Source organism: Capricornis sumatraensis, chromosome 17 (assembly GCF_032405125.1).
Source record: "Capricornis sumatraensis isolate serow.1 chromosome 17, serow.2, whole genome shotgun sequence".
NCBI lineage: Eukaryota > Metazoa > Chordata > Mammalia > Artiodactyla > Bovidae > Capricornis > Capricornis sumatraensis.
Genome location: NC_091085.1, coordinates 21,988,006 through 22,060,094, shown reverse-complemented (window position 1 = coordinate 22,060,094; position 72,089 = coordinate 21,988,006). Strand labels below are relative to the sequence as shown.

At 39.0% G+C, this 72,089-nt stretch overlaps 1 protein-coding gene across 2 annotated transcripts; it reads left to right on the top strand.

Annotated features, from left to right (window-relative positions):
• The first annotated feature begins 33,651 nt into the window (after positions 1-33,651).
• Positions 33,652-66,736, top strand: USP38 (ubiquitin specific peptidase 38). Of its 2 annotated transcripts, XM_068989843.1 has the most exons (10): positions 33,652-34,333; positions 35,886-36,021; positions 42,406-42,535; positions 44,968-45,069; positions 49,357-49,515; positions 51,381-51,574; positions 54,117-54,210; positions 58,684-58,790; positions 59,700-61,056; positions 65,755-66,736. In XM_068989843.1, exons 1-10 carry the CDS (start codon positions 33,652-33,654, stop codon positions 65,914-65,916), a joined length of 3,123 nt encoding a protein of 1,040 aa, XP_068845944.1. In that variant the 3' UTR covers positions 65,917-66,736. The 2 variants fall into 2 exon arrangements, with proteins under 2 accessions (XP_068845944.1, XP_068845945.1); XM_068989844.1 differs by lacking the exon at positions 44,968-45,069.
• Positions 66,737-72,089: the final 5,353 nt, after the last annotated feature.

Genomic DNA, 72,089 nt, shown 5'->3' with positions numbered 1-72,089 from the left:
CATCACTAACTCCTGGAGTTCACTCAGACTCACATCCATCGAGTCAGTGATGCCATCCAGCCATCTCATTCTCCGTCGTCCCCTTCTCCTCCTGCCCCCAATCCCTCCCAGCATCAAAGTCTTTTCCAATGAGTCAACTCTTCGCATGAGGTGGCCAAAGTACCGGAGTTTCAGCTTTAGCATCATTCCTTCCAAAGAAATCCCAGGGTTGATCTCCTTCAGAATGGACTGGTTGGATCTCCTTGCAGTCCAAGGGACTCTCAAGAGTCTTCTCCAGCACCACAGTTCAAAAGCATCAATTCTTGGGCGCTCAGCTTTCTTCACAGTCCAACTCTCACATTCATTATCTGACTCTTAAGTACTGTCATGCCCCAGAGTTAATTCTGGGTTCTTTTCATTTTTCATTTGACACACTGTCCTTTGAGAAATTGTATCCACTCCCATGGTCCAAGTACCCTTGCTGCTGCTGCTGCTGCTGCTAAGTCGCTTCAGTCGCGTCCAACTCTGTGCGACCCAGTAGACGGCAGCGTACCAGGCTCCCCCATCCCTGGGATTCTCCAGGCAAGAACACTGGAGTGGGTTGCCATTTCCTTCTCCAATGCATGAAAGTGAAAAATGAAAGTGAAGTTGCTCAGTCATGTCTGACTCTTAGTGACCCCATGAACTGCAGCCCACCAGGCTCCTCTGTCCATGGGATTTTCCAGGCAAGAATACTGGAGTGGGGTGCCATTGCCTTCTCTGCCAAGTACCCTTATAATGAACAATTCTCTGTGTTCACTCGCTCCCTCTCTCTCTCTTTGCCTCTCCAGCTGTCTGTCATTTCACCCAACAAATATGCACTGACAGTTATTCTCTGCCAGGCATCATGCCAAGCATTCTGACCCAGATTCCTGCCAGAGCTCCAGAGCCACAAAACCCATTTGACCTCTCATGATGTGTCTCAAAGGCACCTCATATGTGAGGTGTCCTGAAGTCCCTAATCTTTCAAATGTGTTCCTCATTCCGTATTCCCTGACCCAGAGATAAGGGCTTTCACTTACTAGGGTGCCCAATCCAGAATCCAAAGAGCTACACCTGAGCTCTCCACCAGGACTCTCTCTGCTTCTAATTAGTGGCTAAACTCTACCTCTTAAACATCTGTCTGTTCTATGGAGGTTGACAGGTCAGGAAGCAACAATTAGAACTGGACACGGAACAACAGACTGGTTCCAAATAGGAAAAGGAGTACATCAAGGCTGTATATTGTCACCCTGCTTATTTAACTTCTATGCAGAGTACATCATGAGAAACGCTGGGCTGGATGAAGCACAAGCTGGAATCAACATTGCTGGGAGAAATATCAATAACCTCAGATATGCATATGACACCATCCTTAAGGCAGAAAGCAAAGAAGAACTAAAGAGCCTCTTGATAAAAGTGAAAGAGGAGAGTGAAAAAGTTGGCTTAAAACTCAACACTCAGAAAACTAAGATTATCTGGTCCCATCACTTCATGGCAAACAGATGGGGAAACAGTGGAAACAGTGACAGACTTTATTTTTTGGGACTCCAAAATCACTGCAGATGGTGACTGCAGCCATGAAATTAAAAGATGCTTGCTCCTTGGAAGAAAAGCTATGACCAACCTAGATAGCATATTAAGAAGCAGAGACATTACTTTGCCAACAAATGTCCGTCTAGTCAAAGCTATGGTTTTTCCAGTAGTCATGTGTGGATGTGAGAGTTGGACTATAAAGAAAGCTGAGCGCTGAAGAATTAATGCTTTTGAACTGTGGTGTTGGAGAAGACTCTTGAGAGTCCCTTGGACTGCAAGGAGATCCAACCAGTCCATCCTAAAGGAAATCAGTCCTGAATATTCATTGAAAGGCCTGATGCTGAAGCTGAAACTCCAATACTTTGTCCACCTGATTAGAACTGACTCATTAGAAAAGACCCTAATGCTGGGAAGGGTTGAAGGCTGGAGGAGAAAGGGATGACAGAGGATGAGAAGACTGGATGGAATCACTGACTCAATAAACATGAGTTTGAGTCAACTCCGGGTGTTGGCAACGGACAGGGAGGCCTGGCGTGCTTCAGTCCATGGGGTCACAAAAAGTCAGATATGACTGAGCGACTGAACTGAACTGAACTGATGGAGGTTGAGTTCCCTGAGCTCTCAAGTCACAGCTATACCATTTTCTGACTCCATAACATAAGTTGTCTAGCCTCTCTAGACCTCATTTTTCTCTTCTGTAATATGGGGATGAATATTCCTTCATAAGGACGTGTGTGTGTCTGTGTGTGTGTGTTTAGTTGCTAAGCCGTGTCTGACTCTTTGCAACCCCATGGATGGTAGCCCACCAGGCTCCTCTGTCAATGGGATTTCCTAGGCCCCACTGGTACCACCTGGGAAGCCCAAGAATACTGGAATGGGTTGTCATTTCATTCTCCAGGGGATCTTCCTGACCCAGGGATCAAACCCACATTGCCTGCATTGGCAGGAGGATTCTTTTCTGCTGAGCCACCACGGTGCTACCACAGGGACATGGCAACTATTAAATGCAAGTCCATGAACAGTACACAGCACTGCGCATACCACATAGAAAGCATTCAATAAATAAAGATTATTTCATTAGCTCATCCTTACTGACACTGTATTTGTTTAAACCTCTGACCTTTTTTGGCTAGCATCCTAACCGGTCAGCAGTAGCGTCCTATCCAGTCTCCTTATATCTTACTTTGTGCCTCATCAGTCCTTTCTTCATACCACTACCCAAAAATCTGACATAAAACACATTCGCATAAAATAGAAATGCAGTGAACTCAGAAGTGAATAGGTCACAGCCTCTGAATTAGTCACGTATGGTGGGGGGAAGTCTCCCCATATTGAATCTAAATGAAAATTAGTATCAGATCAATGGTAAAGATAAGGGCCTTGTAATCAATTTTCAAACACAAATCGCATTTCCAAAATACTGGCAAACTTCCTCCATAGCAAATACTATTCATATCCGTTAAGCTTGGCCAAAGTAAATGGTTAAGGTCATTTACGAAAAGATTCCAATTCCTGATTCTTTGTTAACTGACCAAAATATACAGGAGATGAATGTTTACAACTATCTTCAACACCAAAGGAAGCCCACCAAGAAGAGAAGCTATATAACACCAAATTTTTGATAAGCATTTTTAAAATTCAGAATTGTCAACAACCTGAAAGTTTAATCAACCATTTCATCATGCCCTGAAAAAAAAAAAAATTGCATGAAGCAGCATTTTCTCTATTATTTAACATTTTTAGTCAAATACACTTACAAAATTATTATTATTCACTCGTTAAACAAACATGGCTACACTAATTTTTTTTTATTTTTTACCTCAAAAGTACCAGAGGGAAGAAATATTCAGAATACCTCACTTTTCATAGTTGAGTCAGCTGTGCTTTTAAAAGCTTCTGCAGCAAACCAAACCTTATGGAATAACTAATGTCTTCATTACTGCTTTCTTTGTAACTTCATCTATCATATAATCCTATCTTGAGCTATATTATTAAAAAGTTATAAAACGTAGAGATAGGAAGATCAAGATTAGTTCCTTCACAAATGAAACCATAAAATCAATGAAGCGCCATTATTCATACATAGATAAAAGGAAATGTACAACTTTTGCTGATATTATGCCTCCAAAATACTTAAAAGGCAGAGTTTTCACATCATTGTACAAGTCCTGGTCACAAATTTCTTATCATGTGCATGTATTTGAAGAGTTGAAAAGGCAACTTGTTCACAGAATTTGTTAAATGGCTAAAGACAAGAGACAATTCTAAAGAGAGGGTATTTTTCAAAATTGTATCTCTGTCCAAACTATAAGAATCTTATTTCCAAAATATATTTGTTAGTAAATAATGTGTCAGATTCTTCTGAAATATTTGCAACTCAAATGTATACATTCCTTAGCCCTGTCTAGAATTAAAAGTGCACAGATCTAAAGTGTTTATTTTTTGTGGCAGTCCGGCTTTCAGCCCATATGAAAAAAGCAAACACTGGCATTTAACTCAAAAATCCTAACAACGAATAGGACTAATAACGTATTTAATGTTTAGCCTAATAACAGCAGTTCCAATAGGTTGCAATAAGAGAAAAACAGAAAGCATAATGTGATGAAAGAAATACACATGAATTTGATGAGATTAACAAATCTCTACAAAGCCTATTCAAACTGCTGATGAAACTTTCTGAAAGGTTACATGAATCATTTTTAACCTTTCAGTTTTGACCTACAGTTACTATATTCTTCAGAAAAATCATTAGCAATAATCAAGAGTTTCACGTTATTGAGAAAAGAAATCTTGAAAGAAGCAGTAGTTTCTTTTTCATTTGACATATCAAGTCTCTTTCGACCACGTGCCCAATCTCTGGAGATAAATTCAGTAGCATGATCTCAAGAACACCCTCTCGGTCAGTCCCATTCTCAAACCAAAGATGACGGTGCTGCCAATATATTGCTGTTATGTTTTGATAGACAACTGTGGTAACATATTACTCCATTCAGTTAAACAGGCCAGATTCACCAAGGCATCTCTTTCCTTTGTATCACTCACCAACAGACATTCTCTACCATAAACTTAGCTTTACTTCCCATTCTGTGCAACAGATGCTTGGGAACAAACATCTAATTATCCACGTCATAATTATTGTCTCTACTTTACAATACTCTGCAAAGGCAGTGTGGTGGAGCAGAAATCACATGAAGTTTGAAATAAGGCAGATATTGGTTAGAATCCCAAGATCACTTACTAGATATAAGCCCTTAAGAAAATTACTCACCGAGTCTGTATCATTATCTGTAAAATAGGAGGAATAATACTTCATCAGCAAATTTGTTGTAAATGTAGTATATAAAGTACCCATCCCCACCAAATAATAAATACAAAGGCATACATTAAAGCAATAAGTTTTCATTCTCTTTCTGCACAGCAAGGTCATGCTTTGTACTATCATCTATAAAAAGATAACAAGGCCTCCATGAACTATTTAATCTCCCTCCCTGCAGTCCATCCTTATCACCAATCCATTTCTCACTTCTGCTGCTTTCATTCCTAGCCAGGTGATCCTATGAGAATGCTCAAAAATTCCTACATAGAAGGTATTAGGAGCCAAAATCTGGTAAGGAGACATTAGAAAGACTACCTTAAAGCTGAATCTGTACAATAGGGATACTGTTTTGGTTCCAGTAAAAAGAGGGATTTTTGCATTGACTTTGCATGTGCAAAGCAAGCAACCTGACTTTATATATGCTATATGTTACAGGAGTTTTCAGGAGGCTGATGGAGATACAAAGCACCTTAAAAAAAAATTTCCCTTCTCCAGACATACAGATGGCCAACAGGCACATGAAAAGATGCTCAACATTGCCAATTATTAGAGAAATGCAAATCAAAACTACAATGAGGTACCACCTCACATCATCAGAATGGCCATCATTAAGGTCTATATCCTACATACCTAGAACCAGACATCCTGGAATGTGAAGTCAAGTGGGCCTTAGGAAGCATCACTATGAACAAAGCTAGTGGAGGTGATGGAATTCTAGCTGAGCTATTTCAAATCCTAAAAGATGATGCTTGGAAAGTGCTGCACTCAATATGCCAGCAAATTTGGAAAACTCAACAGTGGCCACAGGACTGGAAAAGGTCAGTTTTCACCCTAATCCCAAAGAAGGGCATTGCCAAAGAAGGTTCAAACCACTGCACAATTGCACTCATTTCACATGCTAGCAAGGTAATTCTCAAAATCCTCCAAGCTAGGCTTCAACAGTATGTGAACTGAGAACTTACAGATGTACAAGCTGGTTTTGGAAAAGGCAGAGGAACCAGAGATCAAATTGGCAACATCCGTCGGATCATAGAAAAAGCAAGAGAATTCCAGAAAAACATCTACTTCTGCTTCACTGACTACACTAAAGTTTTTGACTGTGTGGATCATAACAAACTGTGGAAAATTCTTCAAGAGATGGGAATACCAGACCACCTTACCTGCCTCCTGAGAAACCTGTATGTACATCAAGAAGCAACAGTCAGAACCAGACATGGAACAATGGACTGCTTCCAAATTGGAAAAGGAGTACATCAAAGCCATATATTGTCACCCTGTTAATTTAAAATATATGCGGAGTACATCACTGCATAGACAAGACGCCAGGCTGGATGAAACAGAGGCTGGAATCAAGATTGCGGGGAGAAATATCAACAACCTCAGATATGCAAATAAGACCACCCTAATGGGAGAAATAGAAGAGGGAACTAAAGAGCCTCCTGATGAAGGTTAAAGAGGAGAGTGAAAAAGCTGACTTAAAACTCAACATTCATAAAACTAAGATCATGGCATCCAGTCCCATCACTTCATGGCAAATAGATGGGGAAACAATTGAAACAGTGACAAACTTTATTTTCTTGGGCTCCAAAATCACTGCAGATGGTGACTGCAGCCATAAAATTAAAATACGCTTGCTCCTTTAATACTTAGATAGCAGGAATGAAAAAGAAGAGACATCACTTTGCTAACAAATGTCTGTATAGTCAAAGCTATGGTTTTTCTAGCAGTCATGTACAGATGTGAGAGTTGAACCATAAAGAAGGCTGAGCACCAAAGAACTGATGCTTTCAAACTGCAGGGCTGGAGAAGACTCTTGAGAGTCCCTCAGACAGCAAGGAAATCAAACCAGTCAATCCTAAAGGAAGTCAACCCTGAATATTCACTGGAAGGACTGAGGCTGATGCTGAACCTGAAGCTCCAATACTTCGGCCACCCGATACAAAGAGCTGACTCACTGAAAAAGACCCTAATGCTAGGAAAGATTGAGGGCAGGAGGAGAAGGGGGTGACAAAAGATGAGATGGTTAGATGGCATCATCAACTCAATGGACATGAGTTTGAGCAAACTCTGGGAGATTGTGAAAGACAGCGAAGCCTGGCGTGCTGCAGTCCATGGGGTCTTGAAGAGTTGAACACAACTTGGCAAGTGAACAATAGCAATGTGTTACTTGTTAATTTATTGTACATATGTTTACTGAGTACTTACTGTGTGCCAAAAACTGAGAATAAAATGGTGAATAAAAACAGTATTTCCCCTTCCTTGGTGATGCTTACATATAATCAGGGGAAAGCACCACCAATCCAATTATCATCAAACAAATTGAAAACATTAACTATGAAAAATGTTGCAAGGTGAAGAACATGATGCTGTAAGAAGGCCAATTTGCCAAAAATCAATTTGCAGCAAGCCAATTTGCCAAAAGTCAATTTTCCAAATGACTGATTCATTGAATTCCCTAACAGAAAATTCAGTGAAAGATAGTTCATCCAAAACCAATTTCTAAAAAATCAATTTGATGAAAAGTAGTCTTTCAGATCATCACTTCATCAAATGACCAATTTACTGAATTATTGGGGATTTTTTCAAGTCTTCATTTCACAGAAGTTTCAACGCAGTCCTTTCATGACAGCTCTTCAACCTCAAATCTGACAGTCTGTCTGGGCTGGACAACAACTATTTCATGCTTTCACATTTCAGATGCCAAGTCCTTCTCTCAAGCCCAATGATCCAGTACTTTAATGTAAGCAAATGGCAGGTTGCTTCTTATATGTAGTTACTGTCTTTAGGTTTGAGCTTTTTCCAGAAAGATTGCTGCAAAAACACATCCTTGACCAGGGCGATGAACTGGTCTCCAGAAAGTTGGTTTTTGCTAAATTGGTTTTTAGCAAATTGGTCGTTCACAGAACTGACCCTAAGTTTACTGTTTTTCAGTGAAATTACCTAAAGGCAATGCTTTGGAACTGGGGAATTTGGCCTTTCATGGCAGGGACAGAAGACTTCATTGAGGAAAACATAACTGAACTAAGGTCAGAAGGATACATTTTAAAAACAACCAAGTAAAAGGAGGAAGGATCAAAAGGCAAAGAATATGAAAAAACTATTTGAAAGGGCACAGAATGGTCAAACTATTGCACAATTGCACTCATCTCACATGCTAGCAAAGTAACGCTCAAAATTCTCCAAACCAGGCTTCAACAGCACATGAACGGAGAACTTTCAGATGTTCAAGCTGGATTTAGAAAAGGCAGAGGAACCAGAGATCAAATTGACACCATCTATTCAATCATAGAAAATGCAAGAGAATTCCAGAAAAACATCTACTTCTGCTTCACTGACTACACTAAAGTTTTTGACTGTGTGGATCACAACAAACTTTAGAAAATTCTTAGAGATGGGAATACCAGACCATCTCCTGAGAAACCTGTATGCAGGTCAAGAATCAACAGTTAGAACTAAACATGGAACAACAGACTGGTTCCAAATTAGGAAAGAAGTACGTTAAGGTTGTATATTGTCAGCCTGCTTATTTAACTTATAAGTGGAGTACATCATGTGAGATGCCAGGCTGGATGAAGCACAAGCTGGAATCACGATTGCCAGCTGAAATATCAGTAACGTCAGCTATACAGATGACACCACCTTAATGGCAGAAAGCTAAGAGGAACTAAAGAGCCTCATGAGGAAAGTGAAAGAGAAGAGTGAAAAAAGCTGGCTTAAAACTCAATATTCATAAAACGAAGATCATGGCATCTGGTCCCATCACTTCATGGCAAATAAATCAGGAAACAATGGAAAGAGTGACAGACTTTATATTCTTGGGCTCCAAAATCACTGCAGATGGTGACTGCAGCCATGAAATTAAGACGCTTGCTCCTCGGAAGAAAAGCTATGACCAACCTAAACAGCATATTAAAAAGCAGAGACATTAGTTTGCCAACAAAGGTCTGTCCAGTCAAAGCTATGGTTTTTCCAGTAGTCATGTATGGATGTGAGAGTTGGACCCATAAAGAAGGCTGAATGCTGAAGAATTGATGCTTTTGAACTGTGGTGTTAGAGAAGACTCTTGAGAGTCCCTTGGACTGCAAGGAGATCCAACCAGTCCATCCTAAAGGAAATCAGTCCTGAATATTCATTGGAAGGACTGATGCTGAAGCTGAAGCTCCAATACTCTGGCCACCTGATGTGAAGAACTGACCATTGAAAAACACCCTGATGCTGGGAAAGGCTGAAGGCAGAAGGGGATGACACAGGATGAGATGGTTGCATGGCATCACCGACTCGATGGACATGAGTTTGAGCAAGCTCTAGGAGTTAGTGATGGACAGGGAGGCCTGGTGTGCTGCAGTCCACAGAGTCGCAAAGAGTCAGACACAACTAAGTTACTGAACTGAACTGATTGATATGAAAGGAAGAAGCACGGAACTTAGGAGAGTTTTGCAAAATGGTCGGTGTGGGTCAATTACAAAGAACATGTGGGGAGCATAGTGTGAACTGAATCCAGAAATACGGCTGGGAGCTAGACCATGCTGCATCTCAAAGACCATAATAAAAATTTCTGTTCTTTGAAGAATGTGGAACTTTAATACATTTTATGTAGAGGAATGATATGACCAGATTACATTTTGAAAGATTATTCTGCAAGTGGTGTGGATATCATGTTTTAAGAATGTGGTGGTATAGGCTGCTTTCTTACCTGGAAATTTATTATTGAAGTAGCTCAGAAGAGAGAAGGTAGTACTTAGACTAGGGAACAGAAAAAAGTGGAGTAAGTCATTTAAGAGGTCAAAACAGCATAATCTGTTATGCAGTATTTGACATGGAGATGAAAAAGAGGAATGTAGGGAAATGTCTTGGACAACTCCTAGATTTTTGGTTTGCATAGCTAGACTGTGGTGCTATTCCTCAGCAAGGGAAAACTAGAAGACCAGGTTCATATAAGATCCTCTCAGTGTATTGCTGTATATTTGTATATTTTAGGTATCTATCAGAATATCTTCTTTCACACTTTAAGTTACTGAGAAAGGAAATGTGACTTAAATTGAGTCTGGATAAATTGAGTCTGCTGCTGTTGTTCAGTTGCTAAGTTGTACCCGACTCTTTTCAACCTCAGGACTGCAGCACGCCAGGCTTCCCTGGTCCTTCATTATCTCTCAGAGTTTCCTCAAACTCACATCCATTGTGTCAGTGATGCCATCCAACCATCTCATCCTCTGTTGTCCCCTTCTCCTCCTGCCTTCAATCTTTCCCAGCATCAGGGTCTTTTCCAATGAGTCAGCTCTTCGCATCAGGTGGCCAAAGTATTGGAGCTTCAGCTTCAGCATCAGTCCTTCCAATGAATGAATATTCAAGGTTGATTTCTTGTAGGATTGATTGGTTCAATCTCCATGCTGTCCAAGGGACTCTCAAGAGCCTTCTCCAGTGCCTTGTATGTGTGGGTATTCCACAAATCATAATCATCATCCAGCCTCCATCATTACTAGATTTGGTACAACTAACTTAGTCTCTCTGTACCCCAGTTTCCTCAACCTTAAAATGGAAATAATACCAGTGCCTGCCTCCACAATCTATTCTCTCCCTTTACTGAAGGGAGGCCCCTAGAAAAGATGGACACCGACCTAGTTGAACCTCCTTATGAACATAATGACAAATCTCCTAGCAAATCTGAAGCAAAGTTAATTATGCCAAATTATCAAGTCACCCAATGATGCTAGTGAGATCTCTTGACTCTTGTCTGGCTGGAGAATAAAATCTTTGTGTTAAGATTACTACATCAGAGGACACTAGTGAGGACTAAGTGAGTCCATGCTTGTGAAAATGCAGTGCCAAGCTCAGTTAGCAAGCACTCATTAAGCTGGCAACTATTAATAATATATTATTATAATAGCAAAAAACAGTAAGAGCTATTATTTACAAAGTTCATTTTATGTGACCAGCAATTAAGCTAAGTGTCTTCCATGGATTATCTCACTTAATCATCAGAAAAGCCCTATGTTCTATGTTTTTTACCATTATATAAGAAGCCTGAAGCATGGAGATTAGTTTTCCCAGTCATACAGCTAGTAAATTGTGGCACTAAGTTTTACACCCAGGCAGTCTAACTCTCCAGTTGAGCTCTTGTCCCTAATTCCAAATAACACTGCCTTGCTACGCTCCCGCCTCTAAAAGCTCACTACAGTGTCCGTCCAGGTACTATTTTAGTATGATGAAAGCATAATTTATTTAGTATGATGAAAGCATAATTTGTTAAGAAGCACCAAAACGGTGCTCAAAATGTTAATATGGTTTCTAAATATATGTGAGTTCCATTGAGGAAGCTGCTAACCTCAGGAGAAGTAAAAACAGAGAAAACTATTATTTTTACTCCATTTCTCAACATGTAATGACCATCTGATATTCCACTGAGCACAGCCCCCTTGTGCTGCCTCTAAAAGAGGCATAGGTTTGGTCAGTTATGAAACAATTAAATAAAACTGGAGTTTTAGGAAAATTACCACGAGGTTTGGCGAGTTTCTTTTTCTCTCTATGCTCATATCACTTATTTTATCTCCTTATTGTTAACTTATAAACAACAATAGGGATAAACAAAGCAAAAGAAGAGATACAAGTTAACTCAACTTTGCGTATAGCAATAATTAACAAATATGGCTACAATATTATTTTGGAGGGTAAAAGAGTACTGATTTGAAATCACGTTTAGAAATGACATAGGCTTTCCACAGCCTCTGTTACATAAGTTATAAGCCACAGGCACTCAATTTAGTCTTATTTCATTCATTATGGCCACTCCCTTTTTAATAAAATCATCTGTATATTGGATACGAAATCTTATTCCCATGGATTTTTACAACACACACAATACTGAGAATAAAATAACTAAATACCATTGTCTCTGGCACTGACACAGGAAAGTGGACGATTATCTAATGTTACCCAAGAAGCATTATGGTAGCCATGTTCCTGTCCATTGTGGTTTTCAGTCTAGACACCAAACAGGAAGCATTTTTCCTGCTAAACGGAGCAGACCACAGCCTTGAAGAAAACAGGACATGGCAAAGAGAACAAGGTGCACAGAAGCCATGTGAGGAAAGGGCCATATTTAAACTAAGCTCTGCTCTAGGAACTCCAGATGCATAGGCAAAGACGTTTCTGTAAATAGTTAATAAAGGCTTTAATACAAAAAAGGTCACCATTCTATGGCAGATTTGAATGGAACCCTCCAAAATATGATCAGGAGGACCTGGAAGAAAATAAATCTAGATTGGACCAGAACACAGAAGAATGCTTATTAAGAAAGAAACTAAAATTGGCATCAGTATCCCATTTGTGAATAATTCATACTTATATGTTATATAACTAAATAGAAGTTAACTGTACATGAATATGCATATTTGTTGTTTTAGAAATCCCAATATGAAGAAATTCTCTAAGTATCATTGGAGATACCAGAACTGAAAGGACCTACTGGGAGATGTAATCTCCAACGGGCAGTTAGCATCCTACACTTTTTCTGCAAGGTGTGAAACACATGACTGCTCTCTGCTCAGGCCATTTCTCAAAACTGTGTTTGCAGAGACCAATCTTGAGAAATAAGGTAACGCACCCATCACAAAGAAACAGAGGCTTGCTTGCTGCTTGCTATAAAAACCACAGATCCGCAAATTTGGCTAGAATATAACTGACTGCATGTGTAGGCTCCCCACTAGGCCCTCAGTGTACTCTCACATGAATGAGGGGCAAGGGGAACTAATGCCAACATACTGATGCTCATGCATTGATAAAACAGTAACATGCTTTCTATTAGCTTGCAAGCATGGTAAAATCAAATTCCAGAACTGAAAAATCCTGCCTGTCCTTATAATAAATTTCTAGAGCCCAGAATAAGAGAAGTAAACAGCATCTTTCATAATGTGTCTTGGTTTTTTTAAAATAGGCTTTATTTTTTAGAGCAGTTTTGAGGCTTAAAGAAAAAATCCCCAGAAAGTAAAAAGGAATTTCCTATTCCTCCAGGTTTATACACTATCATTAACTAAATGTGACACACTTGTTACAATCAAAGAAACAATATGATATATTAGGGTTTACTTTTATGTCCTACATTCAGTGGGTTTAACAAATGCATAATGGCATGTTCACCATTACAGTATCACATAGAATAGTTTCACTAACATAAAAATTTCCTGTGGTCTACTTATTCAGCTCCTCTTTCCCCAGACTTCTGGAAACCACTGATTTTCTTTATTCTCTCCTTGGTTTTGCCTTTTCCAGAATGCCATACAGTGGGGATTATAAAATACAAAACATGTAGCCTTTTCAGACTTGCTTCTTTCACTAAGCAATATGCAGTTCCCCCATGTCTTTCCATGGCTTGATAGCTCATTTAATTTCATCACTTTGTGATCAGAGAAGATACTTGTGTGCTCTTTGAAACTATAACCGGGAAATTTTCCCATGTGACCTTGAGAAGAATGTTTCGATGTTTTTGTTGGATATAGTGTTCTGTATGTATCTATTAGATCTAGTTAGCGTATTGTGTTAAGTCTTCTATTTCCTTACTTAACCTGTCTGTTCTATCCATTATTGAGAGTGTATTGAAGTCTTTCAACTATTATAGAACTGTTTCTCCTTTTATTTTTTCTGGTTTTATAATTGACATACATTGAATTAGTTTAAGGTGTGCAACAATAACTTGACATTCATATATACTGCAAAATGATTAAGACAGGAAGTTTAGTTAATATCCATCACTTCATATAGCTACAGCTTTTTCCTTGTGATGAAAACTTGTTCAGCAACTTTCAAATATACAATACGGTATTTTTAACTGTATTCACCAGGCTGTATATTACACCCACAAAACTTATACTGGAAGTTTGCATCTTTTGAGCACCTTCACTCTTTTCCCCTACCCTCAACCTCTGCCTCTGGCAACTACCAATCTGCTCTCTCAGAGTTTGATTTTTTTTAGATTCCACACATAAATAAAATCATTATTTGTGTTTACCTGATGTACTCCACTTACCATTTTGCATAGCTTACTTTAATTCTGTTTTGCTTCATATATTTTGACGATGTCATGAAGTACATAAGTATTTGTTACATCTTCTTGCTGCATTTAAACATTCTAAATGTTTTTGTCTCTTGTAACCTTTTTTGATTTAATGTCTATTTTGTCTGACAGAAGTATAGCAACACTTTCTCTCTTTTGATTATTATTTTCATAGAATATCTTTTCCCATTCCTTCAATTTCAGTCTATTTGTACCTTTGGATGTAAAATAAGCCAAATGGAGACAGCATAAAGTTGGATTACATGTTTTTAATCCACTCTTCTAATCTCTGCTTTTTGTCATTCACATGTGAGTACTCATAAGGAATATTACCATTTTTTCAGCCTTATTGAGATATAATTGACAGAACACTGTGTAGACTTAGATTAGGGTGTACAATGTGACCCTTTTTCACACATATGTATGTGAAATATTCACCACAATAGGATTGTTAAAATACTCCTCCTCTCACATAATCACCTTTGCTTTTGTTGTTGGGGTGACCATGGTGAGAACTCTACTCTCACAGAAACTCCCTAGAGTACAACGCAATAACGCTAACTAGAGTCACCTTGTACTACCTTAGATCCACAGGATTTATTCATCTTCTAACTGGAGTCTGTACTATTTAACCAACATTTCCCTATATCCCCTATTCCTCAGCCCCTGGCAATAACCATTCTCCTTTCTGTTTCTAGGAGTTTGTTACTTTTAGACTCCACAAGTGAGGTCATAAAGCATTTATCTTTCTTTCTCTGACTCATTTCACTTAGTAAAATGCCGTCAATGTCTATCCATTTGTGACAAATGGAGAAGGCAATGGCACCCCACTCCAGTACTCTTGCCTGGAAAATCCCATGGACAGAGGAGCCTGGTCGGCTACAGTCCATGGGGTCACGAAGAGTCGAACACGACTGAGCGACTTCACTTTCACTTTTCACTTTCATGCACTGGAGAAGGAAATGGCAACCCACTCCAGTGTTCTTGTCTGGAGAATCCCAGGGACGGGGGAACCTGGTGGGCTGCCGCCTATGGGGTCACACAGAGTCAGACACAACTGAAGTGACTTAGCAGTAGCAGCAGCAGTATTTCTTTTATATATATAAATAATATTCCACTCTACAAACATACCTCATGTTCTTTATCCATTCCTCTGTCAGTGAACACCTAGGTTATTTCCATGTCTTGACTGCTGTGAAGAACGCTACAGTGAACATGAAGGTGTAGGTATAGCTTTGAGACAGTGATTTCATTTCCATACACACTCATCAGTAGGATGGGTGAATCATATTACAGTTGTATCTTTAATCTTTTGAGAAATCGCAATACTTTTCCAATTGTGGTAATACCAATTTACATTGGAATAAAGGTTACTAAGAGTTTTGCCAAAAGAATGTACTGGTCATAGCAAACACTCTCTTCCAACAACACAAGAGAAGACTCTACACATGGACATTACCAGATAGTCAATACCAAAACCAGACTGATTATATCTTTGCGATCAAAGACGGAGAAGCTCTATACAGTCAGCAAAAACAAGACTGGGAGCTGACTGTGGCTCAGATCATGAATTTCTTATTGCAAAATTCAGACTTAAAATTGAAGAAAGTAGAGAAAACCATTAGACCATTCAGGTATTACCTAAATAAAATCCCTTTTGATTATACAGTGGAAGTGACAAATAGATTCAAGGGATTAGATCTGATAGACAGAGTGCCTGAAGAACTATGGACAGAGTTTCGTGACAATGTACAGGAGGCAGGGATCAAACCATCGCCAAGAAAAAGAAACGCAAAAAGGCAAACTGGCTGTCTGAGGAGGCCTTACAAATAGCTGAGGAAAGAACACAAGCTAAAGGCAAAGAAGAAAAGATATACCCATTTGAATGCAGAGTTCCAAAGAAAGGCAAAGAGAGATAAGAAAGCCTTCCACAGTGATCAATGCAAAGAAATAGAGGAAAATAATAGAATGGGAAAGACTAGAGATACTGTCAAGAAAATTAGAGATACCAAGGGAAATTTTCATGCAAAGATGGACACAATAAAGGACAGAAATGGTACGGACCTAACAAAAGCAGAAGATATAAAGAAGAGGTGGCAACAATACACAGAAGAACTATACAAAAATGATCTTCATGACCCAGATAATCACGATGGTGTGATCACTCACTTAGAGCCAGACATCCTGGAATGCAAAGTCAAGTGGGTCATAGGAAGCAAAACTATGAACAAAGCTAGCGGAGGTGATGGAATTCCAGTTGAGCTATTTCAAATCCTAAAAGATGATGCTGTGAAAGTGCTGCACTCAATATGCTAGCAAATTTGGAAAACTCAGCAGTGCCCACAGGACTGGAAAAGGTCAGTTTTCATTCCAAACCCAAAGAAGGGAAATGCCAAAGAATGTTCAAACTACTGCACAGTTGTACTCAACTCAAACACTAGCAAAGTAACGCTCAAAATTCTCCAAGCCAGGCTTCAACAGTATGTGAACGGTGAACTTCCAGATGTTCAAGTTGAATTTAGAAAGGGCAGAGAAACCAGCGATCAAATTGCCAACATTCGCTGGATCATCAAAAAGCAAGAGAGTTCAGAAAAACATCTACTTCTGCTTTATTGACTATGCCAAAGCCTTTGACTGTGTGGATCACAACAAACTGTGGAAAATTCTTAAAGAGATGGAGTATGAGACCACTTGATCTGCCTCCTGAGAAACCTGTAAGCAGGTCAAGAAGCAACAGTTAGAACTGGACACTGAACAACAGACTGGTTCCAAATCAGGAAAGGAGTATGTCAGGGTGTATATCGTCACCCTGCTTATTTAACTTATATACAAAGTGGTGGTGGTGGTGGTTTAGTCACAAGTCATGTCCAACTTTTGTGACCCCATGGACTATAGCCCACTAAGCTCCCCTGTCCATAGGATTTTCCAGGCAAGAATACCAGGGTGGATTGCCATTTTCTTCTCCAAGGGATCTTCCCGACCCAGGAATTGAACCCAGGTCTCCTGCACTGCAGGCAAATTCTTTACCAACTGAGCTATGAGGGAACATCATGAAAAATGCTGGACTGGATGAAGCACAACCTGGAATCAAGACTGCCAGAAGAAATTTCAATAACCTCGGATATGCAGATGACACCATCCTTACGGCAGAAAGCGAAGAAGAACTAAAGAGCCTCTTGATGAAAGTGAAAGAGGAGAGTGAAAAAGCTGGCTTAAAACTCAACATTCAGAAAACTAGGATCATGGCATCTGGTCCCATCACTTCATGGCAAATAGATGGGGAAACAGAGCAAACAGTGACAGACTTTAACTTTGGGGGCTCCAAAATCACTGCAGATGGTGACTGCAGCCATGAAATGAAAAGACGCTTGCTCCTTGGAAGAAAAGTTATGACCAACCTAGATAGCATATTAAAAAGCAAAGATATTACTTTGCCAACCCAGGTCTGTCTAGTCAAATCTATGGTTTTTCCAGTAGTCATGTATAGATGTGAGACTTGGACTATAAAGAAAGCTGAGCACTGAAGAATTGATGCTTTTGAACTGTGGTGTTGGAGAAGACTCTTGAGAATCCCTTGGACTGCAAGGAGATCCAACCAGTCCATCCTTAAGGAGATCAGTCCTGGGTGTTCACTGGAAGGACTGATGCTGAAGCTGAAACTCCCAACACTTTGGTCACCTGATGCAAAGAACTGACTCACTGAAAAGACCCTGATGCTGGGAAAGATTGAAGGTGGGAGGAAAAGGGGATTACAGAGGATGAGATGGTTCAGTGGTATCACTGAATCAATGGACATGAGCGTGAGTAAACTTTGGGAGATGGTGATAGGGATGCCTGGCGTGCTGCAGTCCATGAGGTTGGAAGAGTCGGACATGACTGAGTGATTGAACAGAACTGAACAATTTACATTCCCACACACAGGGCACCAGACTTCTTTTTCTATACATCCTTGCCAGCATGTGTCTTTCTGAGAACAATCATGGTAACAGATGAGAGATAGTATCTCATTGTGGTTTTGATTTATATTTTCCTGATAGTGATACAGAGCTTCTTTTCATATGCTTTTTGGCCATTTGTAGGTTTTCTTTGGGAAAATGATGGATTTTTGCCTTTCTGTCTTGTGTCTTGGGATTCACATCCAAAAAATGTCATTGGTGAGACCTATATCAAGGAGCTTTTTCTGTTTCTAAAAAAGTTTCATAATTTCAGGTGTTATGTTAATTTAATTCATTTTGAGTTACACATTGAGTAACAGAGGGTGTAGCTTCATGCTTTTGCATGTGAATATCCAATTCACCCACCATCATTTACTAAAGAAACTATCTTTCCCCATTGAGTTTGCTTGGCTCCCTAGTTGGCCATATATGCACGGGTTTATTTCTGGGCTCTCAATCATGACCCATTGGCCTATGTTTCTGTTTTCTGCCAGAACTATACTGTGTTTATTACCATAGCTTTGTAATATAATTTGAAATCAGCAATTGTGATGCCTCCTTTCCGAGATGCCTTTAGCTAGGTGAGGTCTTTGTGATTCCACATAAAATTTAGGATAGCTTCTTCTATTTCTCTTAAAAACACCATTGGAATTTTGATAGAGATTGCATTAGATCTACATATGATTGAGATTAGTGGTCCCCAACCTTTTTGGCACCAGGGCCCAATTTCATGGATGATAGTTTTTCCACAGACCAAGGGGATGGGGTGGTTCATGTGGTAATGTGAAAAACGGGGAGTGGCAGGTAAAGTGCTGCTCACTTGCCCATTGCTCACTTCCTGGTGTGAGGCCTGGTTTCTAAGAGACCACAGACTGATACCTGTTGGGGACCCCTGGGTTTAGGTAGTACGGCCATTTTGATTACTCTCTAGATTCATGGGCATGGAATATCTTTCCTTTTATTCATGTCTTCGTCAATTTCTTTGATCAATGTCTTAGTTTTTGCAGTACAGACCTTTCACTTTCTCGATTAAATTTATTCCTAGGTATTTTATTGTTTTTGATACTATAAATGAGACTATTTTCTTTTTCAGACAGTTCATCATTAAAGTATAGTATTCTAAATAATTTTTGTATGTTGATTCTATATTCTGCAACTTCACTTAATTCATTTCATAGTTCTAACAGTTTTGGGGGGATTCTTTAAGATATTCTACATATAAGATCATGTCACCATCAAACAGTTTTATTTTTTTCCTTCTTAACATAGATGCTTTTTATTTCTTTGTCCTGCCTAACTGCTCTGGCTAGGAGCTCCAGTACTATGCTGAATAGAAATATTGACAGTGGTCACCCTTGTTCTAATTTTAGAGGGAAATTTTTTGATTTTTCACCATTGAATATGAAGTTAGTTGTCCGTTTGTCATGTATGGCCTTTATTATGTTGAGTCAGTTCCTTCTATACTGAACTTTTCAGTTTTTATCATGAAAAAAATTTTGTCAACTGCTCTTTCTGCATCTAATGAGGAGATCATATGATGTTTGTGTTTCATTGTATTAACATGGTATATTACATTTATTCATTTGTGTATATTGAGCCATACTTTCATCCCAGATATAAAAACCACTTGATCATGGTGTATGATCCTTTCAGTATACTGTAGAATTCGATTTAATCTTCTTTGTTAAGGATTTTTACAGCTACAATCATCAGAAATATTGGTCTGTAGTTTTCTTCTTTTGGCTTTGGTATCAGGGTAATGCTGGCCTTATAAAATAAATTTGGGAGTGTTCACTCCTCTTAAATTTTTTGGAAGAGGTTGAGAAGAACTGGCATTAGTTCACTGTTAAATGTTTGGTAAGAGTTCACCAGTGAAGCCACCTGTTCATGGTCTTTGATTGGGAGTTATATGATTACTGATTCAGTCTCCTTGTCTGATCAAATTACCTGTCTTCATGGTTCAGAGTCGGTAGGTTGTACTTCTGTCATGTTGCTCTGTTTTCTATATGTCTTAAACATTTTTGTCATCCATTTCCTGTATTACTGTCCTCTTCTGTATTTGTGCTTAGTCACTCAGTTGTGTCTGACTCCTTGTGACCCCAAGATTCTCTCACTGTCTTTGGCACTTCTATGGGTTGTTTAAAATGGAAGGTTTTTTTATAGGAAGAAGTGTGGGGAAGGGAGCTATTAGCAACAGAACAGAAGAAATTACTTTAGGCTGGAGGACATTTGGGGGTGGGTCTGGAGGAACCACAGGGTTTTATCATGCAGATTGCCTCTCTTCCTCTAGGGGTTGGAGAAGACCCACAGTGGCAGATTACCTCTGGTCAGATTGGTGCTGATCGAAAATTCCAGACTTGTTGATTAACGGCAAAACCATCCTTCAGCTCAGTTCAGCTCAATCACTCAGTTGTGTCCAACTCTTTGTAACCCCATGGCTGCAGCATGCCAGGCTTCCCTGTCCTTCACCAAAACCTAGAGCTTGCTCAAAGTCAAGTCCATCAAGTCGGTGATGCCATCCAACCATATCATCCTCTGTCATCCCCTTCTCCTCCTGCCATCAATCTTTCCCAGCATCAGGGTCTTTTCAAATGAGTCAGTTCTTCGCATCAGGAGGGAAAAGTATTGGAGCTTCAACTTAAGCATCAGTCCTTCCAATGAATATTCAGGACTGATTTCCTTTAGGATAGACTGGTTTGATTTCCTTGCTGTCAGGACTCACAAGTTCAAATGCACCACAGTTCAAAAGCATCAATTCTTCAGCACTCACCTTTCTTTATAGTCCCGCTCTCACATCCACACATGACTACTGGAAAAATTATAGCTTTGACTGGACAGACCTTTGACAGTAAAGTAAATCTCTGCTTTTTAATATGCTGTCTAGGTTGGTCATAGCTTTTCTTCTAAGCAGCAAGCATCTTTTAATTTCGTGGCTGCAGATACCATCTGCAGTGATTCTGGAGCCCAAGAAAAGAAAATCTCTGTTTCCATTGTTTCCCCATCTATTTGCCATGAAGTGATGGGACCAGATGCCATGATCTTAGTTTTCTGAATGTTGAGTTTTAAGCCAACGTTTTCATTTTCCTCTTTCATCAACAGGCTCTAGTTCCTCTTCGCTTTCTGGATAAGAGTGGTGTCATTAGAATATCTGAGGTTATTGATATTTCTCCCAGAAATCTTGATTCCAGCTTGTGCTTCATCCACCCCAGCATTTTGTATGATGTACCCTTGATGTAAGTGAAAGAAGAGAGTGAAAATTAGAGATACCAAGGGAACATTTCATGCAAAGATGGGCTCGATAAAGGACAGAAATGATATGGACCTAAAACAAGCAGAAGATATTAAGAAGAGGTGGCAAGAATACACGGAAGAACTGTACAAAAAAGATCTTCATGACCCAGATAATCATGATGAGGTGATCACTCACCTAGAGCCAGACATCCTGGAATGTGAAAGTCAAGTGGGCCTTAGAAAGCATCACTAGGAACAAAGCTAGTGGAGGTGATGGAATTCCAGTTGAGCTATTTCAAATTCTAAAAGATGATGCTGGGAAAGTGCTGCACTCAGTACGCCAGCAAATTTGGAAAACTCAGCAGTTTTCATTCCAATCCCAAAGAAAGGCAATGCCAAACAATGCTCAAACTACCGCACAATTGCACTCATCTCACACGCTAGTAAAGTAATGCTCAAAATTCTCCAAGCCAGGCTTCAGCAATACGTGAACCGTGAACTCCCTGATGTTTAAGCTGGTTTTAGAAAAGGCAGAGGAACCAGAGATCAAATTGCCAACATCCGCTGGATCATCGAAAAAGTAAGAGAGTTCCAGAAAAACATCTATTTCTGCTTTATTGACTATGCCAAAGCCTTTGACTGTATGGATCACAATACACTGTGGAAAGTTCTAAAAGAGATGGGAATACCAGACCACCTTACCTACCTCTTGAGGAACCTATGTGCAGGTCAGGAAGCAACAGTTAGAACTGGACATGGAAGAACAGACTGGTTCCAAATAGGAAAAGGAGTACGTCAAGGCTGTATATTGTCACCCTGCTTATTTAACTTCTATGCAGAGTACATCATGAGAAATGCTGGGCTGGAAGAAGCACAGGCTGGAATCAAGATTGCCGGGAGAAATCTCAATAACCTAAGATATGCAGATGACACCACCCTTATGGCAGAAAGTGAGGAGGAACTAAAAAGCCTCTTGATGAAAGTGAAAGTGAAAAAGTTGGCTTAAAGCTCAACATTCAGAAAAACAAGATCATGGCATCTGGTCCCATCACTTCATGGGAAATAGATGGGGAAACAGTGGAAACAGTGGCAGACTTTATTTCTGGGGGCTCCAAAATCACTGCAGATGGTGACTGCAGCCATGAAATTAAAAGATGCTTACTCCTTGGAAGAAAAGTTATTACCAACCCAGATAGCATATTCAAAAGCAGAGACATTACTTTGCCAACAAAGGTCCATCTAGTCAAGGCTATGGTTTTTCCTGTGGCCATGTATGGATGTGAGAGTTGGACTGTGAAGAAGGCTGAGCGCCAAAGAATTGATGTTTTTGAACTGTGGTGTTGGAGAAGACTCTTGAGAATCCCCTGGACTGCAAGGAGATCCAAGCAGTCTATTCTAAAGGAGATCATCCCTGGGATTTCTTTGGAAGGAATGATGCTAAAGCTGAAACTCCAGTACTTTGGCCACCTCATGCAGAGAGTTGACTCACTGGAAAAGACCCTGATACTGGGAGGGATTGGGGGCAGGAGGAAAAGGGGACAACGGATGATGAGACGGCTGGATGGCACCACCGACTAGATGGACATGAGTTTGCATGAACTCCAGGAGTTGGTGATGGACAGGGAGGCCTGGCGTGCTGCAATTCATGGGGTCGCAAAGAGTCGGACGGAGAAGGCAATGGCACCCCACTCCAGTACTCTTGCCTGGAAAATCCAATGGATGGAGGAGCCTGGTAGGCTGCAGTCCCTGGGGTCACTAAGAGTCAGACGCAACTGAGCGACTTCACTTTCACTTTTTGCTTTCGTGCATTGGAGAAGGAAATGGCAACCCACTCCTGTGTTCTTGCCTGGAGAATCCCAGGGACGGGGGAGCCTGGTGGGCTGCCATCTATGGGGTTGCACAGAGTCAGACATGATTGAAGTGACTTAGCAGCAGCAGCAGCAAAGAATTGTACAGGACTGAGGGACTGAACTGAGGTCTGGTCTTTACAAGGATTATATAACAATAATATATCCTGCCTGAGGACAGTCTCTGGATTAAACCTTCTGGCTAATTCTGTTATCTTAACATGTAAATTATGGGAGTAGGTCTCGTGAGGTCTTCACAATCTCCAGACATTCTTTGGATTCATTGGAGAGTGCCTGAGTCCAACTCCAGCAACCAGGGGTTCAACCTGAAGAGATGAAAGGTGTCAGCGATGAGGTAGCCTCTCAGTTTTCTTTTGGACTGCCTGTTTATTCCAACTTTAAGATTCTCTTTTATACTTTTACAAAAACATTAGGCCAGAGATTTGACATTTTCAGTTCCCCCTCTCCCAGATTTATTATCTCCATAAATCATTGTTGCTCTTCAAACAGAGTTCCTGCTTTAGTGATTCTCTGGGAATCAGCCGTGTCTTCTATTATCTACCTCTTCTCAGTTCAGTTCAGTTCAGTTGCTCAGTCGTGTCTGACTCTTTGCGACCCCATGAATCGCAGCACACCAGGCCTCCCTGTTCATCACCATCTCCCGGAGTTCACTCAGACTCACATCCATCGAATCTGTGATGCCATCTAGCCATCTCATCCTCGGTCGTCCCCTTCTCCTCCTGCACCCAATCCCTCCCGGCATCAGAGTCTTTTCAAATGAGTCAACTCTTCGCATGAGGTGGCCAAAGTACTGGAGTTTCAGCTTTAGCATCATTCCTTTCAAAGAAATCCCAGGGCTGATCTCCTTCAGAATGGACTGGTTGGATCTCCTTGCAGTCCAAGGGACTCTCAAGAGTCTTCTCCAACCTCTTCTAATGTGTCCTATAGTTAACTTGTGATTACATTGTAACTCATGCTACATTCCTCAGTTTACTACTTATCTTCCTAAATCCTGTTTGCCCCTAACATCCTGAGCTATATCTCTTAAAAAGGCTTCTAGCTATAGCTAACTTCTATAAGCTATAGTAAAATATGCTAACTTTAAAACATTCCTTAAATCTTTAACTTCTAACTGTTTTAATTATTTCTAAGCCCTAAATTCAGTAAACTCCTTTGCCATAAACATTCTCCTCACAAACAGGCTTCAGATAGCAACCCCTCCCATGGCCTCAAGCTACAGCCTATGTGCTCATCCTGGAACATTCTTTTGTAAAAGTCCTTGAACAAATGTCAATGATTAACTTTATGAATTATTTTCTGAGCAATGCTGCAGAAGGCTTTGTGCCTTCTCATGCTCCTCTCAAAAACAATAAGCACCTTAATATTCCTTTTCAGTCAACTCAGCCAAGGAGAGGAAAAGACAAGTCAGAATTACAAGGCCTAACTCCTTCATCCCGGGATCCGTGCCTGCGGAATGAGGAGAGGGGGCTGGGGACCGTGCCTCCATTTTATCAGTAATGCCTAACGCGCCTCCCAACAGGAGAGTAAATAATTCCATTGCTAACACTAGCAAGGGGGTACTCTTTCTACCCGCTTCTGATGCCTATGTCAGAAGTTTTCTCTATCTCCTTTATACTTTAATAAAACTTTATTACACAGAAGCTCTGAGTGATCAAGCCTTGTCTCTGACCCTGGATTGAATTCTTTTCCTCCGGATGCCAAGGATCCCGGCGTCTTTGCGTGGTTCAACAACAACCTTTCAATCCCTGGGTTAGAAAGGTCCCCTGGAGAAGGGAAAGGCTATCCACTCCAGTACTGTGGCCTGAAGAATTCCATGGACAGCCCATGGGTTCGCAAAGAGTGGGACACAACTGAGCGGCCTTCACTTTCATAAACATTATGTCCATTTTTTAGGTCTGGGGCCCCCCATGATTTCTTTATTTGAAATTCAAGCTCAGCCAGTCATAACTGCTATGATGTTTTGGGATTATTTTTCAAAGATCAAAATCTCAAGTTTCAAATTTTGTTTGAATGCAACCATATGTAAAATGTCTACAAATCAACAACATACTACTGCTATTCAAACTCCTCTCATGCAAGAGGGCAGAAAATCACTGCCTAGCTTTTGAGAAAGATACTCTTCAGATGATGAAAGTCTTTGAGATAGCAGCAATAATTGCTAGATGATGTAAACTGAGGTAATGAACAATAAACTTTGATTATCTTCAAGGTCTTCAGATCCCTTCATAACCCCATAAACCACCCTGCACCCTTTACAAGGCAGACATTTGCCAGCCGGCATTTCAGTCATGACTGATCCAAGCCCGGACTTGTCCTTGAATAGGCACTGAGGTTGCACATGTATTTCATTATGGTTTCCACTCTGAACTTAAAGCTTCTTTCAAAGACTTTCATCAGGATGAATCTCATGATGCCTTTTATGCCTGCCACTTTTAGTTGTCACAAGAAGCCAAAGTTAACTCTCATCTTCAGGACTCTAATTTCCGTAAGACTGAACATCTCCCTTTTGGACCCATTTCTTATCCCTGTCCAGTACCTGAAAACTCTCCACTGGGATCTGTGAGACTCAGTCATCAGCAAACGCGCCTTCTCTGTAAACATTCCCTTCCCTTCATGCTTTAAAACCCAATCAACCCTGCAGCCCTCTCAACCCCCAAAAGCCACCACTACTTAGTCCAGAGGTGGAGATGACATGCCTGCTCCCCGCTGCTCCTTCCAGACCACTCTTCTTGTCTCCTCAATAAACCTGCCCATTTAAGTTTTATGACTTCAAATAAGTGCACTAAGTCTCCTTCTCTGCTGCGGTGCTCAAACAGTCCCCAGGCCGGTCTCCCTTTCTCCTGTTCCCTGGAGATTTTAGTTCCTTACTCCCTGACACTGTCTCAAACCCTACTCCTGTCATTACTCTCAGTGGCCTTCAACATCCGCAGCGATGATCTGCCTAAAACATTGTCACCCAGTGCCTTGACCTTCTCTCCTCCACTGATTTAATTCTCCACCTTACTCCAGCTACATACTCATGTGCCCATACACTCTCATACTTCCCAATCACTACTGTCAGCTCTCCATATCTGTGCATTCCAGATCCTCTAATTCAACCAACTGTGGATCAAAAAATACTCAGAAACAAATTCTAAAAAGCTTCTAAAAGCAAAACTTGAATTTGCTGTGCACTGACAACTATTTACTGTAAATCAGTTGACCCTTGAACAAGATGTAATTGCACAGTACAGGTCCTTCCATGTGGGTTGTTGTTTTTTTTTTTTTAACTAAATACTATAGTATTGCATGATCCACAGTGGGTTCAATCTGTGGATGTGGAACCACGCATACAGAGAGCTGACTGTAAAGTTTTTTTTTAATTTGTTTTTTTTAATTGGAGGATAACTGCTTTACAATATTGTGTTGGTTTCTGCCATAGATCAATGTGAATCAGCCATAGGTATACATATGTCCCCTCCCTCTTGAACCCCCTCCCACCTCCCACCCCACCCCACCCCTCTAGGTTGTCACATAGCCTGGGGTTGGGGCTGAGTCATACGGCAGATTCCCACTGGCTATTTATTGTATATTTGGTGATGTATATGCTTCAGTGCTGCTCTCTCAATTCCTCCCACCCTCTAATTCCTCCCCTTCTCCACAAGCCTGTTCTCTATGTCTCTGTCTCTATTGTTGCCCTGCAGATAGGTTTATCCGTACCATCCTTTCGGATTCCATATATATGAGTTAATATACCATATTTGCTTTTCTCCTTCTGACTTTGACTGTAAAGTTATACATGGATTTTCCAATGCACAAAGAGTCAGGGCTCTCAACACCCACACTGCTCAAGGGTCATCTGTACTTTGTATTAGGTATGGTAAGCAATCTCGAGATGATTTAAAGCATACAAGAGGATGCACAAAGTATTTATACACGCAAATCAAATGCCATTTTATAAACGAGACTGAACACCCATGGATTATGGCATCCATGTGGGACCCCTGAACCAATCCTCTGCAGATACCAAAGGACAACTGCACTGTCTCTCAATCATCTCAACTTGGGGGACCTCACTTTCTGACTACTATCTCCTGCTTTTCCAGCTCACCACTTCTACTGGGAAACTGTAAAATCTCAACAGTCCTCTGACCTCCCCAGAACCAACAATTCATTGATTCTAATATAGTTTTTCTTGTCTCTCATATCTAAACTTCTATCTTTATTCAGCTTAAACTGCATGGTCAATTATAACCACTCCTTTGCATATACTCTTAATCCTCCGGCCCTTTTCCTGTTTTTCCCTGTACTTGGCTAAACTACAACCCTGGTAATATCCAACCCTCTCTGCTTATTCTATGCTTGCACTTGTGCATGTACACTTGGCTGGAGGAAACAAATACATTTGCTCCTAGTCTTCCAAATATCTTAATGTTGCAGCACCCCATCTTAGAGGTTGTTTTTTTTTTTTTCCCCCTCTCCCATCTACACGAATTCCCTTACTGATCTCAGACACTCTGCAGTGGGCAAATTAGAAATCCTACACCTGCCTTCACTTAATGCAGAGATTCAAAGACTTAGGGAGATTGAAATGTTGGAGTGGATTTGACAGTTAAGACCCAGGCATCCACACTAGGAAGGTCCAGAAAATATTCTCAGTACTACCATGAGAAACAGACTTTGAGAAGAGCCCCAACATCTTTGAAGAACTCTGTGATTGCTCTTCATTTTAGGCCAGACCTTACAACGGGGATTGCAGTCACTGAATTGGAAAACCTAAATGCAATGGGAGTAACTATATCCTGGCTGGCAGGGATCTGCCAAAGGCAAGGACAGTGTGGTGACCATAATGGACAGCAAAGCAGCATCATTCAGAATAGTCTGACTTGTATAGACCTAAGGCATTAGCTAGGGTCATTCCTAGAAATGCAGTAGATAGACCTAAGGCATTAGCTAGTTGATCATCTCATTCCTAGAAATGCAATAGATAGGAAGCCTACTAAATTCTTTCTTGATCTGTCTAAGCAGGAAAATTCTAGGTCAAGAGAACAAAAATTTAACCTGAACCATAAAAAGACAGGTTTCAAGGTCCCTCATTCATTTCCTAGATTTGATCTGGTTTATAGACAGAGGTTAAAGCACCTGCCTGCAATGCAGACCAGGGTTCGATCCTGGGTCGGGAAGATGCCCTGGAGAAGGAAATGGAAACCCACTACAGTATTCTTGCCTGGAGAATCCCATGGACGGAGGAGCCTGGGGGGCTATCGTCCATGGGGTTGCAAAGAGTTGGACACGACTGAGCGACTTAACTAACTTTATTGATCCAGAACCCACTGGATGAACTGCCCAAAATTTATACTGTTAATCATTCTCCCAGCCTTTCCCAAAGTAACCCACAGTTTTTGCCAAGGTAACTGTGATTGGGCAAAAGGAAATTGATTGATTAGTGTTTTGGGGGACTAATGTCAGTGCTGACTCAGAATTGACATTAATTCCAAGAGATCTAAAACATCGTTGTGATCTCGCAGTCAGAGTAAGAGCTTATGGAGGTCAAGTGGTCAATGGAATTTTAGCTCAAGTCTGTTTCACACTGAGTGAGCCAGGGGGTCTCTAACCTATTCTGTGGTTATTTCCCAATACCAGAATTATTGGAACAGATATACTCAGCAGCTAGCAGAATCCCCACAATGGCTCCCTGACCTACAGAGAGAGGGTTACTCAAATGGGAATAGCAAGGTGGAATCCATTAGAACTGCCTCTACCTAGGAAAATAGTGAACTAAAAGCACTGCCCTATTCCTGGAAAGACTGCAGTAGATTAGGGCCACAATCAAGGACTTGAAAAATGCAGGCATGGAGATTCCCACTACACCCACATTCAACTCATCTATGTAACCCATGCAGAAGGGAGATGCATCTCAGAGAATGACAGTGGACCATCATAAGCTTAATCAGGCAGATAGGCCAGCTGCATTGCTCTCTCAGATGTAGCTCCATTGCCTGAGCAAATAAACACATCCCCTGGCACCTGACACGCAGCTATTGAGCTGACACATGTTGTTTGCTTGCTTTTTCTCTTTATCTATTGGTAAGACCAGCAGAAGCAGTTTCCAGCTACCAAGGCCAACAGCAATACACTTTCGCTCTCCCACCTCAGGGGACTATGAACTCTCCAGTTCTAATTAAGGGGTCATAATCTAATTCACAGGTATCTTGATTACCTTTCTCTTCCAAAAGATAGCACATTGCTCCATTACACTGATGGTGTTATGCTCATTGGGCCTGATGAGCGAAAGATGGACCTGGGGTAGGAACTACTCTAGACTTAATGATAAGATGTTTGCATACCAGCAAAAAATAAATCTGCACCAATGGCCTCATGGGGAGTTCCCTAAATCAGCTGACAGAGGAAGAGAAGCCTCTGACCTTGTTTACAGATGATTTTGGACAATACACAAGCCCCACCCAAAAGTGGATGGCTGTAGTAATACAATCCCTTGTCCTGGGACATCCCTGAAGGGCAGTGGTGAAGGACATCCTGCCAGTGGGCAGACTTCGAGTTGGGAATCTGGCTGTTCACTTTGATTGGAAGGAGAAATGGCCAGATATATGATTACAGAATGATTCCTGGTCTATGGCCAATCACTTTTTCCCTAGCCACCCCTATCATCGCCCAGTGTTCTCATGGACAAAGTGGCCCTGGTGACATGGATGAAGGTTAGACAAGGACTCAGAAACATGGACTTCCACTTCCACTCCTCAAGGCCAACCTGGCTATGGCCACTGCTGAGTACTGAAGCTTCCAACAGCAGAGACCAACCCTTGGGTTACCATGCCTTGAATGCTAGCCAGCGGCCTGGTGGCAGGTTGATTACCATGGACTCTTTCCATCATGGAAGGGGAAATGTTTTGTTCTTACTGGAATAAATATCAACTCTAGATATAAATTTGCCTTTCCTGCACACAGTGCTTCTGCCAAAACTACCATCCATGAACTTACAGAATGCTTCATCCATCATCGTAGTACTCTAGGCAGCACTGCTTCTGATCAAGAACTCACTTCACAACAAATGAAGTGAGGTACTGGACCCACATTCACAGAATTCACTGCTCTTGCCCTGTTTCCCATCTCCCTGAAGCAGCTGGCTGGACAGAATAGTGGAACAGCATTTCCAGCGAGGTGACTAGAACTTGCAGAACTGTAGCCAAGTGTTCCAGAACGACGACTATATGCTCTGAATCAGCATGCAATACCCAGTGCCGTTTTTCTCACAGTCAGAATTCATAAGCCCAGAAATGAAAGGGTAGAAATGGGAGTGGTACCACTCAACTATTTCTCCTAGTGACTTACTAGCAAAATGTTTGCTCCCTGTTCTCGAGAACTTATGCTCTGCTTGTAGAATGCTTCCACCAGGAAATGCAACGGTGATTCCATTGAATTTCAAGTGAAGAATGCCACTAGGCCACCTTGAATTCCTCATCTCTATAAATCAACAGGTAAAGAGGGAGTTACTGTGTTGGCTGGAGTGACTGATCCCGACTACCAAAAGAAAATTGGACAGCAACTCTATAATAAAGATAAGGAATGCACTCTGTCTGGAATAATATCCCTTAGGGCATCTCTTGGTATTACCATGCTCTGTGATTAAAGCCAGTATAAATCTACAACAATCCAACCCAGGTAGGACTACTCAGGGCCCAGACTCTTCAGAAATGAAGGTTTGTTTGGGTCACTCCACCAGGCAAAGAACTACAACCAGCTGAGGTACTTGCTGAAGGCAAAGGGAATACAGAGTAGACACTGGGAAAAGGTTGTTAAAATACCAACTATAATCACATCTTCAGTGACAGAACCTGGACTGCTATTGTCACAAGCACTTATTCCTTATTTCATTATGAATGCATAATATCTTTGCTTAGTATATGTAACAAAAATATTTGCTTCAAATATATATTAAGATGTATAACAAACATTGTCTCTTTTCCTCTCATTCACTTATTACGTAACATAGGACGTAAGGTATAATATTTAAATATTGTTAATTTCACATCTTAGATTTTAAATTAAATCAGTAAATTCACAATCCCACCATACATTCCTCTTAATGTTTTACTTTCACCTTATCTTTGTCTTCCAATGTGGCACCATTCCCAGTAAAGTCAAACTTTTCTCTGTAGTTTTACTTTCCATCTATTGGAAAAGAAAAAGTTCCAAAGCTATTCCTGAGCTGTAGCATGACTTTTACATCCACCAATTACCTCATTTCTCTTTTATCGTCAATCTCTTTCTACAAACTAACTCGATCTCAAGTTTCTCTACCCAGTTTCTATCCTGTTTAAACTGCTTTTATTTTCAAGATTTTCCACCGGTGTGTGCTCAATCAGTCATGTCCAACTCAGACTCCATGGACCACAGCCCTCCACATTCCTCCATCTATGGGATTTTCCAGGCAAGAATACTGCAGCAGGTTGCCATTCCCTTCTTCAGGGGATCTTCCTGACCCAGGGACTAAATCTGCATCTTTTGCCTCTCTTGCATTGGCAGGCAAATACTTTACCACTGAACCACCTGGGAAGCCCTAAGATTACCCTCACTAATGTACTCAATATATTGATGTAACCACTTTGTAAATTGGTAGAAACCAAAACACCACTGAGCAAAGTAAACAACTCACAAGTTTGCTTCTTTTCTATTGTGTATTTTAAATGAAACAGCTCTTTAAATTTTCATCTGTATTACAGGCCATTAAAGGTCTGATTTCACAATCATAGGAGTCAAGTCTTAACGGAGACATAATTAGGTAATTTTTCAATTTAAAGGCCTCCGATGAAAGCCTAAATTCTTACTGAGAATCTTTGGAATTTAAATTGAAAAACTACAAACATGATGACTCCATCTATTCTTTATTGTTAGCCAATGTCAGCATAACATAAATACTGTTAAGATTTCATCGGGTTTACTTTCAAAGTACTGTCATTCTTTCTCATCTATCATTTTCCTTACTCTCCTCCCATTCTGGGGACAATACTGTCATTTCTTCTCATCTATCATTTTCCTTACTCTCCTCCCATTCTGGGGACAACGTATTTTTCGCTATCCCACACTGTCATTGTTTCCCCATCGCTCAGTCGTGTCCGACTCTTGGCGACTCCATGGACTATATACACTCTACGTTATTCTCCAAGCCAGAATACTAAAGTGGGTAGCCTTTCCCGTCTCCAGCGGATCTTCCCAACCCAGGGATCGAACCGGGGTCTCCTGCATTGCAGGCGGATTCTTTACCAATAGAGATATCTGGGAAGCCCTGACAGCTACCCCACGAGAAGATACCTGTTAAAGATCGTTTCTAAATGTATACCGTCGCCAGTACCGCCCTTACTTTAATAACCATGAAGTGAAGTGAAGTGGCTCAGTCGTGTCCGACTCTTTGTGACCCCATGGACTGTAGCCTACCAGGCTCCTCCCTCCATGGGATTCTCCAAGCAAGAGTACTGGAGTGGGTTGCTATTTCCTTCTCCAGGGGATCTTCCCGACCCAGGGATCGAACCCAGGTCTCTCGCATTCCAGGCAGACACTTTAACCTCTGAGCCACCAGGGAAGCCCAACCATACGTTAAGAGAAAGGCACTCGCATTTAGGAACCCTCTTCTGAGGTCGCACAGAGTCGGACACGGCTGAAGCGACTTAGCAGCAGCAGCAGCAGTTCATTTCTTGACGAATGACTTCTCTTCAATCCGAATTTTGGGTCCTTTTCCTTATTTTCTCCCCCAAATGCTCTTCGGTTCACGTTTCCAAAACTTTATGATTCACAAGACTTGAACTAAATAAAACTTTCTCGGCCTTTCACATGTAACCCGACCGGAACAGAACCGTCAAGAGATCGGAAGGTGGGAATCCTGGACTCATCACTTCCACCGCTCTCCGGAGCGGCTCCCGGCCGCACCACCCGGAAAGCCGCCTGTGACTTACACGTGATCCCCAGTGACGCCGGTGTCGCCGCGCGACTCCACAGGGGCGGCCGCGCCTGCGCGGCAGCGAGGAGGCGGGACCGCTGGGGGATCCGAGCGGGGCCCGGGAGGGGGTAGCCGGGCGGAGACGGAGGAGGAAGAGAGGGGAAGGAGGAAAGAGGTAGGGTGGGGAGGAGGGCGGAGGGGCGGGCCTTTCCGGAGGTTCCGACAGCCTTCACTTCCTGTTCGCTGGACCTTCTGAATCCGGGTCAAGGGTGTCCGCCTCCTCTTCTACCCGGCTGATCCGGCACCTTTCGTGACAGGCACTCCTGACTCAACCCAGGCTGGGTTTCATCCCAGGACCGGCTGGAGCCCGAACGCCTACACCTGCCGCGGCGCGCGGAGGCGCGCTTTCTCACCCGGCGGCTGGCAGCCCCGGGCCCTGAGTGCCCGCCGCAGCTGGGGGGGCCCCCGCTGGCCCCTCCGCGCTGATGCTGAGAGAGACCGCGGGCCCGGGGCGGCGGCAGCGGCGGCGGAGTGTGGGCCTCTGGCTCCTTAGGCCCAGCGCGGACGGGGCCGGTTCTTAGACGCCCCAGACTTGCCAACTCCCGCCCGGACTCGGATGGGCCCCCCTGCCCGATAAATGTGGCTACTGAGGCGGCGGTGGCGGTGGTCGGTCCCGCTGCTGCTGCTGCTGCGCTCCAGGTTCGCCTCCGGCCCGGGGCTCTCCTGGCCCACCGCGGGGCCGTGGCCACCGGCTCCTCACCCCCTGGCCCGGGCCTTGCCGCGTGGCGACAATGGACAAGATCCTGGAGGGCCTGGTGAGTTCTTCGCACCCGCTGCCCCTGAAGCGGGTGATCGTGCGGAAGGTGGTGGAGTCGGCGGAGCACTGGCTGGACGAGGCGCAGTGCGAGGCCATGTTTGACCTGACGACCAGGCTCATCCTGGAGGGCCAGGACCCCTTTCAGCGGCAGGTGGGCCACCAAGTGCTGGAGGCCTACGCGCGCTACCACCGACCGGAGTTCGAGTCCTTCTTCAACAAGACGTTCGTGCTGGGTCTCCTTCAGCAGGGCTACCACTCGCTGGACAGGAAGGACGTAGCCATCGTGGACTACATTCACAACGGCCTGAAGCTGATCATGAGCTGCCCGTCGGTGCTGGACCTCTTCAGCCTGCTGCAGGTGGAGGTGCTGCGGATGGTGTGCGAGAGGCCGGAGCCGCAGCTGTGCGCCCGACTCAGCGACCTCCTGACAGACTTCGTGCAGTGCATCCCCAAGGGGAAGTTGTCCATCACCTTCTGCCAACAGCTGGTTCGAACGATAGGCCACTTCCAATGCGTGTCCACCCAGGAGAAAGAGCTGCGGGAATATGTTTCGCAGGTGACAAAAGTGAGTAACTTGCTGCAGAACATCTGGAAGGCCGAGCCCTCCACCCTGCTGCCTTCTCTGCAAGAAGTTTTTGCAAGCATTTCCTCCACAGGTAAGGGTCGTGGCCTTCACGGACAGCCTTTCTTGGAAATGTAGTTTGTGTCTCTTACATACACACCGTGTTCGTTTCCCGGCTCTGAAAACGTCTTCGTGGAAAAGCAGATCTTAACACCCTCATCCAGATTCTCTTCCACTTGCCATAATCAGCCTGTCACTTTGGACTTAAAAAAAAAAAAGGGGGGGACAGTGTTTCTATTTTAAAGGTTGAGAATGTCCAGGTCTAAGACCTTTGGCAGGAAACAAGTCGCTTAATTACTCAGCCTCTGCTCAAGTTATGGAATGCTTTGAGGATGACAGCTACTACATAAAGCATGTAAAGCTTTTATTCGTGAGTGACTAATGGCAGCATAATCATGTTTACCGTATCATAATCGTGCTGTGATTTTGTCATCTTGTTGTCATGAGTTTTTCCTTAGCTTCTGAATTTTCCCACATTTTAATTACTGGACTGGCTGTTTGTTTTATTACTGGATTATCCTAATTAAGTGTGTAGTTGCTGAATATTGGTGTTCTCTGTCCACAGTAGTTTGTGAGAGTGGATGCCAGGGGGCTGAGTGATTGGTGTTTCCCGCTCCAGGTATATATAGGCCACGAATTGTGACCTTAGAACTACAGGAGGGGATCAGGTGATACTTAACAGGAAAATGCCTTCTCACCCAGAAATTTTACTGTGTGTTTATGTTCCTTGTCCAGACATGGAGCTTCCAGCTCTGTAAGTTGTGCAACACTAGATCCAAAACTGTGTTCACTCCCTCTCTGCTTGGTACCGTCATCCTTCCCGGCTGTTGTTGGAAACTGAAGTTGTGAAGGAGGTGGAACCCCCTTTTATCTTGAGAATTAGAACTAAGACTAGAGTTTTAACAGTCTTCATGCTTTCTGTTGAATTAAATGCATTTATGAAAGAATTACCAACTGTGTATTTGCATCATCTGAGTTTTGGTTTATTTTTTAATTGTAATTGTTCTTATATTGCCTGTGTTGCTAGAACAATTAGATTTCCCCAGAACTTTCTCACCTTTAGCAGTAAAGGTGCTCACCTTGGCTTTGCCTAATTTTTATGTGTTTTAAGCAAAGTCCCCCTAAAATTCATCTTAATTTCTACTTCTTTAAGAGATTTTAAAAACTGTCCTTAGAGCAGTGTAATGACTACTGTAATTAATAGGAGTAAGCTACTTTGGAGGATCTAAGGGGTTAATTTAAACGATGCCTTGCATTTCTTTTCTGACTACTGCTTTTACAAATGACTATTTTAGCACGACAAAAACAGTATTAAAGAATGCAAGAAAATAAAGTAACTTATGGACTAAACATGGTGATAGGAATAGTTTTTATGTTGCAGTAGTTCTTCCTGTAGAAAGAACGTTCATTGCCATTAGCTCTTAATGTCTCATTTCTGCAGTTCAACATTCCTTGTATGTTAGCGTCTACACAGGAGGTGGAGCATAACAACCACTTGGTGGAAGGGGTGGTAAATTGTTCTCTCCACATACTTCATTCAAACCGTCTTGCCGTATTCCTTTGTCTTTTTCATTAAAACAATATAGATGCTTCATTTGAACCTTCTGTAGCACTGGCGAGCCTCGTGCAGCACATCCCTCTTCAGATGATCACAGTTCTCATCAGGAGCCTTACTACGGATCCAAATGTAAAAGACGCGAGTATGACCCAAGCTCTTTGCAGGTACTCCTTCATAACATCGTAGATGGTAATTGTAGATTTGGAAGGAGAAGATTATTTTGCTGTATTTTGTGGGTAATGAAAAACTTAGGGCAATGTGCAGAACTGAAATCATGGAATCAAATATATAAAGATTCTCCTAATTAATTGAATCATTTACCTTACTGTAGGCTTGCAGGCATTCCAGTAATTCACAAATACATTTTCAATTCAACATTTTTAATTACAAAAATATAACACACATATACACTTATTGTACGGTCAGGAGTTGGTTGGATTATCGATATATTTTACGAATTTCTTTGCTCAGTATCATTTCCTGAAACCTATTTCCTCCCTGTGGGATCTTCTTTTTTCTTCCTGACTAAGCCTGTAACCTTTACTTAGTACATACTTTTACTTTCTCTTTCAACCAGGACCTCTGGGTAAGACTTTCTTAGTCTGTTCAAAGTGTGTTTTTTTTCTTGCATATTCTCAAGTATATGATTTGGCAAGACACAGAATTCTAATCTGATCATCATTTTCTCTTAGCATTTTGAAAATAATACTGCACTATCTTCTGGCATTTGTTGTTGCTAGTATGGAGTCTGCAGTCGGTTTGATTATCTTTCCTTTGTGAGTAGTTAGGCTCTCCTGGTATGTTTATGCTTTCTCTTTATCCCTGATGATTTTCAGTTTTAGTCTTATATGTCCAGCTGTAGACTTCATGTTGTTTTTACTTCTCAGTACTCTTGTACTCTTGTGCTTCCGGTCATTCAGCTATGCAAACACATTTATTGGGCACTTACCAGGAATGCCAAGCAATGTTTAAAAGTCAAATGGATAGAAATATCTCTCCTCATGGACATGTAGTTGGGGAAGCAGGCAGACAGTATCAACATATTATATTGATTCCAAGATACATCCTGATTTCAGAGATGTTGAAAGGTATAGTCATTGGTGTTTAAATTGCAGAACTTTTGTTGCTGCGGTGGTATATAACCTAATTATACATCCTAAAATTGATTCTGTTTTTAGATTTAATTCAATACGATAAGTAAAATAGTATGATGAATGTTTTTGGAAAAAAAGTAGGAAAGCAATAAAGCATGGGGAATGGTTTGCAATTTTAAATAAGATAGACAAGGAAGCCCTCACTGAAAAGGTGACCTTGAAGTAAAGATATGAAGGAAATGAGAGTGCAGACCTTTTGGAGATATAAGGGGAAGGACATCAATACTATCTAATAATTTACTAATTTTTCTTTCAAAGGTAAGATGTTATTAGTTATTTCCCTGTCTTCCTATTCTTGTTTCATATCTGTCTGGTTTTGTTTTGTAATTTTTTCTATTTTTTTCCCCTGTATGTGTGTATTGATAGCACATTTAAAGAAAATGTAAGGATTTGGAACAAAATGTTTTCGCATTACAGATTATATTTTAACTAATTATAAATTACAGTCATGAGGTAACATATAAACTTCAGTATTGATATTTTATGTTGGGTTCTCAGAAATTTACATGTGTACAAATCTCGCTCTCTAGTTCTTTTTTACTCTTACAGTTGATTTGCAATGTTGGGTATAGCACCCTTTTCATACTGTTCGTGGGGTTCTCTGATGGCACCCTTAGTCTTAGTTTTTCAGCCTCTTCAAAACAACGATAGTTTCCAACTTAAGAATTTATTTTAAGATATAATTTGGAAATTATTTTTAACCTACCTGTTTCTATGGGAAATTGTGATCCATTTTTTGTATTGCATTTCCAATTTATCTCCTACATGATCCTATTTAACTTACAGTGTACCTGGAGTAATTATTCTTGTATTACAAATATAAATGAAAAGGATAGTAACATTTACTTTTATCATACCCCACCCTCTACTCCCTCATGCTCTGTATTTCACACATAGCGCTTGTCATGCTTCACTGTCATTTTCTGTAACCCACAGAAACCCAAATGCAGATACTGTACCAAAACTAGATGAGTAACACTGAAGGATGAAATAGGCCAGGTGTAACTGACCTGGTGGCTCAGTGGTAAAGAATCCATCTGCCAACACAGAAGATGCTGGTTCGATCCCTGAGTTGGGAAGATCCCATGGAGAAGGCAACCCACTCCAGTATTCTTGCCTGGGAAATCCCATGAACAGAGGATGCTGGCTGGCCACAGTCCATGGGGTTACAAAGAGTTGGACAGAACCTAGCAGCTAAACAACAACTGAAATAATAGGAAACAGGGTTCATAAGCACTTTTTAAAAGAGAAAGCTGATCCTCAACTTCTGTTGTCTTATTATCAAGGGGGAATTTTTTTTTGGTTTTAAATTTTTTAATTTATATTGGAATATAGCCAATTAACAATGTTGTGGTAGTTTCAGGTGGACAGCAGAGGGACTCAGCCATACATGTACATGTATCCATTCTCCCCCAGACTCCCCTCTGGTCCAGGCTGCCATGCAGCATCGAGCAGCAGAGTCCCCTGTGCTGTACAGTAGGACCTTGTCGGTTATCCATTTAAAATGGAGCAGTGTATACGTGTCAGTTCCAAACTCCCTGACTATCCCCTCCCCGATCCTTCTCCCCTGGCAATCATAAGTTCCATTCTCTAAGTCTGTATCATAGGAAAATTTGAGTTCAGTGTCGCTAACCTGATTTTTCAGAAGAAGCCCAACGTCCATTTTTTATGTGAAGTTTTCCAATTTTTAAAACATTGGAAAGAATAAGACTGAAAGCTGGATCTAGCCCTTAAGCTGCCATATAAAAGTGAAATTAAGATGCCTTTCATAATATTATGTTAGTCGTTCAGTCATGTCCAAGCCTTTGTGACCCCACTGGCTGTAGCCCACCAGGCTCCTCTGTCTGTGGAATTCTCCAGGCGAGAATACTGGAGTGTGCTGCTGTTTCCTTCTCCAGGGGATCTTCCGGAACCAGGGATCAAAGCCGGGTCTCCTGCATTGCAGGTAGATTCTTTACTGTCTGAGCCACTAGGGAGCCCTGCCAGTTTTAATTTTTTTAAGTTGCATGTCCTTTTTTTAGCTCTAGAGGGAAATAGTTTCATTTAGTCAATAGATTTCAGCTCCATTTCAATGCAGATCAAAGATTAGAGATTAAAAAACAAAACAGAACTGTAACAACACTGTTCTTAATCCCACAATCTAATGGAGGAAACAAGATTTATTGCAGCTACTGAATGTTCTTTAAATAGTAGGAAATTAAGTCAGCCTATCAGGGTTAAGTGTCCTTAAAATTCAAATTGTAACCAATACACAGTGGATAAGATTACAGTAGTTAACCATAAAAATAACTGATTCTAGAGTGACTGTGTGTGAGAGGATTTGAGCCTATGTGTATCCAATCAAACTGAAGCAAGACTAGAATGTAATTAAAGTGTAGCCAAAAGTGTCTCTTCTGCCAGCAGAGCAGGTAATGAGATCATTGCTTCAGATGCCAACACTGCTACTTATTGTGTGGCCTGTTGAATATTTCCTAACTTTCCCTATCAGTTTGAAGGCATACATCATAATTTAGAGTTATATTTTTAGCATTTAATGCAGTATCTATTATATAATAGAGATTTGAATATTTTTTGAATACTGCTGCTGCTGCTGCTGCTGCTAAGTCGCTTCAGTCGTGTCCGACTCTGTGCAACCCCAGAGACGGCAGCCCACCAGGCTCCCCCATCCCTGGGATTCTCCAGGCAAGAACACTGGAGTGGGTTGCCATTTCCTTCTCCAATGCAGGAAAGTGAAAAGTGAAAGTGAAGTCGCTCAGTCGTATCCGACTCCTAGCGACCCCATGGACTGGAGCCTACCAGGCTCCTCTATCCATGGGATTTTCCAGGCAAGAGTACTGGAGTGGGTTGCCATTGCCTTCTCAGGGCTTCAAATTTGTGTTACTTCTGACTTGAAGTATCTTTAGGGTGGTTAGGACATGGGTTACACATGGGATAAGGTCAAGACTAGATAGAGGCTTGTGAGAGGGGAGCCTAGAAGTGGAGAGGATGGAGGCAAAGGCTGATTGGGTGATTAGGGATGGTGAAAAGCCATGGCCAAGTGGAATTTGCTACTCTGCCCCCTCAGCTTTACTTGTACTCCCCTTGGACCTGAGCTAAAGGGTAACTTGGGCCCCGTGTGCTAGGGAGCCCAGTCTGGTTCCACTCTGGGACTGTGCTCCCCACGGGGAAGAGTCTGTAGAGCCAAAGAGAGGTGCTCACTTGTTCTCCTTCTCTAAACCACAGTGCTTTCATGTACACATTTATAGTAAATATATATATATACGTAAAACATGTACTCATGTTTTCTTTTAAACAAACAAATCAGTTTTGAAAAAGATTTACCAGCATTTTTTTTTCTTTTTTAATTCAATAATAGCTCAGATATTTTTGTGTTAGATCCTTGTGGATAGATTCATATCGACCTATCTCATATTTTAAAATTCTACCTAATGTTCTATAGTAAATATAAGTCATTTCCTTATGATAATTTTGCATTTTTTCTGTATTGTAAGCAGTGCTGCAGTGAATATACTCCACACACAAATGCAAATGTCACTACTTTCTACTCTGGGTATGTAGAGTGGCCACAGACTTGGGAAAACCAGGTTAACAACAGTTGAAAGGTGTGGAACAGCTCTCAGGGACAACTGTAATGACTTAAAATCATCATTGTTGGCCAGAAAAACAAGAAAGGGAACAAGAAATAATGTGTGTAGAGTATAGAGGAAACATACAGATAACCTGTGGTAAAATCAGTATGAACTCTGAAGCCACTCTGTCTGATAGGACAGGTTAATCGTTAAGGGCAAAAATCTTACTAAAGATAACGCTCCAGTGTTAATGGAGATAGTTTATATCAATATGAAGGCCAGTCCTTTTGACGTGTTAGTTGCTCTTTTGGTCGTATGTTTATGTACTATGTATTTTACATTTTGTACAATCAAAGGATGTATTTATTTCCTCATCTTAACATTTAGAAGGGAGACATTCACAGTATTTCCAGTGTATCAATTCATTTAACCTTCTCATTAGTCCTGTGAAATTCATTCATAACCTAAAGATGAGGAACTGAAACACAAAGAAGTAACTGATAAAAGTATTTAGGGACCCCCAGCTAATAAATGGTGAATTGAGATTTTTAAACCAAATCACTCTGACTTAAAAACCTGGTTTGTTTTACTATTTGTTTTATTATATATTTACCCAAACTGGATTACTGGATCAAAATCAAATAATATGAACATTTGGCCCAGTTGCCTTCCAGAAGCATTGTAGCATCTTCTTCATTGTGGTTGATATCTAACATAAGGGATAGTTTCCATCATACCCCATGTTACTTTATTTTCATTTAATTGGGTTGGTACTCAAAAAGGTGGTGGTAGTGGTTTAGTCACTAAGTCATGTCCAACTCTTGGGCCCCCATGGATTATAGCCTGCCAGGCTCCTCTGTCCATGGGATTTCCCAGGCAAGAATCCTGACTGAAGTGGGTTGCCATTTCCTCCCCCAGGGGATCTTTGCCACCCACAGATCAAACCCCAGTCTCCTGCATTGCAGGCGCATTCTTTACCAACTGAACCACCAAGGAAGCCCTACTCAAAGAGAAGAGCGCTCACTATTTCAGAACGAGGCCATTTCAGTGTTTGTATACTTGGTGCCCTTTTGTCTATTTGAAATTTCTTTTTGTTGTCTTTGTATAGTAGAATTTTGAGAGAGATGAAGAGACCTGTTTCACAATTCAAAATATAGCCTTTCTTAACAGTACATTTTATATTTATTTAGATTGTAATCACAAGAAAGGAGAAATTTTGCTTCATATGCATGTCTTAGTTCAGATAGCCATATTTGAACTGTTCTTAGAGTAAGTTTGCCTAATAAATTGACACTACTGAAGAATAAATTAGAAACTTTGCATTTATGCAGAATGATTATCAGAAATTATTTTTATACAAATGTGTTATATAAGACTGTCAGTTGACAAGATTGGAAATCCCTGAGTACAAGCAGCCACTTGTTTGTATTATTTGATTTTGATCCAGTAATCCAGTTTGGGTGAATATATACAACAAAAATAGTAAAACAAACCAGGTTTTTAAGTCAGAGTGATTTGGTTTAAAAATCTCAATTCACCATTTATTAGCTGGGGGTCCCTAAATACTTTTATCAGTTACTTCTTTGTGTTTCAGTTCCTCATCTGTAGGTTATGAATGAATTTTACAGGACTGATGTGAAGGTTAAATGAATTAATACACTGGAAATACATCTTCAATAGTACTTTTCACATGCAAGCTCAGTAAATATTGAGTCACAAAGTGAGTGGCTTTGTAACTACTACTGTAGTTACTCTTGTTATTCCTAACTGAATAATGTCAAAGCTATTGTCAATGGTACTAGTTTTGTTATCCTTTAATTTTCAGAATGATTGACTGGCTGTCCTGGCCATTGGCTCAGCACGTAGACACATGGGTGATTGCACTCTTGAAAGGACTGGCAGCTGTCCAGAAGTTTACTATTTTGATAGATGTTACTTTACTGAAAATAGAATTGGTAAGTGGGAGTATATTAATCTTTTGGAATGTATAGAGCCATGTAATACATGTGTGCTAAGTCATTTCAGTCATGTCTGACTCTTTGCAACCCTATGGACTGTAGCCCTCCAGGCTCTTCTGTCCATGGGATTTCCCAGGCAAGAGTACTAGAGTGGGTTGCCGTTTCCTTCTCCAGGGGACCTTCCTGACCTAGGGATCGAACTCGCATCTCTCTCTTACATATCCTGCATTGGCGGGTTCTTTACCACCTGTGCTGCCTAGGAAGTAAGACCCATATAAGTCCATATAAGTCTTTTTATCTTTGGGTGGTCCCCGTTAAAGCATCTAGTTTTGGGTTTTCTTTTGAATAAAAATTTTGAATAGGCTTTAGAAATTTAAAATGCTGCTTAAGATTAGGTCATAATAATAATTTTGCTGTTTTCAAATATTTATTATGAAAACACAGTCTTCCCATTAGCTCTTGAATCCTAACTAATCAAGCTTTTACCACCATTTTTCTGCCAAAACGATCTTTGACACCTGTGCTCTCCAGTGTTGCTTAACTCAAGTTATTTCTCAAGCCTCCTCTCCTCTGACCTGTTAGTCATTTGGCATAGCTGGTCACTCCCTCTGGAGACACCTTCCTCCCTCGGTTTCCAGGATGTTTTACTCTCCTGGACTTTGTTCTAGCTCACTGGCTCCTCAGTCCTGGTGTGGATCTTTCCAACTTTAGAGTGCCTTCGAGGTTCACCTCTGGCTTCCTTTCTTCTCAGTTCACACAGCCACCATGGCTTTAAGCAGCGTCTCTAAGTTCATGACTGATAGGGTTTTATTTCTAGTTCATTATTCTCCTGTAAACTCCATGTTCATGTATCCAGCTCTCCATATACTTGGATCTCAGCTTCAGCTTATCCACAATCTAATTCCTGATTTTTCCCTCCCAAACCTGGTCTTCCCCATCTTAAATGACTATTTTAGCCTTTCATGTTGGAGAAGGCAATGGCTGGGGTCCAGTACTCTTGCCTGGAAAATCCCGTGGATGGAGGAGCCTGGTGGGCTGCAGTCCTTGGGGTCGCTGAGGGTCGGACACGACTGAGCGACTTCACTTGGACTTTTCACTTTCATGCATTGGAGAAGGAAATGGCAACTTGTTCTTGCCTGGAGAATCCCACGGGTGGGGGAGCCTGGTAAGCTGCCATCTATGCGGTCGCACAGAGTTGGACACGACTGAAGTGGCTGAGCAGCAGCAGCAGCAGCAGCAGCAGCCTTTCATGTGCTCAGGCTCAACCTTGAAGCTATTCTTGTCTCTTTTCATGCTCTCTCAGCCCATATCTTACAAATCCTATTGACTCCACCTTTAAAATATATCCCGAATTCTACCACTCTCAACCAGCTACATCACTACCACCCTGGTGCAGATTCATCACCAGTTGTGCTAAGTCACTTCAGTTGTGTCCGACGCTATGCAGCCCTATGGACTGTAGCCCACCAGGCTCCTCTGTCCAAAGGAATTCTCTAGGCAAGAATACTGGAGTAGATTGTCATGGCCTCCTCCAGGGGATCTTCCCAATCCACGGATCAAATCTGGGCTTCCTGCCTTGGAAGCATCACCCCTGGCTATGTTGATTGCAGTAGCCCTGTGGCTCCTGCCCCTGATCCCCTTCAGGCATCACACGAGGCCCTCCCCGACCTGGGCCACTGCTGCTCCTCTCGTCCTGTCTTCCACCATGACCGCCTCAGTCTCCGTGCTTCATTTACACACACTGCCCTCCTCGGCATCTCTCTAGTCCACCAGGCTGGAGGCCTCAGGGCTTTTGCAGTGCTGAGTATAAGCAGAGCAAAGGCCCTTCTCCCAGTTAATCTGTCAGACTTAGTCTCATTCCTTTCAGTTTTTTGTAGTCAGGGGTCACGTTTATCATGAGGCGTTTTTTTTTAATTCCCTATAATAAAACAGCAGAGCCTTTTGCCACTCAGCATTCCCTATTCAACATGCCTCGCTTTCATAGCATTTTTCTCTCATGTTACTTTTAATTGCCTCTACCCAGCCCTCTAGACAGTAAGCCCTCTAAGATCAGAGGTTTGCTTTGAATCCACTATTGTTTTCCCAGTATATACAATAGAGCCAGGCAGTAGTAGATGGTCAGTAAGTATTTTCTGAATGAATAATGGTCCAGGGAGTATCACCTTGATACTTGATACAAAAATCTGTTTGACAGATTTTTATTTGATTATGTAGTTTTAAGAGTTGGTGGGGTCATTATACTCCCTTGATCTCTGTCATATTATTTCCTAACTTTCTCCCTCTCCCAGAGTTTAATTGTATATGTTATGATAAAACTTCCCAGGAAGGAGATAAGCACATCAATAATTTAGGGCCCAATGAAAGTAGCCACTGATTGGGATAATGGTTTCCATGCCAGACCTTAAAGTGGATGCTTGTCTTTTGGGCAGGTTTTTAATCGCCTTTGGTTTCCTCTCGTGCGACCTGGTGCTCTCGCAGTTCTTTCTCACATGCTGCTTAGTTTTCAGCATTCTCCAGAGGCGTTCCATTTGGTAAGTTATGACACAAGTTTCCTACTTCAAAAAACCTTGTTTTAAAATTTCAACTTAGTATTGAGTCACATTTGTATTTGTGAAAAGATTATAGATTGGTCCTAAATCTATTTTCCTGTAGCTTTATGAGTCCTGTTAAAATTGATACTGTGAGATTTCCTCTCAAAGAATATATTTTAGAATGTTTTGGGTCTCACCAAAACTTCCACTTGTGATCACAACGAGCAATTGAAAGTTAAAAGTTACTCTTGCACTTGAGAAGTGTCACGTGTCAGTGTCACCGTTCACTGTCTGTTGCACACATGAGCAGCATAGGAGGAGAAAAATGGTTTGAAACCACTGACTGCTCTAGAACTTCAGAAGCAGGAGAACATCAGTCTTTATTGCCCTAGAATTAGGGCTTTGCCTTCTCTCTCAGCTCATACCCTATAAATTCTGTTGATTCCTCCTTTAAAATATATCCAGAATCCTACCACTTTTAACCAGCTGCATCACTGGTTTTGGTTTGATTTCATATTATTTATTTGATTATCAGTTATTGCAAGTGAGAAATGACAAAATGTAACTTTGAGAACCTGTCCATTTTTCTGTCTAGGGCATCACAGGAAAGCAGTGCTTTATGGTTTATGTGGTTACTGTGGTTACTGTGGTTTATGTGGTTACTGACTTCCTCCAAGGTCTGATCCTCAGTTTTACAGGACTAGAAGCTCAATCAACACAGCCACAGTTTAAAATTTTAGGAGGCCTGGCCCACCACAAACATATTCAAAAGAGGCAAGAGACAGATGAAATGCAGAATTTCAGTTGCTGATTGTTGGTTGGAAATTTAACTACCCTCAGAGAATTATGTGTCACATCAGCTACTCAGTGCCCCATTTCCACTGAAGGAAAATCTGCAGGCTTATCAGAAGTAAACCTTACTAACAAGTAATTACATTATAATACATTATGACTTAGGAGGAGTGATTTCTGTAGTTTATTGTTCTAATTGGTAAGCTTGATCATCAGTTAATAAACTTGTTATCCATTACACAAAACTCAAACTTGAGCTAATATAGCAAGAATACTAGCAAAATCGTCCAAGGGAAAAAAACAACTATTTGTTCCTCCCGTCAGGCACAGTCATGTATCAGCTGTTTGAGAAAAGGTTTATATTTATTTATTTTCTGGGGAGGAAATCCATTCTAATGTTTATTAATCTCCACACATTCCTTATTCTCTCAGATAAGTCACTTTTGCTATACTCTAAACCTGTTTCTTTGCTCAATATTTTAAAAGATGGAAGGGGTCTCCTTACCTTTTGTTGTCTTCGCCCTCCCCATAAAAAAGTGATTGAAATGGCAAATGGTTGACTTTGAAATATTTGACTATTGAAATAAGTAAATATGAAATCATTTATTTAAAGAACAGTTAGAGCTAAAATAGGAAACTGTGATCTGGCTTAATAAAGTCTAAAAACAAAAACCTAATTATTCTGTCTACATACTGTGTATAGCCTGACCTACGACTCAACTAAAATTAACTTGGGCATCTAGTAGTGGGTCATGCAGCAGTTAAATCACCTGTAACTCTAAACAACTCAGCAAAGGACTCAGATTTAGGAGTTGCTAAGTATGAACAGTAACCTGGAATCATTTAGAATATTTTGAAGCAAACCAAGATTGATATTACAGAGTGTGTTTTTATGGACCATTTGCTTTTCATATGCTTTTTATAAGTGACAAATTTTAAATGGAAGAGAAAGTATCAAGCCTTCTAATTAAATGTTATACACATTTTCTCAAATACTAACTTAAGTTTAGTGACTATCACAGTAATGTCTGCAAATATTCAGATTTGCTCATTCAGGAAAAAAAAATCAGTTTTCAGATATTTAGAAGATAATAACCTGCTTGGACATCTGTCTGATACACTTGTGAAGAACTTAGTCTTCTTTCTGAGTCAGTGATCGTTTTTTACCGTGTAAGATGTAATAGTAGATAACTAGGTATATTATCTGTCCACAAAGATCCAATCTACACTAGGAAGGCTTTTGGACGATTTAGTATTATAAATTAAATAATCATTTTAAAGATTCTTTCTTCTCTTCCATCTTTGTCTCTCCTATCACCTCTGAGGAAACCATAATTTTGGATTTCTGACTATTTTAGCAAATATCTGATAGATGTGGCTTTATGGAGAAAAATTATAATTCAGATTTGCTTTGAAATGTAGCGATGATAGCAGTGGTGTGAACCATGAGGAACTGGTAGTTTTATGGTCAGATTAATGCCTTCAGTGGAGGTAAGATTAAAGAAAGTGGTGTGAAAGCAAAAATATGATTTAAGACCTCAAAGCATAAGAGTAAAACCAGAGAGAGGAGAATGAAGAATAGCACTATTATTTTAAGAAAATGAATTTCTTCCTACAAGAAGGAAGGGGGCTGATTGGAATATAACTGTAATTGTTCGCTATTTGATGGTAAGACCATAGAGCTGGCTGTAACTTCACTTTTGTCATGAGTTAGCCATGAACCAAATAGCTGTTCTACACTGCTTTTTATTTGGCTCATTTGGCTACTTTAAGAGTAGTCTGAAGGAGGGCAAAAGGTGAAAGCAAGGAGATCATTTGAGAGGCTTTGCATGAATTTGAGGCAAGAGATGATTGTCAGTTGAAACAAGAAAAGTTCTAGGCAGTATATAGGTTTGATTCCATTTGTACAAAAAAATCACATATATGGTATGTGCCGTGACATGCCATACGAAGTTTGATATACAACCAATGTCTTTCGCTGGACAGTGGGACGGAGACTTTTACTTCATACATGTTTGTATCGTCAGATTTTCTTTGTAGTAAGTGTATAATTCATTTACAACAAAGTTAAACTTGTATAGAAAGAAAATATAACAATATAGGAAGTTAGGGCAATATATCATGAAATTACCCACAATCTCACTACACTAATTTTTGTTTTCCGTTACAGTGTTTTTTCCCCTAAATATTTTAACAAGGTTGTATTTATATTTATAATCAATATGTAATTTTTGTATCCTTCTTTTAAATTTAACATCACATAATAAATATTTTCCCATGTTGCTGCATATATACACACACATACATACACAAAAGTTCTACGAAGAGAAAATAGTAAGATGCTTTTTACATGTGGACTCTAAATATGTAGTATCAAATTATAATAATTAGTTGAAATAAGTGTAGTTCTGTACTAATGAGCCATTGCTGCAAAGTAGCATTTATTTTGTTAATAATCTCTTAAATATGTGATTGGCTTTGTATTGACTTTTTACTCTAATTTTAAAATGAAAGGACGTTGTGCTTATTATCAGTGTTAATAGTTTTCTACATAGTTATGAGCAATGAGCATTTTAGATTTCACTTTAATTTCTAACCCCAGTTCCTTAAAAATAATGGACTTTCCTAATTCTCTTTATTTTTAGAATCATCTCTTCTTTTTTGGAGGTGGGACATAGGGATTATTAGTAAGGATAACCATGGTTACATAAGACACCGTCCCTAAAATAAAGGTAGTCCCTTGTCTAAAATAGAGGTGGTGCTGTAGCCTCAGCTGTAATTTTAGTTGTATGGATAAGTTATCGTGAAGATTTTCTTGAAGCAGTCTCTAATGTGCTGCTGCTGCTGCTAAGTGGCTTCAGTCATGTCCGACTGTGTGACCCCATAGAAGGCAGCCCACCAGGCTCCCCCGTCCCTGGGATAATATGTCTAATTCCTTCAAGTGAAAAATCTAAAATTCACACTAGATGGCACTCTTAAGCTAATGCTTGGTTTATCTTTTAAACATTTGTCCCTATTAAACAATCTGGTAAATATAATAGCCCCAACATTTTTCAGTCTAAGCCATTTTTAGAATGGCAGCAGTGACTTAGGCTCCTATTTATTACCTTAATTTTTTGTACCTTAGTTTTAAATGGAGTATAAGCATGAGGAGAGGGGTCTTATGGATTACAGTTATATATGCTTCAAAAACTAGATTTACCTTGGTATTCTAGAAATGTTTAACTTCGTAACGTTTTTAGAAAAAGGCAGTGACTGAACATACAGAAGAGCTCTGCTGATCGTGTAACACTTGCATTCCATTTGTACTGGCGTGGGTTGCATTTCCTTCTCCAGGGGATCTTTCCCAACCCAGGGATCAAACCTGGGTCTCCTGCATTGCAGGCTGATTCTTTACAGTCTGAGCCACCAGGGAAACCCTATTCCATTTGTAGGCTAGGGAATTTGTTGCCAGTTTGTGTAAATTGAAGAATGTTTGTCTTTTTTTCTGTTCAGATTGTTCCTCATGTAGTTAATTTGGTTCATTCCTTCAAAAGTGATGGTCTGCCTTCCAGTACAGCCTTCCTAGTGCAGTTAACAGAACTGATTCACTGTATGATGTACCACTACTCTGGATTTCCAGATCTCTACGAACCCATCCTGGAGGCAATAAAGGTATGATGACAGTTGCACCAGTCTTTGTGGAGCTGCAGCCTATGATATGGTAGATGAATGCGATGAACCTTCCTATAACCAGCTATTCAATTTACCTTTTTATGGAAATGTGCTTTTTGTTTGAAAAATGCAATTGGAACCGTGGTTCAATAATTCTTAGAGAGTGATGTCTTTGTTATGTGCTATTACTCTCCAAATTAATAACCATATTTCTTCAGTTCTACAGTGCCAACAATGATAAGGCATATCTTTAAATTCGTAACAGCTTTGGAGGAAATTTGTTTTAAAAAAGGATATATTAAGTTGATACATAAGTTGCTTCCCAATATCAGAAATGTCAAAATATGTAAGATACGTCTTAGATTCAAAGGAAGGCCTTGTAATTACAGTATTTGACCTCTGTTTCTTCTCTGATTTTTATTTCATTTTTGCTATGGATTGTTCATGAATGTTCATATATCTTAGAATCTTTACTTGAATTATTTGTGAACACACTGTTTTTCAACTTTGTGTGGATACTGGATCTAAAAAGCATTGATTCTGTTTGTCTTGAAAAATGGGTCGCAGAAAGCGTACTTTCCTCTTAGTAAATGTATTGCTTAATCAGGGAACAGCAAAATAATTGGAGAACTTCCTTCAGCTAGATGTGTTCAGAAGTTGTTAGAAATCAGTTTTATTGATAATGTTCCTTTTTGAGGTCTGAAATAAAGTATAAGGTCTCATTATCTTTACTTCTGTATCTGAAATGAATACAAAGCATATTCTTTCTACTGTAGAGTTTCTAGTTAGAATGAGTTTGGATGAGGCCAAAACACAAAACTGTTCAGCAAAGAAGCTATACTACTGGTATGACCCTTGGACACTTCAGAAGTAAATGTGTGTCTTTATAAAGGTTTTTGTCATGGATTTGATAGCAGTATTAACCTCTTTCTGCAATGCTGCTGTGTCCATAGATGAAAGCTACTGCTGTTGTTAAATGTCATTCTTCACCTCTAAAAGCTGAAAATTCTGATAACTAAAGTAGGCTCAGTTTGCATGGATCTCCCTGTTAAACTAAGGGAAGGATTTTCCATTAGATGTCAACAACAACAATAAAATCAAAAGATTAAAATTCCTTCAGAAAGTATTTTCTGAGGTTTAAGTGCTTTAGGTGGTAACAGCAGTCCAAAAAAGCCTTCAAGATTTTGCCAGCTTTCCTTAGTCTCCAGGACTCCACTCATGCTTGAAAACCACTGACACTGAACATTTTATCTCATATGTCACAAAGCGGGGAAGAAACTGTATCTTGTAATAATTTTCTCTATGGTTAAACATGAGGTGGAGTTTTGTTTTTTAAAGTCAGAGGTCATTGTGCTTAGATACTTTCATTTTTCATTCTCTGACTACTTTGAGATTTCATTTCTAAGGGTTAATACTGGGTAAATATTAGTAGTCAATGATAAAGAGATATTTCTTATTTTACTGGAAAATTTGAAAGCAGACTATTAAGCTAATTCAGTTGTGTGCTAAGTCCTCATTCTACAGACTTTGAATAGCACTGCCACATATTCTCTAATGGCAGAGGTTTATTTTGAAAATATTTTGTTGGCAAATAGGAAGTAGAAATAGTTCAAATGTGACTTGAGTTCCTATTTCTTGAGTATTCCTCAGCTTGATAAACTCTAGGAGATATTTATTCATTTTTGGAGACCATTATTTTTGCCATGTACTGTGATTTTTTTGATGACCAGTCAAGTACTATCAGTGATGTCAAAACTAAATGGGAAAAAAGAAAGAATAAATGTCAGTGGAAGAATCTTCTTTATGGTGTTAATAACAAAAAATAGTTTATATTTTATACTACTTTTCCTCTTTATGATCTACAGGATTTTCCTAAGCCCAGTGAAGAGAAGATTAAATTGATTCTCAATCAAAGTGCCTGGACTTCTCAATCCAATTCTTTGGCATCTTGCTTGTCTAGACTTTCTGGAAAATCTGAAACTGGGAAAACTGGTCTTATTAATCTAGGGAATACATGTTATATGAACAGTGTTATACAAGCATTGTTTATGGCCACAGAGTAAGTTTAAATTTGAACTTTAAAAAAATTTGTCATTTTTACTGTAGAAATTGATGCATGCTGATGAAATGTAAGATGGTGAGATTGTCTTCAAATTATTTCTTACATATGGCAGAAAAAATATTAATATTTTCATATAATTGCCTTATTCAGAAACAAAATTGCTTTTAGTACCTGGAGCTATTAAAATGCTAATTTATATAAATTATACTTCATGTTTATATTATTTATTTCATTTAGAGTCTTTCAATTACTCTGGCTTGATATTTATTAATATATCAGAGGAAGTGATTGAACTTACTTCACAGAGTTTAAGGGTCCTCAAGTACAATTTGTTATTATCCTGTAAGACTGATTTTTTTTTTAACCTGTGTATCTTTTGAGGTGGTCATATTTAGTTTTTTCTGCTTGTAGGTATTTTGCTGTTTCTCAGATCAATAACTTCTTCCCTGCCCTTACAGAAATTCAAGCTCTGCTTCCCATCCCAAGTTGATAGATACTGAACAGATGTATAACAGACATGTTCCTTTGCCATCTTACAGATTTACTTTCAAATACATTTTCTTTTGAAATCAGTGACTGTTAGCTATGTGAATTTAATCTGTAAAGGTACAAAATAGTGATGAACTTTCGCTGAAGGCAAAAACCTGGTTGGATTTTTCTCTTCTATACCAATAGAATATTCATGGAACTTGACCAAAGATGTTTACAAATTGAAATCTAGGCCTTTGTAAGTTTTTGTGCCTTCCTAGAGGTATCATACCTGGAGGAGGGTTTGGCAGCCCACTTCAGTATTATTGCCTGGAGAATCCCATAGACAGAGGAACCTGGAGGGCTGCGGTGTGGGGTTGCAAAGAGTCCGACATGACTGAGCGACTGATCACAGAGGAATCGTAAACTAAAAGCTGAAGAGTTTAGCTTTACTTTCTTTCCTGGTCTCAATATATACAATCAAAACTAAGGCGTTTTCATTTGGCTTAATGGTTCGTTTGTTTTTAGGAGTTTTTTCTTGTGTTCTAAGCAAATATTTATTCATAGACACAACTGATACTAGGCATAAAACCAAAATAATCCATGTCTTACCACCAGAGGTCATCTAATCCAGCCATCTAATTTTATAAATGATAGAGAAAGCAAAAACTCAAAGCAGTTATAACTGACAGCTACAATTCAAAGAGCACATCTTATTTTATAGCAGCCAATACCATCTCAAAATAGGCGGACAGCATATTTTATTTCTTTGGTAATATGTAAATTCTTAAATAAATCTAGGAGTACATAAAATAAAAATCAGACATTCGCATAGGTATCTGTTGTTTTGCTTGCATTGTTCCAGACCTATTTTTGTACAGTGATAAGATTTATCTAGTACAAAACAAATGCGTTGGTTTTTAAAAATATGTTTACAAAGAATCTTGTTTATTCTTTTCCAGCCACTTATTTTTTTTCTTTTGATGATTTATATTGGAAATAGTCCCATGTTAGTGTAATGGCAGAGCAATGTCATTCTGATTAAATAGATGTGTCACAGTTGATTTAATCATCTTCCTAATGATGAATGTTAGGTTGTTTTGCTTATAATTAACATCTGCCCATATGCCTATGATATAGAGGCTATTCTTTGAATAGGGTGTGCCACATTGGTCTCCAGAAAGGTTATAGCATTTGAACTTGCATACTAATACATGATTGTACCCATGACCCCATCCCTTTAGCAGTACTTGATAAAATCAGTATTAAAAAATCTTCCCAATCTGGACAAAAGTGTCTTAGTGCATCTTGGCTGACCTTTACAGTTTTTTGCCCTCTCTAGTATCTTTGTTCACTGTGTCTCTTTTCTGAATGACCTGTTCTTCCCATTGTGCACCTTTCTGTTGGGTCCTTTTCTTTTTCCTGCTGATTTATCCTGGATGTATACGTGCTTTCTTCCCATCAGAATGATACGTTTATCGAGTGTTTTGTTTGCAGTTTTTTATTTTATGTAGTCAGATCTGCTATTTATCATTTATAGCTTCTGAATTTTGGGACAACTTCCCCTCTAAACTCCCTTTACCCCCTTTTCTTCTGTTAAATACTTCAGTATTTTCATATTTTACATTTAGCTCATTACTTCTCTGTGGCATCTATAATGATATGAAATCTTGTTTAATTCCATTTTTTTCCCAAAAGGATATCCAGTTGTTCTATACTGGTTTTTGAAGTTTCTTCTTTTCCCATTCAGCACTAGTACTACATTCTTTAAAACTCTAACTTTATCATAGTTTTGATGACAGGACATTTTTTTTATATTTCATGCAGAGTTGAAAGAATTTAAAAGTTGTTTACTTAAGTTACTAGTTAATAGCTTCATCTATTTCTATTTGCACCATTTTCTTCTTTCTTCACTACATTGTAGGCAGTGACTTTGCCAGGTAAAGGGCCTTCAGGTAAGTGAAATTTTACTTGAAGGATAATAACTTGGACTAACTTCCCTTTAGCTTTTAAAAAGTGCATCATGTGTACACATGTAGACAAAAAATCATTATATTTTACTATCTTTCAGTTTCAGGAGACAAGTATTATCTTTAAATCTAAATGGGTGCAATTCATTAATGAAAAAATTACAGCATCTTTTTGCCTTTTTGGCTCATACACAGGTGAGTGTAAGTGTCTATAGTATGTATATGTTAACTGAATTGATAATCTTCTTTAAACTTCACATTATACCAAATTTGATGAACCTTTTTAACTGGAGAAATAATATATCTCTCTCCCAGCACAACAGATCCACATAGAAATCTAAAGAGATACTGCCTAAAATCAGGATATGCCTTAAGTTCTTACTTCTCCCTTCTACTTTGCATTCTTGTAGATGAATATTTTACTGACCCATTATTCTAATTATTATAGGTAAAATCTGATTTCCTATCCAAAAAATAGCTCCTTCATGAAGAAATATTTTAAAATGCATCTTTAATATTAAGTTTATAGATATTAATTTGGTAGATTTTCATAGTAATGAACAATTTAACATGAATAATTAAAATAATTTTGTGACATCTTGGCTTTTTTTCCCTCCCATTTCTAATATATATACCCTTTCATTATGACTAAACTTTTGAACTTAATGGATAAACTGTTCACCTGTTAGAAGTTATGGAGCTTAAAATTTCGTGATCTTTTATGTCCACAAATTAATCCAACGAAATAAGTTTATGCTAATAGCAAGAACGTCATGTAAATAGCCATTTATTGAGAGATGTAATATGAAGTCTGATAAGCATTCAGAAAGGAATCCTTATGCTCAAAGAACTTGTACTTTTAAGTTTTGAGTAATACCTATGAATAAGACAAATCATTTATAAATAATATTTTCTGGTTTTACTGTTTTCATTTCACAGAGGTCTAAAGGAATAGGTAGTTACAGCCAGAAGAGAAGATAGATTTAGAATTGATGGGATTGAGTTGTTAGGAATACTTTGTTTCCTACCTACAAGCTGAGAAATATCTCAAGTATAACTTCTTAAATGGAAGGAGTCAAGAGTGGCATGAGTGATGGCCTGAAATACTCAGAGGATCATTTTACTGTTCTCTGCCTGGAGGAAATATGTCCGCAAATTTAACACCTCAGGACCAAAGGAGATGAAATCTCCTCCTTGCAACTTCCAAACATTGTTTTCTAGTAAATGGATGTATGTACTTGCTGTATTTACTGTATGCTGTATTTACTGTATGTTATATAGAGTTTGCCCTTCAACATTACAGTCTGAACTGCAAAGGTTCACTTACACATGGATTTTTTTCAATAAATATGTACTACAGTACAACATAATCCATGTCTGAGTCCACAGATGCAGAACCACAGATATGGTGGGCCTATTGTAAAGTTATACACAGGTTTTTGACTAAGCAGAGGGTCAGGACCCCTAACCCCATGTTGTTCAATGGTCAGCTGTATAACATGAATGCATATGGTAGGTGTATGTGTATATGTGTTTAAATAAATACATTATATATACTATATTAACTTAAGTCAGAGCTATTAGGAAAAAGCCTTAGGAGTCTTCCATATCCTCAACAAAAGAAGAATTAACAAGAGAACTTAATTAAACTTCTGCCATAGTTGAGACCCTGTCTGACAAGTAGATTAGGTAGGTAGATTTTCCTTATATGATTTAAAAGGCTTTTCTTCTCATAATTAATAAAGCTAACATGTATTGAGCATTTAAATTCGTCTAGTTCCTGTGCTAGGTGGTTTGCATATATTATCTCTTAATCCTCAAAATCAATCTATAAGGTAATAAGGTAGTGTCCCTATTTTACAGGTGAAGAAACAGGGCTTACATGACCTGCTTTCCTGGCCATGCAAACAAGTGGCAAGACTGGAATATGAATCAAATGATTTCTAAAACCCATTGCAAACAATCCACCAAATTCCCTTTCTTCAAAATGCCATAAACACACCTATTTTGATAGAAATGTTTTCCTTAGCTGAGAACCCTGTCATATACCACAAATACTCAAATTCTAAATTTTCAAGTTACAGTCACAACTTTGAGGTTCGTGACATTGTACAGGAGACAGGGATCAAGACCATCCCCATGGAAAAGAAATGCAAAAAAACAAAATGGCTGTCTGGGGAGGCCTTACAAATAGCTGTGAAAAGAAGAGAGGTGAAAAGCAAAGGAAAAAAGGAAAGATATAAGCATCTGAATGCAGAGTTCCAAAGAATAGCAAGAAGAATAAGAAAGCCTTCTTCAGCGATCAATGTAAAGAAATAGAGGAAAAGAACAGAATGGGAAAGACTAGAGATCTCTTCAAGAAAATTAGAGATACCAAGGGAACATTTCATGCAAAGATGGGCTCGATAAAGAACAGAAATGGTATGGACTTAACAAAAGCAGAAGTTATTAAGAGGTGGCAAGAATACACAGAAGAACTGTACAAAAAAGATCTTCACGACCCAGATAATCACGATGATGTGATCACTAATCTAGAGCCAGACATCTTGGAATGTGAAGTCAAAGCATCACCTTAGAAAGCATCACTACGAACAAAGCTAGTGGAGGTGATGGAATTCCAGTTGAGCTATTTCAAATCCTGAAAGATGATGCTGGGAAAGTGCTGCATTCAGTATGCCAGCAAATTTGGGAAACTCAGCAGTGGCCACAGGACTGGAAAAGGTCAGTTTTCATTCCAATCCCAAAGAAAAGCAACGCCAAAGAATGCTCAAACTACCGCACAATTGCACTCATCTCACATGCTAGTAATGCTCAAAATTCTCCAAGCCAGGCTTCAGCAATACATGAACCGTGAACTCCCTGACGTTCAAGCTGGTTTTAGAAAAGGCAGAGGAACCAGAGATCAAATTGCCAACATCCGCTGGATCATGGAAAAAACAAGAGGGATCCAGAAAAACATCTATTTCTGCTTTATTGACTATGCCAAAGCCTTGACTGTGTGGATCACAATAAACTGTGGAAAATTCTGAAAGAGATGGGAATACCAGACCACCTAACCTGCCTCTTGAGAAATCTGTATGCAGATCAGGAAGCAACAGTTAGAACTGGACATGGAACAACAGACTGGTTTCAAATAGGAAAAGGAGTACATCAAGGCTGTATATTGTCACACTGCTTATTTAACTTCTATGCAAAGTACATCATGAGAAACGCTGGACTGGAAGAAACACAAGCTGGAGTCAAGATTGCCGGGAGAAATATCAATAACCTCAGATATGCAGATGACACCACCCTTATGGCAGAAAGTGAAGAGGAGCTAAAAAGCCTCTTGATGAAAGTGAAAGAGGAGAGTGAAAAAGTTGGCTTAAAGCTCAACATTCAGGAAACGAAGATCATGGCATCCAGTCCCATCACTTCATGGGAAATAGATGGGGAACAGTGGACACAGTGTCAGACTTTATTTTTGGAGGCTCCAAAATCACTGCAGATGGTGACTGCAGCCATGAAATTAAAAGACGCTTACTCCTTGAAAGAAAAGTTTTGAGCAACCTAGATAGTATATTCAAAAGCAGAGACATTACTTTGCCAACAAAGGTCCATCTAGTCAAGGCTATGGTTTTTCCTGTGGTCATGTATAGATGTGAGAGTTGGACTGTGAAGAAGGCTGAGCGCCAAAGAATTGATGCTTTTGAACTGTGGTGTTGGAGAAGACTTGAGGGTCCCTTGGACTGCAAGGAGATCCAGCCAGTCCATTCTGAAGGAGATCAACCCTGGGATTTCTTTGGAAGGAATGATGCTGAAGCTGAAACTCCAGTACTTTGGCCACCTCATGTGAAGAGTTGACTCATTAGAAAAGACTCTGATGCTGGGAGGGATTGGGGGCAGGAGGAGAAGGGGACGACGGAGAATGAGATGGCTGGATGGCATCACCGACTCGATGGACGTGAGTCTGAGTGAACTCCGGGAGTTGGTGATGGACAGGGAGGCCTGGCTGCTGCGATTCATGGGGTCACAAAGAGTCGGACACGACTGAGCGACTGAACTGAACTGAAGCACAACTTTGCAGATGTCTTTTTCAGTTCTTTTTTTGTCATGGCAAAATCTAGGATTTCAGCCTACCTTGCTCTAAAGTCCACAAGCAATCACTTCACTAAACTGCTCCTATGCTAAAACAAATAAAGTCAGCAAAGTTCCTGACCAGTGTGTTCATATTCCATACATTTATGACATGTGTTCCCAGTCAAAGAAATTTTCACCTAAAATCAGTATGCATGGCTTTGTAGAGTATGTCCCTTATTAATCCAAAATATATATCCACTAACTTTTTTTTTCAGATTTTTTTTTTTAATTGTGGATTCAAGCACATCAGAGAGAGAAGGGCAGAAGCATTGTATTACGGTAAAGAGACTTGGGGTCTGATAAAAATCCCCTCTGCTACTTGTTTAGCTGTATGACCTTGGGCAAGTCACATACTTTCTCTAAATCTTAATTCTGATCTGCAGAATGAGAAGTTAAAACTGAAAGTTACCTAAATGTATTTGTTTGGTCCTTTGTAGTAAAGGTTAAGCCCATGTAATTGTGATAATCTTTATTAAACATTATATATTAAGATTTAGGTATTTAGTTCATGGTGTGAGAATCACTTCCTTGTGTTTTCTCGATCAACAGAGAGAAGCATATGCACCTCGGATATTCTTTGAGGCTTCCAGGCCTCCATGGTTTACCCCCAGATCACAACAAGACTGTTCTGAATACCTCAGGTTTCTACTAGACAGGTAAAAAGTATTTCTAGAGCTGTGATTTGAATTATGTTCTTTCTTAACAGATTATTTCTATTGAATATTGTTTTTACCTTTAAAGACATTATTTCTAGTGTTAAACTCTAAAATGCCTTGCATTTATTGTATTTTTTTAGGTGTTTTTAATTTAGTTTCTTTTTTAAATTTTCTTACTTTAGCTGTTCTCAAAGTGTAGTACAAGAACCCCTGGGTGTTCCCAAAACACTTTCAGGTATCTTTCCCTTTCCGACTACATATCTGTTTATCTGTAGTTAAGGCCAGACTTTCTTCATATGCTTCATCCAAAACAACAGAGCACAATAGTTTGAATGCAGAGCAGATACAAGGATCTAGCCTGCCTTCTATTAAGCCGGATGCTTGAAATATTTGCAAAATGAGCCATTCATCTCACTAAATTTTTTTGAGTTTAGAAAATATAACTGTTTTTCATTTTTAAATGTTATTTATATTAGCATGTAATGAGTTTATTATTTATTATTGTGTAGTACTTTATTACTTTTATTCTCAATTTTTGAATACAGTAAATGTTGATAGATACAACCACATACATGATAGCTCTCAGGTTCCTCAGTTATTTTTAAGAGTATAAAGGCATTCTGAGATAACAAAATTTAATAACTTCACCTTTATACCAACTGATAATTAAGTGGGTTTGATCAATTTTATTGTCTTCTTCCTACTTAGGTAATAAAACCTATTATTTCCTGGTCTTTGCCTCCTTTATGGAATGTAAATGACTAGTAAAGTTAGTTGATTTTTTAAATAAGTATTATATTTGATAAGAATAATTTGGCTGTTAATATAAGGCAAGCCACTCATATTTTTGAGTAGAACTGACATTTAAATTTAAGCGAAGTAGCTATATAATGATATACTCTCCTGCAGGCTCCATGAAGAAGAAAAGATCTTGAAAGTTCAGTCCTCACACAAGTCTTCTGAAAGTCCAGGATGCAGTGAAACTTCTTTACAAGAGGTAGCCATTAAAGCAGCTGTCCTAACAGAGACCCATTGCGCAAGTGACGGTGAGAAGACGCTAATTGAAAAAATGTTTGGAGGAAAACTGCGAACTCACATTTGTTGTCTGAACTGCAGGAGTACCTCACAGAAAGTGGAAGCCTTTACAGATCTTTCACTGGCCTTTTGTCCTTCCTCTTCTGTGGAAAACTTGTCTTTTCAAGATCCAGCATCATCACCCAGTACAGAAGATGATGGCCTAACACAGGCCAGCGGGCCTGGTCCTTCAGAAGGACCAGGTGTCTGTAACCCGTCAGCCATTGCCATTGCCTGCGACTCAGCTGTGAATGAAAGAATGGTTGACAGTCCTGATGAGTTCTGCTGTACTGAAGACACTTCTGCCCCTAATGACTCTAGCAAGATGCTTGTTAATAAAGATGTACCTCAGAAACCAGGAGGTGAGACCACACCTTCAGTGACTGACTTATTAAATTATTTTTTGGCTCCAGAGATTCTTACTGGTGACAACCAGTATTATTGTGAAAACTGTGCCTCTCTGCAGAATGCCGAGAAAACTATGCAAATCACAGAGGAACCTGAATACCTTATCCTTACTCTCTTAAGATTTTCCTATGATCAGAAGTATCACGTGAGAAGAAAAATACTAGACAATGTGTCACTGCCACTGGTTTTGGAGTTGCCAGTTAAAAGAACTCCTTTCTCTTCATTGTCAGAAAGTTGGTCTCTAGATGTTGACTTCACTGACATTAGTGAGAATCTAGCTAAAAAGTTGAAGCCTTCTGGGACTGAAGAAGCTTGCTCCCCAAAACTGGTGCCCTATCTCTTGAGTTCTGTGGTCGTTCACTCTGGTGTGTCCTCAGAAAGTGGGCATTACTATTCTTATGCCAGAAACGTCACAGGAACAGAGTCCCCCTGCCAGACGTGCCCCCAGCCCGAAACGCTGGCGTTTTCCTCCTCCCGGAATCACTTACTAGGGAGAGATAATCCCACCACAGTGATTGAACAGGACTTGGAAAATAAGGACATGTCAAAAGAATGGTTTTTATTTAATGACAGCCGAGTGACGTTTACTTCATTTCAGTCAGTCCAGAAAATTACGAGTAGGTTTCCCAAGGATACAGCTTATGTACTTTTGTATAAGAGACAGAACAGTACTGATGGTTTAAATGGTAACAATTCAACCACTGGACTCTGGGTAAATGGAGAACCACCTCTACAGAAAGAACTAATGGATGCTATAACAAAAGACAATAAACTATATTTACAGGTAAGTTGGAAACATAATCATCATTTGTAGAAGCTATTTAAGCAATTGATAAATGGTTGAATGCTTGCCTTAATTTTGAAATCCACCTTTTACACTTCCAAGAAGTTTACAAAGTGGTGATTTTGAAATTTGAATCTGGGTTCATATGAAATGGGTTCAACCTATATAACTAAATTTTCTTACTTGCTAATATTATGAATTAGGTATGGAAAGTCACAATTAGATGCAGTATAGAAGCCCTTCTTTGTTTTCAATTAGAAAAGATCTGATCATTATAAAATCATGCCATTCAGAAATATAGGAAGTTTAATAAAATGGAAATATTTTCCTCTTCCTTTTAGTTCCACCTGCCAGGGGAAACAACTGCTAAATTTGTATTTATTTCTTCTTGACCTTTGTATAAATATTTTAAGAACTATTGACAAGTGGTTAAAAGGAGACTAAAAGGTAGAATCTGTACACAACAGATGTTTGTGTTCTTTAAGGACCTGATCGGTAGAATCAAGGCAGTAATATAACAGTAAATAAAACTATGGAATAAGGATTTCATATGAGCTGAATATACTTACACTTTTCACAAAGATTTTTCTTACTTTAAAGTTAATATAGACCTTGCTGAAAGTATTTTTCTTTGAAACCTGCCAACTTGCTATCAACATAAAAGACCAACAGTAAATAGGAGTTAAAACTGTAGGTGTATTATAAACACACCAAATGATTTTATGAATTTAAATATGTAAGTTTCTAAAAATTTTGTGTTACAGACTCTTAAAAGATACAGAATAAGAGAAAAAACAGCACTGATTTGTGGGAAAGTATACTGTACTATGAAATATTCAAATAATGATACATGATACATTTTTAAAGGAGTATGGCAGTGTTCCAGGATTACACAGAAACAATACATTTTGCAGGGAAAAAAAATAAGAAACTCAGGATATTCCTTATTCACTACCAGAAAGGCTTATGATCAAGGTAATAGAATATATTCAACCATGTACTTCTCGCTAGATATCAGATAAGCCATTAGATAGGAATCATCAGGATTCTTGAACATTGGAAAGATGGAGTGAGGGTAAGAAGATAAGGCTGAAATAGAATTTCTACAATGTAAAATATGAAAATAAGGCCCAGTGCAATCTTGACTTTTGAAATATACAAAAACTACTCTAATTTCTATAATTGGACTGCCAAAAACTTAGCCCATTACATCCTACTTTACAGTGTTTGTGATGAGCCATTCTTTTCATTATTATTTTATTATCCTTATGTCATTATAAAGAAAAACCATTATGTACTTTGTTGATTCAGTTTCTCGTGTTGTGCAGTTGTTCTAAATTCCATTTTAAGTCTCAGATTGTCCAGTTGTCTAATCCAAAAAAGTTATCACTTCATTTACATTAAAGTTATTACCTGTTTTAAGATATTATTTATTTACCTGTATTAAGACTCTTAGGCTATTAAAGCTTCATATTAAAGTGCCTTTTTGAACCAAATTACTATAACAGATACCCAACTAGAAATTAATTAGAAATAAATATATTTAGACTTCATATTATTTAATCTCAACTACAGAAATATAATGGATAAGTTTTGAATGGTGATGTTTCTCATACTGTGTAACCAAATCATTCTGGTGTTTTAAGTTTGCGTTAGGAGCTATGGTGCTTCTGCTGTGAACGTGTCTTCATAGTTGCCTGGCAGTGAGACTATGTGGTGAGATTTTATATATAGCAGTTTTCAGCTGTCATTCTTTAGTTTTGAACACTTGGAACATATATGTGTATATTTTTTCTCTCATTTCCAGTGCTGTTTTTACATTCACTCTTGAGTTATAGTTAAAAGTGTGTGCCCATTTCATAGTAATAATGCTTTGTAATAGATTGCTATGTTTGGGATACAACTTTGGCTTTAAGAAATGGCATTCTGCCTAATTATAAAATAGTTGTAAAAAACTTACCAAATCTTAGTAAAAGTAAGGATATGGAGTTAAGTCACAGCTAGATTTACAAGTGTTAGAAAGACTCTTGCTCTTTATAGTATTGGAAGGACTAGTGGTTTTGAAAAACCTAGGCAAAAAAATTCTACCACACAAGCTATTTTCTACTCTGTAACATAACCTGACACACAGGAAAGCAATGCAAACTGTGGATCTTGAAGTCTATCTGGGAAAGGGCTTGTTCCTCATATACTTCTACCCCCAGCTTCCATTAGGAGTATCTCCATTCTTTTAGCGTCTGGAATACAAACATCATGCTTTCTGTTAGGATCCAGTGTGAGAAAGGATGTGTGAATGGTTATCGCCTAACCCCATGTGTTCCACCTTAACTGCAGATAATCCTCTCCTTTCTTGTTCAGTTTCTTTTCTTTCTTTGGAGGAGGTGGGAGTTTGTCTGAATATTTTTCTTCATCATACATCATACATAAGAGTATATATTGATCTCATACATGACTATATATTGTATCTGTGTAATTTAAAACAAACAAGAAAGCTGGATCAATCTTATGTTTATAGATGTACTTAAATGAGAGATCTAAATATACTGAAAGGTTTTTGTCCCAAAGCAACAGTAGCTCCTTTTTGTTACTTGACCAATAGTCCACTATTGAAATAAGAATTAATTTTAATACTTGATATAAAATTGGGTAAAATTACTTATAAATTTGTGAATTTACCTAATATTCTCATCTATATTAAAAGAAATAAAATGAAAAGTGGTTTCCCGTACTTTTATCCATAGTTGAAGCTTATCTTCTGAAAACAGAATATCATATGCTTTTCTCCATCAGCCATGTATTTATATAAATAACTACAAAAGTAAAAATGGTATCTTACTTCCTTGAGAAGCTCTATATCTTAAAGTATAATATAACATAGGTTTCAGGTGTCTCAGAAGCAGTGGGGTTACTCAGTTTTGTGTTGTGTAGGTTCTTCAACATAGTTTCTGGTGGGAAATCCCTTTTTAATAGAGTCTAGGCAAGATCTTCTTGAGCAGAACTCTTGCACTCTGCCTTGCATATTTACTCAGTTTATTTATTTCATTAGGGAACAAGGTCTGTATCCTAAACCAAATATTGTTTCTTAGATACAGAGCCATATTTTCATTGCTTGCTTAGATAGCTTAATACATTATAGAGCCAGAATGGAGTATTTCTGTTCTTATTTTTGTGTCTATTTCTGATACCGCTATGGCAGCTTTTATTTTTAATCTGTCAAACATATGTAATCTTACTCTAACTTTACAAATTGAAGAATAAATTAATATAATCCCTGAGAAATACTGTGTGGTTAGACATGATACAGAGGAGCCAGCAATTACAGATGTTGTAACTGATAGAGTTAATGGAAAAATGTTTTTGAGAAATATCCTGTAAATTAAGTTTTAAAAGCCTTTCTAAGGGCCTATCAGAGACTGGTTAATTAAGCCATTCTGCTATAAGGATTTCTTATCTATGATCACATTCAGCCATAAATATGTGGTTGTTGATCACTTTGTGTATTGGGAATCACAGAGCAGTCATGTATGCTTACTGAGAAACCAGGGTGTCCATGATATAGAGATAGATGTCAAGGTATGCCTGAGGTTTTTCCTCCATAATGAAACTCAGGCATCTCATGAAGAGGGTAGAATAGTCAACTAAGAAAACTTAGCTAGAAATTGAACATTGCATTGCCAGGAGGAACAAACTAATTGGACTTTAAGTTGAAAAGCTGGAAATAGTATAGTTTTTATTATTAATGTTGATGGCACTGTGAGAGTCCTTCAGGATGATTTTATGTAATCAGTTAAGGGTTATGCTGTTACCAGTCAGTGCCTTTTAGACCTTGTTGACACTAACGACCTCATTTGAGAGTTGTAGACGCTTTCCCAGAAAATGGACCTATGCCAGGATATTTTGCCTATTCTTCCTAGGAGTTTGTGTCAGTTTTAGAATCCAGTTCAACACCTTGCCAAATTAATTTGCAATTTATAAATAAATGTTTATTCATATTTGTTCCTTTCATGGCTAAGTACCTAACAGTGTTCTAGTTTGAGATCATGAATATTTACTGAGCACTTAATATATGTCTGGCACAGAGATGAATATGAGTCCTTATAAAAGTTCTAATAATCTGATAGGGGATGGTTTTAAGTAATACTGTAAGAAGACAGGCTCCATTTTCTTTAGCAGTGTTTTTGAGATGAGATCTGTTAATTACTGAGAAATATTCTCAGGAAAGGGCAGGAAAAAATTGAGCCTTCTTTCATTATTTATACCTTTTACTGTAATCACTCACTTCCAAAACAGCTCCACTTGACGGAAAGTAGATAATCCATTGTCGTAACCTTTGAATTTTGTGTTCTGTGTATTAGGAAAGAAATCCATTGTATTTGTTGATGAGCTGTGCAAGAACTGTGATGTTTCTGTAGAGAAATCTGAAGACTGTGGGGCTTCAGTTAAAGTGGGGTATTGACAGAGAATGGCTTTTAGGATTTATCATTCTGTAGAATTACACCAGGATTTTGCTCTCTATCTTGTTTGCTCCATCTGTGATTATGTACTTTAGTATGATTTGATAAGGATTAAGTATTTTTAAAGTTACTGAGATTTGAAGGATACTTAAGGATTAAAGCAACTGAAAAATATTTTTATAGATGATATACCCATCCACGGTATTTAGAGTTTTAATGTCATAAAAACTATTTTAAATTTCAGGAACAAGAGTTGAATGCCCGAGCCCGGGCCCTACAAGCTGCATCTGCATCCTGTTCATTTCGGCCCAATGGATTTGATGACAACGATCCACCCGGAAGCTGTGGACCAACTGGTGGTGGGGGTGGAGGCGGATTTAATACAGTTGGAAGACTCGTATTTTGATGCTGAGAGAGTCCAAAATGCACTGGTCACAAAACATCCAATACCATGACTGTTAAAATGTCAGACTGTAACAAATATCATATCTATCTTTTATTTTTCTTTTCATTAGACCCTTATACTTTAAGAAAACACACTCAGTGCTTGTTTTATTTTCTTGACAATACATTTATTAACAAAATGCATCATGGGAAAAAAAATCTACCTCTTAAAACTCCATTTGCTTTTATGGTTAGACATGCTTGACCAAAAATTTTCAGAGGAAAATATGTACCTGGTCCCTAATGAAGCTGCATTAAATTTAGTTAGAGGCATTTAAATGGTCCTGTGCTCAGTTTTACCAAACAGAAAATAGATTTCACTTAGCATCCTTTGTAAAAGAATTGTGTGTTGGAGGTGAAGGAAATATTGTTTAAAAAGAAAGAAAATATTTTATTCCCTTTGTAGTTACCCCATTATTAAATTCAAGTCTTTGAGAATACTAGCGATGATACAGTCTCTTATGAAGGCAATAACATAAATTTTATCGAGCTGTAGTACTTTGTCTCTGCATTTCAAGTAAAAATGTTTTAAAAAAAGGATTATTTATACATATGTGCTGAATTTGATCTTAAGAAAGGTGCATGATCCTGTAGGAGTCACATTTTTACCTAAGAATTGCTAACTTTGTAGTATTTCTAATTGAGGATTTTAAAAATTCTATTTCAGGGAGTATATCTTCTGTGTGTTTTGAAGGAGGTGAGTTCTGTATGTGCCTTGCAGTACTGTAATTCAAAAATAAGAATCTTTGGCTCCAGAAAAGATTTTCTAAAATGAAATGTTAGGAAGTAATTTTTTGTGCTAACATTAAAATTGTAACTTTTAAAAGGTATTAGATTTTCCTGAAGTAAAATCTGATGGTTGTAAATCAAAAAGTGTGATAGTTTGTTTTTAACTCTTACAAGAATTCAGAGGAAATGAACTAGATCAAGTAAAAAAAAATTTTTTTTTATTTTTTTACTTAATCCTCAGAATATTAAATATTGATCATATATTTTCAGAGTTGTACATTTGGGCTTTTTTTTTTTTTTTGAGTCATGTGTTTTGCACAATTGTTTCTGTTTCACAGTTTCAGATAAAATGTCAATGTCAGCCCCTACCATCCCACATTTTCTTTGCCAGGAAACTGGAAACAAGTCACTTCTTCTCGGTCTTGATTATACAGTATTCAGGAATTATCCCAGTTGTCTCCATTCCTAAAAGTTTTAACTTACCCATCGTGTACATAGTTCTGAAGATTGGTCATATATTTATTTTTAAAACATTTTAAGGAAAGAATGTTCTTTGTTGATTTGGGATTTATCTTTTTCCCAAGCTTTTAATGGCAGTGGTTAAAAACAGATATCCTCATCTTCATTCTACTACTTCCCATACCTAACCTGTTTCTGGTCATCAGGAAGATTAGAAAAACTGATTGGATTAGTTTAAAACTGGAAATTCTTTACAGAATTGAGATTTCTCTTCCCTACAAATCACTGAACCAGAAGGAATTTTATCAAGTTTCTTTCCTATGGACTTCCTGTTGTTCTAATAGTGAATGTCTAAGTTATGTGTTCAGTTATCCACTGGCTAGAAAATGATTTATAGTCAGACTATATCAATCGGCATCTGTTGAAACTGGTAAAGTCATTTAATACTTGGTGGGTTGATATTGGATTCAACTGCTTCTACTAGGAACTTGCATAAAGACAATTAAACCTACATAAAGTTTTATCTTTGAATAGCAAGTCATTCAAGAATTTTTATGTGTCAAGGTAGTTGAATATTCAAAATGATAACAAAGATGAAATTCTAGTTATGTAATATACTGAGCATGGGGACTTCCTTGGTAGTCTAGTGACTCCATGCTTCCAATTCAGGCATGGATTTGATCCCTGGTTAGGGAATTAGAATCCTAGGTGCTGTGTGGTGTGGCACAAGGGGGAAAAAAAAAAAAGCATACTACTGAGCATATTTAGATTAACTTCATACCACTACCAAAAACTGGAAGTTAAAGATTTCCTTTTAAAATTACAACTATAGTAATAGTTATTTGGAAGCAACCTAAATGTCTATCAACAGATGAATGAATAAAAGAAAATGTGGTTATTTATATATAGTGGAATATTACTCAGCCATAGGAAAGAATGAAATACTGCCATTTGGAGCAACATGGATAGACCTAGTTTATCATACTAAGTGAAATAAGTCAGAGAAAGACAAATAACATATGATGTCACTTATATGTGGAATCTAAAAAAAATTATGCAAATGAACTTATTTATAATAACATTGGAAGAGAATCTGAAAAGATAATGTATGTGTATATGTATACCTACACACACACACACATATCTAACTAACTATAACTGGATCACTTTGCTGTAATCTGAAGCACTTTAAATCAACTGTACTTCCATTTAAAAAATAGATTTAAAAACAAAAAAGATAATAACCCCCCCAAAAAAACCCAATGAATCTTCAAAAAGAAGTCTAATAAAAGAAAAAAGAAGTCTAAAAGGCTCTTCTATGTGTATATATATATATATATATATATATATATATGCATTTACCAAACTGCCATATCATCGTAATGTTAGCCTTATTTTTTGTTTTACTAATTTTCTTACATAGAGTCCTTTTTGGAAGTGAATGAAACTCGAATGAAGGATTTTTAAAAAACAAGGATTCAAAGTAAACAGTTCTTAAAAAAAAAAGTTAACTTATAAAGAAAAACCTCAGGTTCTCTGTGTAAAAGGAAATTCGGTTATAGAAATAGTTTTAAAGAAGTGAAATAAAATTTTTATTCAACAAATCAACTATCTGGGTTTTACAAAATCAAAAGGATTTGTTATGTAAAACCTTTAGCCCCAGTGTTACATAACCAGTGTGGATTTAACTTTAAAAATAGAATCGAAGAAGTCAGCCAAGTGTGTAGCCAACTCTCATCATCAGTGTCAGTTATGGCCTGCAGTTGTTTTTCTCTTAATAAATCTCAATGTTTTCAAGTTTTGCTTTGTGTGCTAGACACACACACACCTTGATTTCAGAGAGATGAAAAGGTTAGCGTTCCCTTGGTAGATCAGTGGTTTTCAACCATGCATAATGTTAGAATCACTTGGAAAGTTTTTAAAAAATATTACCAGGCCTGGCCCAGCCCCAGACCTATTAAATTACATGGCGACTGGGCATCAGTATTTTTTGAAGTTCCTCATATGATTTAAATGTACAGCCGTTGTTAAGAACTTCTGGCCTAGAAAAGGAATTGTTTTCTCTAGGACTTTTATCCAAGGATAATAACATGTTGAGTGATTAAGTAAGATTAAAACTATCGTAATATTAATTATTTGGAAGCAGCGTAAGTGTCAACCAGATGAAAGATGATGTGGTGGGTACTGATAGATGTTTATGTCTTTTGAACTTATACCAGCCCTGTAAGTGACTTCATACCTTTGCCCTCCTTTACTCTTTTATGGATAAAGAAAGGAAAGACTCAGATTAAGGAACTTGCTCAAAACTATGCAGCTAAAAAAATCAGAAATTGAGATTTTTCAAAGTCATAATTGAGATTTTAATCCATGTCTTCAGAACTCCAAAGTCAGTGCTCCAAAAGAGGGACGGTAACAAGTAGGAGAAAAACGTGAGCAAAAGAATGAGGCAAATTACATATGAATAAAGGTTTGCAGTAAACTATGAAATAGAATTTCTATAATCTGTATTGTTTATTCTTTTGCACTCCAAACACCATTTTAAAAAAAGGAAAAGTGAGACCCACTCTTGAAACCTGTAGGTAGTAATCCCAACAGTTGAGAAATATGGTTCTGAGCGAACTCATTTGCTACCCCTGTTTAACCTGTGCTTATTTTACTAGCCTTATCTCTTCCATTCTTCCCTTTCTGCCCTCCCATGTCATATTGGACTGTGAGTCAGACCCTGGTCTTCTGCATTTCAGGCAGATTCTTTACCATCTGAGCCATCAGGGAAGCCCAGTTCTTACTCAGACATTATATACTTGCCATCTCTAGACTTTTCCACATGCAAGTAACAGTAAGCACATCATTCCCCTGACCCCACTTTCCCTCCCTGCTTTCATTTGACTAATTCCTGCTCATCTGTCAATATGCTGAACTCTTCTTGTACCAACCTCCCAAACTGACTAGTCTCCCGTTTTATCCTGGGTTTTGTGCTTCTTGAAAATACCATAGTTTTGTAATGGAGTAAATTAGAATTAAAGACTGATCCTTCACAGCCCCCAACCTCCAGGATCTAATACCTGATGATCTGAGGTGGAGCTGATGTAATAATGATGGAAATCAGTGAACAATTAATGCACTTGAATCATCCCTAAACCATCTCCCCATCCCTGGTCTGTGGAAAACTTGTCTTCCACAAAACCAGTCCCTGGTGCCAAAAGTTTGGGGACTGCTGCTTTACAACAACAAAGATTCAAAGCAGGTCTTTACACAAGCAGGCTATTTTAATTAGCATAAAATTCACCTTAATTCATGTATAAGCCAGAATGACTTCTCTGTATCTCAATATGTGAAATTTTCTTTTATCATTTCCCTGTTACAATTATAAAATATCCTTTCCAGTCTCCTATTCTTGCTGTGAAAGACCCTGCACCCCAGTAAATCATGTTACACGAGCATGTAACTGTAGTCCAGGTATAAACAATTCCCCAAAGAACCTATTTTTCTGTAAGTCAGTAGGTCAATGTTTATATTTAACTCTTAATAAATACTTAAATTTTGGGGGGGAAAAAAAACAAAAGCAGACCTTGAAAGGATCAACTCATGTATAAGTAACTGCATGCAGAACAAAGTCCAGCACTCTTTAAAGGAATACAACAAACCGACCATTTAAGAAAGTAAAATTCACAATATTGAGGATCTGATAAAAAAATCATCAGTCATTCAAAGAAAAATATGGCTCATACTCAGAAAAAAAAAAATCAATAGAAACAGGCTCAAATTATGGAAAGGAAGCAACTGACAAACTTTAACCTTAAAAGAATGTGAAGAAAAATATGAACAAAATGAATAAAGAAATGGAAAATCCAAGAAGCACAACAAACCCTCAGCAGAATAAATATAAAAGAAGCTACACCCAATCACATAATAATCAAATTTCTTAACAACAATGATAAAGAGAAACTCTTAAAAGCAGCTGGAGAAAGAGAACACATTACATACAGAATAGAGTTGCTGCTGCTGCTGCTGCTAAGTCGCTTCAGTCGTGTCCGACTCTGTGCGACCCCATAGATGGCAGCCCACCAGGCTCCACCGTCCCTAGGATTCTCCAGGCAAGAGTACTGGAGTGGGTTGACATTTCCTTCTCCAATGAATGAAAGTGAAAAGTGAAAGTGAAGTCGCTCAGTCATGCCTGACTCTTAGCGACCCCATGGACTGCAGCCTACCAGGCTCCTTCGTCCATGGGACTTTCCAGGCAAGAGTACTGGAGTGGGGTGCCATTGGCTTCTCCTATACAGCCCTCAAGCCATATCTATTCAGCCTCATGGATTTTCATAAATAAAATCCTGTTGGAATACTGACACACCTATTTGTTTACCTATCATCCATAGTGGTTTTTACGCAACAGTAGCAAAATTGAGTAGTTGTGACACAGACTATTTAGCCTGGAATGACAAAAAAAAATTTACTGAAGTACAGAAAGTTTGTGATCCCCAATATAGAAAAACAGAAGGAAGACAGCAGTCATCTCACTAGAAAATATGCAAGCCGAAAGGCAATGGAATGACATCCAAAAAGTGCAGAAAGAAAAACTACCTAGTGAATATTTGCTGTGGCTTCCCTCGTGGCTCAGTCGGTAAAGAGTGCAATGTGGGAGGCCTGGGTTCAATCCCTGGGTCGGGAAGATCCCCTGGAGAAGGAAATGGCAACCCACTCCAGTATTCTTGCCTGGGAAATCCCATGGTCAGAGGAGCCTGTGGGCTACAAAGAGCCCATGGGGTCACAGAGTCCAACACAACTGAGTGACTATCACTTCACTTCACCAGTGAAAATGTCATTCAAAACAAAGGTGAGATAGACGTTTTTAGACAAAAGTTGAGAATTCTTTCCTTGAGTGTCTGCTCTATGTGATATATTAAAGAAAATTCTTTAGGCTGAAGGAAAATGATACTAGATGGAAAATTG

Excerpts from the sequence above, each read along its gene's own strand:
- USP38 (XM_068989843.1), top strand. The coding sequence starts at position 33,652 with ATGGACAAGATCCTGGAGGGCCTGGTGAGTTCTTCGCACCCGCTGCCC. Across the intron at positions 42,536-44,967 it reads CTTTACTGAAAATAGAATTG|GTTTTTAATCGCCTTTGGTT; the intron begins GTAAGTGGGAGT and ends TCTTTTGGGCAG. Across the intron at positions 61,057-65,754 it reads ACAATAAACTATATTTACAG|GAACAAGAGTTGAATGCCCG; the intron begins GTAAGTTGGAAA and ends TTTAAATTTCAG.